The 72,089-nt window shown below is 30.4% G+C and overlaps 2 protein-coding genes and 1 long non-coding RNA gene across 15 annotated transcripts in view; all 3 read left to right on the top strand.

Annotated features, from left to right (window-relative positions):
• Positions 1 to 10,309, top strand: part of LOC129322196 (probable disease resistance protein At4g27220) — a 10,534-nt gene extending 225 nt beyond the window's left edge. Inside the window, exons 2-6 of one of the 2 annotated variants that reach the window (XM_054968339.1) lie at positions 2,082 to 5,072; positions 5,215 to 5,793; positions 7,554 to 8,156; positions 8,452 to 9,130; positions 10,005 to 10,309. In XM_054968339.1, coding sequence (XP_054824314.1) covers positions 2,097 to 5,072; positions 5,215 to 5,793; positions 7,554 to 8,156; positions 8,452 to 9,130; positions 10,005 to 10,021 — 4,854 coding nt within the window. In that variant the 5' untranslated portion in view covers positions 2,082 to 2,096 and the 3' untranslated portion in view covers positions 10,022 to 10,309. Of the gene's footprint in view, positions 1 to 2,081; positions 5,073 to 5,214; positions 5,794 to 7,553; positions 8,157 to 8,451 lie in introns of both variants that reach the window. The other variant, XM_054968338.1, reaches the window with a different exon arrangement.
• A 22,564-nt stretch (positions 10,310 to 32,873) lies between these two features.
• LOC129321866 (uncharacterized) lies at positions 32,874 to 46,813 on the top strand. 4 transcript variants are annotated; one of them, XR_008596125.1, is made up of 12 exons: positions 32,874 to 33,342; positions 35,223 to 35,290; positions 38,696 to 38,865; positions 39,703 to 39,767; positions 39,922 to 39,986; positions 40,134 to 40,175; positions 40,255 to 40,371; positions 43,484 to 43,633; positions 44,164 to 44,422; positions 44,504 to 44,652; positions 45,554 to 45,624; positions 46,558 to 46,813. It is a non-coding gene; the product is annotated as an uncharacterized LOC129321866 (long non-coding RNA). The 4 variants fall into 4 exon arrangements; XR_008596124.1 differs by lacking the exons at positions 32,874 to 33,342; positions 35,223 to 35,290 and adding exons at positions 37,859 to 38,208; positions 44,740 to 44,819; XR_008596123.1 differs by lacking the exons at positions 32,874 to 33,342; positions 35,223 to 35,290 and adding an exon at positions 37,862 to 38,208.
• Positions 46,814 to 54,845: 8,032 nt separating this feature from the next.
• On the top strand, positions 54,846 to 65,085 carry LOC129323025 (disease resistance protein At4g27190-like). Of its 9 annotated transcripts, none has more exons than XM_054969547.1 (7): positions 54,846 to 54,974; positions 55,075 to 55,131; positions 57,153 to 60,147; positions 60,282 to 60,893; positions 62,609 to 63,214; positions 63,460 to 64,138; positions 64,759 to 65,085. In XM_054969547.1, the coding sequence occupies exons 3-7, from the start codon at positions 57,460 to 57,462 to the stop codon at positions 64,923 to 64,925; spliced, it is 4,752 nt and encodes a 1,583-aa protein (XP_054825522.1). In that variant the 5' UTR covers positions 54,846 to 54,974; positions 55,075 to 55,131; positions 57,153 to 57,459; the 3' UTR covers positions 64,926 to 65,085. The 9 variants fall into 9 exon arrangements, with proteins under 9 accessions (XP_054825522.1, XP_054825521.1, XP_054825523.1 ...); XM_054969546.1 differs by having other exon boundaries at positions 57,060 to 60,147; XM_054969548.1 differs by having other exon boundaries at positions 55,075 to 55,164.
• The last annotated feature ends 7,004 nt before the right edge of the window (positions 65,086 to 72,089 follow it).

Below are 72,089 nucleotides of genomic sequence, written 5' to 3'. Positions count from 1 at the left end.
AGTCTCTCTATCGTCATCTTTTAGATCTCAAGTTACTCTTTTTCTGTTATTTACTGTTTTTTTTTTTAATGTTATGTTTAACCTTACCAGTTACCTTGTTAGACTCTAAAATTTTAATTCCAACATAACGACCCCAACACTAGAAATCGTTTTGTTTCTCAAAAGTTAGCCTTGTTTGCTCAAGTCTCACTTTCTCTCACGAGCTTTAATTTTATGATCTTTTGGTGGAACCAGTGTTAGATTGTTTTAGCCTTCTCGCAAAGCTTTAAAATCTTACTTGATCCTTATAGAATAAAGATATAATAATTAATGTCTTTTTCTTTCGTTAATGTTTTTACTTTTTATGCTATGTAACAATACTGACACCAAACATCATACAGCGGAGTTCATATCATCCGAGGGTTCTTTAATCAGAAAAAAGTTTTTGTTCAGAAATTTTTTTCCACCTCATACCTGTATTTTCAGGTCCAACATGTTTTTGAGTTTGAACTTTGAACTGGATTTTTTTTTATGCTGTCAAACCAACTAATTTTTTTAAACTGATCTCACACCACTTTTCAGTTTTCACTCTTCTTCTGCTTGAGAGAGTTTGAAATGGATTTAAATATAGATCTCACACCACTTTTCACTCTTCTCTTTTTTTTTTTCTTTAAACAAATAAACTTCACAAAAATTCAAAGATCTCAATTCATCTTTTTAAACAGGGGTGGATTTCTCTCTATTTTTTTTTCTCTACTGCCTCCCTACTGCAAATTTGAATCATTTAAATTGTACTTTTAAAAATTATTAAATTTAAATTTTTTAAATTTAATTTAACGGTCCAGATCTACAATGGTTTCTCCTATCCTCTGCTCTCCTTTGCGGAGAATAAAATCCAACTCCTTTTAAACATGTATTCCTCTTATCTTATTTGTAGCTTTTCTTTCTCAACCATAAAGACCGGGTAAAAGATAACTTTTGAAACTTTTGCATCTTCCAAAATTTATAGATGAATTCTTTTTAAACTACTCAACTATTTCTATTTGTAAAAAAATCACATTCATTTTTAAATCACTGATACACTAATTAAGTTGTAGTTTTTGAAAAATTTGTAAATTTTAAAAGTTAACTTATAAATTGTGTGTGAATACTAGTAAATAATAATATTTTAATTGTTATATATATATATATATATTAAATTATTAATATTTTAATAAAAAATTATTAAAATAAATATAATATTTTTTGTTAAAATAGTGGCCTACCAAGGTAACTGATTAAGATGGTATTTCAATCTTTTACATGGGAAAGAAATAACATTTATTTCTTGATATTTATTCATAATTTAGAAAACTTAATTTTTATTAATATTTTTAGATAGTACTTATTTGTAACTTTTTATCTTTTTCTGGAATTTTTGAAGAGTAATTTTTTTGGTTAATTAATAGTCAAAACTAATATTTGTTAACAGCAATGGTGACAATACATTATTTTCAAATGTTGTAGGAAACATTGCAGTAAAAACAAATTTAGAATTTTAGATGTTTATAGACTTGTAGTCTAAGGAAAAAATTACATTTAACCCTAAAAATATTTGTTATGCTTTAATCTTGTTAATTCACTTTATCAAATAATGTTTGTTCGTGATAATTTACTAATAATAAATTTAACCTGAGAACCATCCTGCACGATATTTTAATTCAAAAAAATTATTTCTATTTCTTTTAGTTAAGTTTTGCTTCAGTTAATTTATATATTTATTGTAAACCAATTAAATTATATTTATTGTACATGATAGCGCGCCATATACACACTCTTATTTGTTACTTACAGTAACAAATATTGAATAATAATATTTTTACGAATAGACGGGAAACAAATATTGTATAATTTTCGAATCTCATCAGAATAGAAAAGATATTATTTGATTTTTTTAATAATTTCATATAAAGTTCTTTAAATTTTGTGGGTCGTGTACATGATTACGAGGTATGCTTTTTTAATGTTAGATTCTTTGGAAGATGGAAAATCTTTAATGTTCGCTGGGATGCAGTCACCTGCAATTGGTAATGTAACTTTTGATGTTATATGGTTCTCTGTAGGCTGTGCTGGCTCAAATGGCAGAGATTGTAATATCAGTTATTGCCAAAGTTGCTGAATATTTGGTAGATCCAGTGGCACGTCAAGGGAAATATTTGTTCTGTGCTGGCAAAATCACTGAAACTCTTGAAACAGAGAAGCAAAAGCTTGAATCAGCTCAATGTAAAGTGCAGAATCGTCGCCAAGAAGCAATGATTAAAGCTGAAAGAATTGATGACGCCGTTGAGAATTGGCTAGGCGAAGTGAAAATTCATATTGATGAGGTGCAAAAATTGGAACAGCAAATGAAAGAAAACAACAATTGCTTTCATGGGAGGTGTACTAGTTATTGGAAGAGATATTGTTTGGGCAAACAGATGGCAAAGAAGATAGAAAACACAAAAAAACTTGTTGAAAGGAATAATTTTGATCCCTTTTCTGTCCCTGGGGAAATTCCAGATATAGAGTATTTTTCTTCTGGAAATTTTGTGTATTTCCAATCTACGAAGTTGGCTTCAGATGAACTTTTGGCAGCTCTCCAAGATGACGGTACCCACATGATTGGATTGTATGGAATGGGAGGCTCCGGCAAAACAACCTTGATTAAAGAAGTTGGCAAAGAGGTCAAAAAATCAAAGCTCTTTGATCGAGTCATACTTGCAACCATCTCCCAAAATCCAGATAATAAAAGGATTCAAGATGAAATTGCAGACATGCTAGATTTGGAATTGAAAGAACAAAGTGAAGCTGGAAGAGCAAGACGTTTGTCAGTGAGATTGAGTAGTGGGGAAAGGATACTCATGATATTAGATGATATGTGGGCTAAGATTGATTTGAAGGATATTGGTATTCCTTTTGAAGATTATCATGTGGGCTGCAAGGTCCTTCTTACTACTCGACGTCAACGCGTCTGCACTTTGATGGATTGTGAGAGGAAGATTCCATTGCATCTCTTATCTAAAGAGGAATCTTGGACATTGTTCCAAAAGCATGCTCGTATTGTGGACAAATCATTACACGATGTGGCACAAGAAATTGTTGGGGAATGCAAAGGGCTTCCTATTGCAATTCAAGCTGTAGGAGCCTCTTTGAGAGGAAAATCTATAGAAGAATGGAATGAAGCACTAGGAAAATTGAGGTATTCAAAACCAATTGAGGAGGAACCAGGTGTTAGAGATGCTTTTTCTTGTCTTAAGTTGAGCTATGATTATTTGAGAAGCGATGAATCCAAGTCACTCTTTTTGATGTGCTCTATGTATCCAGAAGATTCAGATATCTCTGTTGAAGATTTGTTTAGAATAGCAATTGGTGTGGGCATGTGTGAAGAATTGGGTTCACTTGAAGAGGTGAGAAACAAAGTGAGTGCAGGTATAAATAATCTTGTAGATTCTTGTTTGCTAATGTGGTCTGAGAGAAAGAAAGATCAGTTGAGAATGCATGACACAATTCGAGATGTAGCATTGTGGATATCATCCCAAGAAAATCGCACTATTCTAGTGAACCTTGAGAAGGATATGAAGGTGGCAAGAAATGAGTCGATAAAAGATTGTTATGCATTCACTTCTTGGTGCAATCAAACATCTCAATTTCCGCAAAGATTAGATGCTCCAAAACTTGAGATTTTGCTCTTTAACAACGTAGGTGCATGTGAATTATCAGAAGCAAATTTTAGAGGTATGGCAGCACTCAAGGTAATGCAAATCAATGCTGGATATGATGAAGTAGTGGACTTGTCATCACTATCATACTCTATGAATTTGCTAACTAATCTACAAACTCTGCGCTTGCAAGGTTGTCAATTAGGTGATGATTTGTCATGGGTGTTAGGCCTCAAAAGACTTGAAGTTCTTGACTTGAAAGGAAGTTCGTTTAAGGAACTTCCACAAGGATTAGAAGAGTTGAGAAAATTGAAGATGCTGGTTTTGTCTTCGATCAAAGAGCAAAGTTTTAAGATAGTAGAGAGATGCACACACCTGGAAGAGTTATATGCTTCAAAAATCCGACTGAGTAGAACAACTTTAAAACTTGGTGGATGTTATTCCAAAAATGCCTCTTTTCCCATATTACAGAGATATGAACTTAACATTGGGGACTACCCTACATTTAATGGAGGACATTATGCTACTTTAATGGGTTGTCACTCTAAGGTTTTGTTCTTGGGGGAATTAAAAATATTTGCTTTAAGTCCATTTATTAAGGATCTTTTACAACGAGCTGAAGCTGTTTTTTTATATAGACTTGATGGAGGTTTCAAAAATATTGTACCAGACATCGTTCAGGGTGTAGGAAGGATGGATGAGTTGACTAGCTTGTGGCTTCATTCTTTTTCAAATTTAGAATGCGTTGTTGATGCAAATTCTCATAATGTTGATTTGTTTCAAGCAGAAACTCTGTTTACAAAGCTAATCAAGTTAAGGTTGGAGTCGTTAAGCAATTTGAAAGAAGTTTGGTGCGGTCCACCTTTGCTTTTCTTCTTTGAGAAATTGCAAGAACTACATGTTTCTCGTTGTCCTATGTTGACATCACTCTTCCCAAAGCGTGTCGCCAGAGCTGTGCTGTCGTTACAGAAGCTAACTGTAGAAAGTTGTGATGAATTGAAGAACATAATAGACGAGGATGGTGATGGTACCAGCAATGAAATAATTTCAGCTTCAAACAATTCACATTCGGTGTTCTCACAATTGAAAAGTCTGACCATCCTTGATTGTCATAAGTTAGAATATGTGTTCCCAAACTCTTGTGCTCAAGGCCTTGTGCAGTTGGAGGAGGTGCGTATTGAGGGGGCTTCTCAACTAAAATATGCTTTTGGCCAATATAAAGATGAACATCAAGAGTTTCAGATGGAGCTTCCTATTTTGAAATCACTCAAACTTCATGGCTTGAAAAATTTGCTTAGCATTTTCCCAAAAAACTATCATTCAAGTTGCCCATGTTTGAGAAAATTGCACTGGGTGGAATGTCCAAAATTCAGAGCTTCATGTGTTAACATTATGGTTGGTTCAAATATAAATATGGTATGTATTTTCATGTGCTATCCATTGTATTATTTAGAGGAATTTTCCCTGTTACATTTATAATAATATCTATGAAAATAATGCCAAAAAAAAAAGGCAAGGTGACTATATTATATTGATTTGCTAAATATTATAATTGCAGGACTACCAGTTATACAACAAGGTTTCAGCTCCACTATCGCTTTTGAAGTTGGGGAAACTTGAGGTTAGGGGTTGTAGCGTGGAAGACATTCTATTTCCACTTGAAAGGGATGTTTTTACTGAAATGAATTCCCAAAACAACTTGATCTCACCCTTAGGCACTCTAAGATTGGATAATATGCCAGAGCTAAAGTTTGTTTGGAGTGGTCCAATGGGAACAGTGAGCCTCCAAAATCTTAGAGTATTTAAAGTGAGGCGGTGCAACAATTTGAAGATAATTTTCTCCCCTGTAATTCTTAGAAGTGTACAAGTATTGGAATATCTTGAAATATCAGATTGCAATGAATTGGAGGAAATAATGAGTTGTACAGAGGTAGGAGAGCAAGTATTGTTTCCAAATCTGAGATTGCTTCAAGTTTTGAGATGTAGCAAGCTTAAATGCTTATTTTCAATAGCCATAGATTGGAACAATCATTCAGAGAATGTGTTACCCAACTTGAAATTCTTAACTTTGGAACAAGTGCCAAGTCTTCAGGATTTTTGCCACGGGTTATCCTTTTCCAACAATCGCCTTTTCCAGGTACTCACATTTTTGTTGGTCATTTTGCTTTCTTTATATTACTTATCTTACCGCACTCTTTTTTACGTCTCAATTATTAGTGTGTGGAATCATTAGGAGTCTCACGTGTGTGTGTATCAATATTTGATTTAACTCCCGAATGGAGTTTCAAAATCCTAAAAAACAACTATGCTCATATATATATAGTTTTTCTAATATATGTATCCATTTTCCAATGGTTTCTAAATATTTATGTGACAATTAATTCTCTATTGGATTCAATGGAAATGCAAGAGGAGAAATTTTAAAGAGTCCAATTAAAAAAAAAACGGCAAGCAGAGTTGTAAAATTTTTATAGAAAAAATATAAGGAAAAAAATGTTAGAAGAAGGAGCAAGGAAACACAATTAAAAACGTTAACCTCCTTTTTCCGTTTTATTTTTAATCTAACTCATTAAAATCTTCACTACCTCCCATCTCCCTTCAGCCAAACATAATATTTTTTTTTATTTCAGAATTTGTTCTTTGTATCAACAATTTGTTTAATTTTAGAATTTTTTACCCTTTCTATTTTGAATATAAAAAACAATTTGTTTTGAGATCCGTTTGTTTAAAATTAATAAATAAATAATTTATAGATGGTTTAGAAATTTTACAAAAATAAATTTATTTTTTAAAAGATTATAAAAATAGATATTATTTGATGTTTAGTTACAATAATAAAAAAATAACTATAACAAATTATATATAACAACACATTTTTCTCTCATAAAACATCTTGTACATGTTAAAAATTTTAAAGTTTTAAACGTCATATTTTATTCTAAAATTTATTATTCCATGAAAATAAAAAATATGAATATTATTGTGTTATAATTTATAACTTTTTCCATTGCACGTTAAAAAAAACTTGTTTTATCTTAAAATTCTTATCCATGTACCAATAAAAAAATATAGATAATATATTATTTTATTCCATAATATTTACATGTGTAATTTAAAATTTAGATAACAATTTGTGGTATTTTATAATTTTTTTGGCTTATTATGTAATATTTTTAAATCAGGGTATCATTGCTTCAGAAAAAAAATATTACAAAAGGACCCTGGCAGTGGCACTGAATTAGAAGTTATATTTTGATAACGACTGCTTATTTTTATTTTTTTTGCAATTTGTTGTTCTTGTACATTTAAATTAAATTATTTTATAGGTTATGTAATTAAATTTGTAATTTACCCATCTTCCAACAATATAAAAATTAACAAAAAAAATCAAAAAATGATAATTGGATATCGTCTTTGCCTAATATTTTATTTCTTTTTGCTGCACTTGTACCGTGCGGAAAAAATAACAGTTGAATGATCAATTTTCAATTGTAAATTGAATATATAATTTTTAATTGAAAACCAGCATTTGAATATATAATTTTTGTCAAAGGATTAACTGGTAAGTAGACGACATTCCATAGCTTTAATAGATAGGTACAACATGATTATTCAAATTATTTTTCCTGTTTTGCTGCTTCCCTTTTCTTTAGGAAATCACGCGGCCATTATAACAGCTGATTGATCAATTTTTAATTTTAAATTTTTTTTTTTGTGAAGTAAAATGAGCATTTCCACCTATTAATTTTTTTAAAAGAAAAAAATGTCGTACAAAATTTGTAAATACAATCATATGAATGTGTTAAAATTTTATGGAAAAAAAAAAAAGAAAGAAAGCAGTAGCACTTGTTGATTTTGTTATGGTGTTGACATGTCTTTGGTTCTGTGTATATGTAGCTGTTGGGTTCAAAACTAGAAGGCCTGTGGTTAGGAAGTGAGCCAGAGCTGTGGGTGACGTGGAGAGCTCCTTCACAGATTTCGAACTTTGTCCATCTTCAAAACCTTATACTGAGTGAATGTAAGGAATTGAAATATGTATTTGGTGAGGGCTTCCACGGAAGAACCCTACCAATGTTACAATATCTTACGATAATCAAGTGTGAGGAGTTGGAGGAAATTCTGAGAGAGGATAACGAATTCCAAACATGCTTTCCTAAATTGGAGGACCTCAGAGTTGAGCATTGCAACAAGCTCAAGTGTCTTTTCTCAAGCTCCTCTCTCACTCCATTGCTTCCCCATTTAGAGAGAATAGACATATCTGAATGTGCAAAGTTAGAGGAGCTTTTTGGGCGCTGCAGTGAAGCCAGCAGTAACAATGTCAATGAAATCGCGCTTCCAAACTTGACATCCATACGACTAGAGAAATTGCCGAGTCTTGATGTCTGCAATGGGTTCAAGTTATACGCTGTGAACCTTACACATATTAGCGTGCGAGAATGCCCAAAATTTTCTTCAATCATAGGGGCAACTGTGAGCATTTACACTCGAATAAAGGGAAAGGTAAGTCGCATTCTTCATGTTGCTTTTGTTTGTTTCACATGGACGACAAAAATAAAAATAAAAATGAATGGTGCTTGAACACTTATCGTAGCATGTTAGAGCCTTGAACCACTTCTAACCAGTATCAAACACCTGAACAATGGATATATATGGTCAAAATTAATCATTATAGGAATGTTTAATTATTAAATGTATGGTCAAAATTAATCATTATAGGAATGTTTAATTATTAAATGTGTTTAGGCTCCCTTTCCTTTGTTAGTTCATTAATGACCTTCATTTGTGTTTCCCATAGGATGCAGAGCCTCGTGGGAACAACGGCAGTCAAGTGCTTGATCAACTCCCATATTTCTTCCCAGTATATTTGACTTTAGAGAAATTAGAGCTACAACAATTAAGTGAGCTAAGCTTCATATGCAGCGCTTTCATTACTCCCTCCCAAAATTTGAGCTTCCAATATCTTGGATCTTTAACAGTGCATGGATGTGGAAAGCTGAAATGCATCTTCTCCTCCCCTATTTGCGGAAGCCTTCAACAGCTGACAGTGTTGGTCATTAGAGAATGTGAGGAAGTAGAGGAAATCATGCAAGAGGTGGAAGAAGCTCAGCATGTATCCCACATTTCTTTTCCAAAATTGCGGAGGATAACAGTGGAGGGGTGCAACAAGTTGAAATGCCTTTTCAGGACCCCTACAGTTGCAATGCTTCTTCCAGAACTATGTCGCATAGAGGTATCAAATGCTGCGCAAATGGAGGAGCTCTTTTCGCATAACTATAATAGTGATGAAGCCCCTGTCACTTCACAACATATTGTGTTTTCAAATCTCTACTCCTTGAAACTTTCAAAATTGCCAAGCCTCGCTCACTTCTGCAAAGGATTCAACTTAAGTGCTCCATATCTTTATGATGTCCAGATAAATGAATGCCCAAAATTTGACTTTTCCTTTGAGGAATCCACTTTCACAGAAAGCACAGGTATATATTTATCATGCTCCCACCATTTCCTTATTCCTTTCTAATCACTGTTAGTCTATTACTGCATGTATACGTAAATAGATCATGTAAATAGATCATGTGTTAAAAAATTACGAATGGATCAAATATTACAAAAAATGCGCGTAGCAAATGTTTGGTTACCTCTCACTACGTAGAGTTACTTGTTAATTTTATTTAGTTGTCTTGACATCAGTTTTCCTGTTTCCAAAACTTACTTCAACAAGTTTATAATTAACTTCAAAATTTTAATAATTGTAATTCACTTTAAGAAAATAGAAAGGCATCATTTCTATTTTTAACAGAAATTTATCCTATATGCTCAAAAACAGTTTTTCTTTCGATGCTGCTGACAAATATCATTAATTTAACACAAGATAAAAATAGAACATGTGAATTCCATGGAAAGATCCCCATTGTTAAAAGAATAAGGATTGTTATGTTCCCTCCAAAATTATACTCCCTCCGATTAAAAATATAAGACATTTTTTGAGAAGTTAGATGTTAAAAAACGTAAGACTTTTTTTATTTTTTGAGGTGTAATCATTACCTTTTTTTCAAAAGTGCCCCTATTAATAATGAGTCTATATTTATTGTAGGGTGTTTAATAGAGATAAATATAAAAAGATAGGATTAGTTGAAAGTAGGTAATTACTTCATTGAAGGGTGAGATTCGGTTAAAAATGCATTATAATTTTGAACATGGAGTATATGCTTGAGATCAATCAAAATTCTGATTTGAAAAGGTTCAGTTCAGAGCATGCAGTAACTTCAAAGTTTCCTAGCTAAAATGGTTGTGATGATCTGCTTTATTTGATTTGTTAAAAACGATGTGTACGTAATGAAAACATTCCAGCACCACGAATCATTTGACGGAGAGCATATGATAAAGGAAAGAGCAGATGGCAGAAGCGAAAAGAAAGCAGCAATTATCATATGCATGGGGATGTTACTAGTTAGAAATTTGTGTTTTGCACTGTAAAAAATCCGGGTGATTTCAAATTTTGAAGTTTTAAGCAAGGCCTGTAAAACAGTGTATCTGGTAACCAAGTGGAAAATTTGAGTGATATAGTGTAGATGAATTTGAATGTGTGGATCGTTGTTTTGGATTGTATTGACAGTGATGATACAACTTATATTCGTTGTCTTTTGATAACGTAACTCTTACCCTCCCCATTTTCCTTTGTTTTTTTTTTTTTGTCCTATGGCTCTGGTTTATGATGAGAGATCTTGATAAGTATTCCTATCCATTCTATTTCATTAGATTCCAACTAAACAAACGGCTATATGTTCCACACCTCGGTGTCTCCAGAAGCTTTTAAACATGGTAATACGGCAGAAATTGGGGGAGGTAATATGGTACAACCAAAAAGTTATTTTGGAGACTTTTTTTTTTAACAAATTAAATTCTTATCCATCATCTTCAGGGATTTTCATTTATTTAATTTGAATATGAGGTTTTCACTAATTAAGAGAATTTTTTCACTTGCTTTTGTTTAATAAGATCTATTTACCAATTGGAGTGGAGTATAGTAAAAGGGGTTAGTTCTCATAATATGACAAACCAATGATCGAAGTTTTACTAAAAGATATGTTTAGATTTAATACTTGATAGTATCTCTAATATGATTTTCGCTAATCAGAGAATAGCTATGAGTTGGGGAGGGGGGGGGGAGATCTACTTGTGTTGTATGGAGATAAAAGCCCAATGCACTTTATTTAAAAAATTTTAAATAACGATGAGTATTTTTTTTTTTAGTCTACTTCATCATTCCATAACACCGTTTTTCTTTGGAGTGTCAGTCCAAAAAAAAATGTATGGATTTAGCAAAGAGCCAGGTGAAAACCAAATTGTTTGCTATTTTGTAAATGAAATAAAAAAAAAAACAGCATAAAGATGGTGAGAATGATGAGCATGAAAGATGAAGAGCAGGCTAATAACTTTTAAAGGCCTTTTGGCTGCAAGAATCTTAGCCAAAAGTATTTTTTAGACTTTAATATAATGTGCACTATAAAATATTAATTATGCTTTTTTTAAATATTATCTATATTTAAATACTGTTACTACAAATTTCACTACTATAAAAAACCCCTTAATTGATAGTTATTAACCATCATATAAGGTGGTGTCATATATTTAAAGCTCCTTTACATGACAGCTATTAACCATCAAATAAGGGTGACCGTACTTGACAGTTATTTCTAAATAATCGTCAAGTATTTTCTTTCAAATTTAAAATTGGATCAATTTTGAAAGAATATTTGATGATTACTTCAAAATGTTCATAAGGTATTGCCAAATAAAGTGACCTTATTTGATCCTTGGGTCACATAAAGTGATTTTATTTAACACTTGTTTAAAATGACAGTCAAATAAAATAATCTTATTAATTTGAATTTATTTTTATTAATTTTTATTTTAATAGTAAAAACATAAAAATCAAATTAAAAATTGTTTCATCTTAATATAACAATAAACTATTATTAATTATGAAAAAATTACAATAACTAATACTTATTAATATGAATTTACTCTTCAATTCCACCAAACACGACACTTAATTTCAAAACAAATATATAAGAATACAACTCTTCAAGCTCTTCACCCTTACACCAAAAAAGTGTTTGAAGTAATAATCCCATGCAATAGCCTTTCTGTGACTAATTCTTCATTTGACCTCAACTTTAATCAATGTTTGGCACTGTTTTATTAGTTCTTGAGATCTATTGAGAATTTTAATGATATGCACTAGGGATTGCAATATCATTTACACAAAATATTATGTTTATACTGTCACGTCCCAAAAATTAGACGTGACTGGCGCGAGATGTATATACAAACATACATCCTTTAAGCCGTGGTAAAGGAAACCTTAATTTATTATTTAATATTTATTTATAAAACATGATTAGATTTATATTGAAGTTTTTAACACCTTTACTAATGTTCACTTATAATAAAAATTTTAGTATTTTTGTAGAAATTTTACTAGAACCTCCTTTAGAAATAGAATCTTCTAAAAATTCTAAAATACAATGTTTCAATCAAAAACATCAAGTCAATCAAGAGCAGAGCTCATTCTAACCAACAAACAAATATATATAACAACATAAACAACCTACTAATAGTTTATGTAGAGCGTCTAACAATAAGTTTACAAAAAAAAAATCATAATTAAAACTTTACATCATGAGAAAGGTTAATCCTTAGGATTAAACTCATATATATAGTTACACGATTAATAAGTAATTTATTTCTGTTGCAAGAGTCATGGGATTAACAAAAAAAGTTAAGTAATTAACAAGTCCTATTAATGTATTAACAAGTAAATTTACATGATTAACAAATAACGTAATAATCAAGTGGTTTAGAAATAAAGTTTATTATATATATAATTTTATGCATTATATAATTAAATGGGTTAAGTGAGTTGGTGGTCCAAAGCTTTTTAGTGAACCAAAAAGTTTTGAGTTCTACACTCACCTTAGCTACCTTTGGAGAAATTAATTCTCCATAATTTTTCAGCCACCGTCGATGGTGGTTCAGCCGGCAACTAGAGCTTCGGTGATGGTGGTCCAGCCAACAGTTAGAACTCCATCAATGGAGGTCCAGATATCCAGTGGCAATCGTTGCCAGCAAAGCTCCAGTTACTGACAACAGTGACTGGTAGTTTATTTTTAAATATTTAAATTGAGAATATTTTAATCTTTTTTACTTTTAATTTGTTTTTAATTTAGTTCTATAGAATTGAACTAATATTTTAAAATTCTTTGAGAGTTATCTAAAGATATATTACTTCTTTGATCCTCAAATGAAATTTACCTTTTAAATAAACAACATGATTGCCTGACTAAGTTATAGGCTTTTATTTAAAATAATAATAATAAAAGTTTCTGGGGAATCGTTGTCCTTCGTGCCAAGACAAGCGAGCGGAGCCGCCAAAACCATTATTTTCAACTTTTATCTTTTATTGTGATTAAAGAGACAAAAGGACTAAATAAAACAATTGCTTTTATAAACAATAAAAAAGCTGGTGTCCACATGTTTTAGGGAGCCTTTGGTCCGAAAGCTTATCCAAATGGGAATAGGATACAAAATAGTGAAGATTTATTACTAAGAATCCATTTAAATTTCAATTAAATATAATTAATTATAAAAATAATTAATTAATATAATTAATTTTACTTATAATTAATTATATTATAATACAATCTATTTAAATATTTTTTTAAAAAAATTAGTTTTAACATATGTTTGGATAACTTAGATGTATAAATTACTATAATTTAATCAAAATCAATCTTTTTAATTGATGTATGTCATTAACTAATTATTTATTTAAATAAAATAATTGAGACAGATTTTTTGTTCGAAATTCTAATTGAGACAAATCTTTTTGATTCCAAATTGCATTTGCAATTCTAGAAGCAGTCTCCCTCAGCTTATGATAAAATCGATTAATTGCCTCAATAATCAATTATCACAAAAATTAACTGTTTGGGTAAAATTTTAATCCAAACCGGCAGTAAATAATTGCATTATAGTGGTTAAACAATTGTCGGAAACTCAGGAGTATTGTCGCTTGCATGGCCCAACATGTAGTATTTTGATATTCCTTACATTTAAAAATATAAAATATTTTTAATTAAATTTTACCCTTCAATATAGTAATTATTTATTTTTAAACTAATATTATCCTTTTATATTTATCCCTATTAAATACTCTATAATAAATATAAAGTCATCATCAATAGAAATACTTAAAAAAAAAATAATGTAACACTTTGAAAGATTAAAAATGCCTTATATTTTTAAATATCTAACTTTTTAAAAAAGTATCTTATATTTTTGAGGGAGTACCAATCTATCAGCCAGGGCCACAATCACAAGAACCACATTTTGAGATGATTAAGTTAATTTTCCATACTACCCGTGGTCGAAATTAAAAGTGTTTATATTAAAGTGTACCTCTAGCCCTCTAATTTTATATAAAACTTCAATTTAGTCTTTTAACCTTATAAGATATATTCTTAGCTTTCAGTCTTCTAATTTCAACGTTGCTATAATTAGTTTCAAATGATTTTTTATACCATTCACTATTATTTTATTGAAAACTAAACTTAATTTATCAGCATATAAAAATGTCTTGCCAATAAATTAAAAGTTTGAATGTTTTGTTAAAAGGCTGAAAAAAGATATTTTATAAAATTAATTAAGAGATCAAAATAAAATAATTTAAAAACTAAAGTGCACTTTAGCAAAGTATTTATTATAGTTTCAATGAAAATTTTTATTTGGGGTTCTCACATACAAAATTATCCCAAGAAAGTAATTCTAGAATGATATTTCTATAATATATGTTATAATTGGTAGAATGATAGTTAAGTCCCAAGGTAATCAATTAATTCAAGTTAAGCTCCAATCAATTTCAAAATGCCAACAAAGTTCCTTGATCCTTTAGTAGCAATAAGTCTAATAGCTCCAAAGATTTTCAAGTTCAACTCCTAATTTTGTAACTTCATAGTGATAAATTTTAATAGAAAATACAAATATTCATCTTTATTGTTCAAAGATATACATAATATTGAGGAAGTAAGGTCTTTTGTAAATCCTTATAACTGTTAGACTTAATATTTTTTAACATTAAATATGAACATTTGTATTTTCTGTCAAATTTAGAAAATAAGTTGTAAATACATCATCATAAAGTTGCAAAATAGGGAGCTGAACTTGCAAATCCCTAAAGCTGCTAGACTTAATATTTTTCAACGTTAGAGATGAACATTTGTGTTTCCATTTAAATTTAAAAAACAAGTTGTAAATACATCACAACAAGTTGTAAAGTCGAGAACTGAATTGGCAAATCCCTGAAGCCGCTAGACTTAATACTTTTTAATATTAAAAATGAACATTTGTGTTTTCTATTAAAATTTAAAAAATAAGTTGTAAATTCATTTCAATAAAGTTATAAAATTGGGAGCGGAACTTGCAAATCCTTGAAATTGCTGGATTTAATACCTTTTAATATTAAAGATAAACATCTGTATTCTCTATTAAAATTTAAAAAATAAGTTATAAATGCATTTCAATAAAGTTACAAAATCAAGAGCTAAACTTACAAATCTTGCCATTAGACTTATTATTACCAATGAAGGACTAAAGAATCTTGTTGGCATTTTAAAATTAGTTAAAATTTAACTTTAATTAATTAATTTTTTTTTTAAATTTAACTGTCATTCTCCTATTATAGTTTGTTATGCAACGTTAGAGATAGAGTCAGGAAAATGGATTAAATTTATTGGGTTAACTTGCCAACTGCCAAAAAGTGGTATAGGATGGATTGGATTGGTTTTTTTTTTTTTTTTTAAACACCGATTGATATTACCTGCTCCACCTACGCTGCTTGTGGAGTTGTGGTGAGCTAACCTGCCATTGACATGCTTTTTTAAAATTATATAGTTTTTTATTTTTATTTTAATAACAAATTATTGTTTTCCCCTTATTTTAAAAATAACATTAGTTTCATGTTACTTATTTAACTCTATAAGTTTGATTTATCATATATATATATGAGTAAAACCACAAGTAGCATATGATGATGATACATGTCCTTGATAATGTTTTGCTTGTTTATTTTTTAATTTTAAATTTTTAAAAATAAATAAAAATTTCTTGCCCTAAAATATCTCTTAATTATCTCAACTTCCTAAAAAAATATAACTATAAATTATAATAACTAATGGGTAATTAATTATAATAACCAATTACAATTGTAAGTATATTATATATTCCTCCGGTCCTTTTTATAAATTATTTTTATTAATTTTATCAATATCAATACAAACAGCATATAAGAAATAAAATTGTGTAGAATTTTTAATATACCCCTATATAATAAATTTAAAAAATAATATCATATTATTTTGTTTTATAAAGAGTAACTTTAAAAATATATTTTAAATATTATCTAAAAAATTATACCGTAACTTATAAATGAAATGAATAGACTTTTTAAAATATGATTTATAAACGTGAGATTGGAGGGAGTGTGTGTGTGTGTGTGAAGGCTTTCTGAGAAACTCCCAATGCATTGGATTCTTCTAATTAATCATAAACACTAAAGCTTGATTTTGACTCTGTGTGTGAGTGTGTGTGTGTGTGTGTGAAGGTTTTCTGAGAACTCCCAATGCATTGGATTCTTCTAATTAATCATAAACACTACAGCTTGATTTTGACTATGAAATGCAATTAATAGACCCATAGTAGTTCACAGTTCCAAATAAATGGAGGAAATAGTTCACAGTTCCAAATGAATGGAGGAAATAAGTACAGTTTATATAATATATTTGTAATTATTTATATAATATATTTGTAATGGATCCCACACAACCAGAGAGCTCGTTTATCAAGTGTGCAGATTTTAATATCTTGCCAGCTAAGAGGGACGTAATGACAGAGCTTGGAGATAACCTCGGCGCATTCTGTACCGAGTGCATGTGCGAACTTCGTTCCGTCCGCTTTGGGAAGTATCCTTTGCCTCAGCAGTAAAGGTGTTCATAATGCCCGATCATTCAGTATGCTCGCTCAACTCTGTTTATTTTTTGCCCAGTCTGACCCAAAAAAAAAAAAAACCTAAAATGTTCTATAAATGTTTGGATTGGGCAATGTGCGAGCAGAGCCGGGCAGCAAGCAAGTCATGCAGCCTAGCCCGACTTTCTATAATTTTTTTGTTAATTTTTCTGTTAATTTTTCTATTAATTTCTTGTTAACTTTTTTATGATTTCTTGCTAATTTTTTTAGCAAACTTATTTATTAATGTTGTTAATTCTCTCATATTTTGGTTCCCATTTTGCTTTAAATTTTCATGTATATTCTTACAATTTTTCTATTTAGTTATGATATATTTTTTCTCTTCCATTCATGCAAGTTGGGAATTGGGAAGAGGCTTTTTGTAAATTGGAGCCTACACTTTAAAATTATTGTTTCTCATATGATGCTCCAAGCTTTTATTATTTTAAATTATAGCTATTATTTTGGGTTGAATTATGGATAATTTGATATTGTGCCAAGATTTGTGATAGTTTTAGATTTCAAGTTAGATGTTGAATTATGGATAATTGAATATTGTGGCTGTTATTGTGAATTTATAGTTTATGATTTTATGGATGCTATTTTGAGTTGATATATAGGGTTATTATTGTTGATTTATGATAATTTTATTTTAAAATGATGAGAAAAGTTGTTATTTTATGAGTAGGGCAATTATTTGATGGGCTGGGTGACCCAAAGCTACCCAACTAGCCCTACCCTTTTTAAACTAATAGGGCATTTTTACGAGTAGGGCTGGACATCGGGCTGCATTTTGCAACCCATTCATTCTTCGGGCTGGGTATCAGGCAAGGTCTTGCCCGGCCCAACCCTGCCCATATGCACCCCTACTAAGCGAATAGAGGCAAATATAAACTGTTTAAATTTAATAATTTTTTTACTTTTATTTTATATTTTTAAAATAAAAATATATAAAATTATAAAATTTTTTAATAAATATATTTGTCAATATGAGAGTTCAAGTTTAATATGAATTATCTAAATTTAATACTAAAAATTTAAATTAATTTTTTAGATATATTTTAGAAAGTACAAATATATTTTAAATAGAGCAGTAAATTTATTAAAAATTTTATTGTTAAATTTGGACTATTAAATTAATAACCTTATTTATTAAAATTTTTAAAGATTTTTTTATTTTTATTTTAAAATGAAAATTAAAAATATTAATTTAAACCGTTCAGATTGACTTAAATTTAACTTATTGTTATAGTAACTTGTTAATATATGAAGGTTAGCAACAAATTGGGAAATATGGATTTGATAAATTTCTGTTGTAAATTGACAATTCCATGCAAGGGTTGAGGGAGGAACAAGATGAGCAGTTCAGAGGGAGGAAGAGCAATGAGAAAGTCAGACGAAAGAAAACTTGCCACGTATCAATATTTTTGTCCAGAAACAAAATTTAACCATCAACTTTTTTCAGAGTTAATAGTGAGGTAAAATTATATTATTTTTTAAGTTTTAAGATGACATTGTTTTAAAAACATTTAAAATACTAGGCACATTTCACAACAAAATTTTGGGATATTTTCGTCTTTTAATGGTATATCATATATGAATTATTAAATCTTTCTATTTATGAGTAACCCTCACATATACATTAACAAGTTACCATAAGTTAAGCTAGTGTTTTAATAAGTTAGTTTTACATGTTTAAACATTGCCCCCATCTCATGTGAACCCATTGGGAACTGACACGTACAAGTCCCCCCCGCCCCCCAAAAAAAACCGAAAAAAAAAAAGTCTGTGAAGGTAGAAGTGTAAAAGGAGGTCTGTGAGAAGTTCATGGATTTAAATAAACAACATAATTGTTTATTAAAAAAAAAATGTTCCTGGGGAATCCCTGTCCTCTGTGCCAAGACAAACGAATAGAGCTGCCAAAACCATTATTTTCAACTTCAATCTTTTTTTTAAATTCGAGTTACAATTATTGACATGAGATTTTTTTAATCTTATTTTCAACATCGTGATATGTATCTTACGCAATAAGGAATGGTTAAAGAGACTAAAGGACTGAATAAAACAATTGCTTTTATTAGCAAACATAGCTGGTGCCCACATGTTCTTTCAAAATGGACAAAGGACACAAAGTAGCGAAGATTTATTATCAATAATTGCATTATAGTGGTTAAACAATTGTCCGTAACTCAGGTAAAAAAATAATAATAATTGTCGGCACCCATACCATGGAATTTTTTTTTTTTGACCAAACCCGTACCAAAGAATTGGCCCTTTGATGTGTGTGTGTCTATATAAAGGCCCTTTGATGCATTGAAAAGTGGAATCTAAAGAACAGTGCTTGTTGGTAAAAGGAAAAAATATACACATACATTGCCCAGTTTTATTGGCTGCAATCTGCATTGCCCTCGATGCAGATAACAGCTATCAGCCCCGGCCCACGATCACAAGAACCACATTTTGCTATAGCTACGTTAATTTCCCATACTACCCTTGACAGAAAAGAAAAGTAATCCTTTTACATTAAATTATAATATAAGACACTTTAAAAAAGAAATCTCATATACAAATTAATCTCATTAAATACACTTAACAACTTTATCTTTTCAAAATAAAAATATAAACTTTCAAAAATATTCATAATTTAATATATTAAAAAGAGAGAGATAAAAATTAATTATAGAAAGAGAAAAGATAATATTAAAATTGATATATTCAATAAAACCTTCAAAAGCGTCCTATAATTGAGGATGGGGGGAGGATTTAGGTTAAAGAGTAATTTTGGTTCTATAAATATAGAGTTCTAGTTTAGTTCTTTAATTTTATAAAGTATCTCAACTTTCAATTTTCTAATTATAACATTATTAGTTTCAAATAATTTTTTTACAATCATTATTATTTTAAAATTAATTAAAGAACCAAAATAAAATTTTGTGCAAAATTAAACAATTAAAAGTGCACTTTTAGCTAAGTATTTGTCATAGTTTTAATGAAATTTTTACTTGGAGTTTTCACATTCAAAATTACCACTGGAAATTAATTATAAAAAGATATTTTTATTGTATATATTATAATTTGTTATCCATTGTTAGAGTTAGAATTGGGAGAATGGGTTAGAATTTAGTAGGTTAGCTAGTCAACCCATCAAAAAGTGATGAGATGGGTTGGATTTTTCTCAATCCATTTAAACGCAGGTTGACATGATCAACTCCACCTAACTTGTTACTTTTTTAAAAATATATATAATTTTTATTTTAATAAAAAGTTATTGCTTTGATCTTATTTTAAGAATAACATTTGTTTCATGTTAGAAGCCTAATTCTATAAGTTTGATTGATCATTTTTATAGAGAAATAAGAATTTATGTAAAATAGATTACATACTCATATTTACAACTTTTGTTATTAATTCAATCAAATAACTTTATGGAATTGCAAAAGCAACATAACTTTGGTTTCTCATTTTTTGTTGAGTTATCATTTTTATGTAGACAGAATAATTATGTAAAATAGATTATATACTTATATTTACAAATTTTGAGATTAATATAATCAAATGTTCATTAAAGATAATTTGTGGAATCCCTCTCCCCTGTGAGAACTTCTTTCCTCACCGCTATGAGAGCTGAGGGTTTACTCCTCTTTGAGTGTATCTGGCCAGTGACGGCACCCACTATGTTATCATAAGGCCATTTCGAAGGCATTTTTCCTTCTTTTTTTCCCGAGGCTGTGTGTGAGAGGATCTATATGCGCGTGCGTGGTATATATGCTTGGGTGTGTGTTTGTATGTTTGGATGATTATTGTGATGGGTGAGAGTAGTAAGAAGAAGAAAACTTCAACAAAGAAGTGATCTTAGAGTAGTCTAATAAGAAGGCTAGTGGAGGAGGTTCGCTAGTGGGACGATTATAAACAGACAAAAACCTTAACAAGGGGGTGGTTGATTCGATGATTAAAAAAGGATAGAGTATTGATAAGTAGTTCAAGGTACATGCTATAGAGAAGAATCCTTTTTGTTCCACTTTGCAAGGACAGAGAATTATAATAAAGTTCTTAAGGATGACCTCGGTCTATCCAAGTTTTTTTTTTTTTTTAATCTACAATGCTACTAGGATGAGTTTATGGTTTATAATGAGGTTGACTTCCCATGATCTCCTTTCTGGGCACAGTTTCATGGCCTTCAACATGGATCTTTCGATAGAAATAATGTCAACCAAGTGGGAAATGTAGTCCCTATGTCCAATGCCTTTCCAACATTTTTATTCATGTTTCACGAAACAAGTCATGTCATTTATAATATTCCCTAATAATCTTTGTTATAGTATTAACTAAATTAAAAAGATAGGCAACTTAAATGTAATTTTTAGCAACTACAACTAATGTAAGCTGTAGCCGGTAAGCAAAGCAATACATATAAAATGCAGACGAATTTTTCTCAAGATTAAACTTTTGAGACTACTAAATTCACATTGCACGTTACCAGTTTACCATCCTAAATAATTTTGATGCAAAAGAAATTATTAAACATTTATTAAAAATTAAGAATTTAGAAAGTAAGTAAAATAATTTTTTTTAAAAGAAAACCTATCTAAAATAGAATAAATTATAAGAATCTATCTTAAAGCCAGTATAATAATGATAATGATATATATATATATATATATATAAATATATAAGCAAGTGCATGAAAGATTGAAAATAAATAAATATATTTATTTAGATTTTTAATTTGTAATATATAAATACACGTGTGTGTCAGTACGTGCGCGAGTTCAATATATTTATATTTGTGATGGTAATGTGAAAATATATGTGCGGATCTTTATAATATAGGGTATGTAATTAAAAATGAAAAAGCAAAGAACAAAACGATAATAATAATAAGAGAAGAGGCCTTGGCTGTGGCCCCATGGCCCACTCCCCTCCCCATAAAATAATTACCCTAGTTAACATAAACGGATTTGGGGTCTCTTTATTTTTTTTTTCTCCATTTCCCTCCATTTCTCCCATCTCCACCATTTATTAATTTTTTATTTAAAAAATTATTTAATAAAATGATTTGAATGGTAGGGATTAAAAAAATAAAGTAAAATGGAGGAGAAAAAATGGAGAGACTCCTCTCCCAACATAAATGCACGCACTACACATTTTTGCTGCCGTACAGGATGGCATATTATGGAGAGTCGGTGTGCGTAAGGAAAGGTAATACCAGTATAATGAGATATTTTATAGATGCTTTGAAGATTTATAAAATGATGTGAGTGTTTTAAATTATTCATTATGTCAATCTATTTTTTTGGTTTTTAGTTTCTAGAAGATGAAAAATTTAGGTGTGATATATTTAGAATTTTTGAATCTTTTTGTTGACAAAAAGTTACTCTAAAAATATTTGTAGATTTATTTTAAGTTTTTAAAAAGTTTAATTTTTAAATATAAATTTCTTACAAGGTTTGAAGACTTTTAGAGTGAGGTTTGAGACTTACAATAAATGTTTGAGATGAATAGAGACTAAATCACTTCTTTTGAATATACAAAAATTATTAGAGATATAAATATAGCGAAACTAATCTATAAAAAAAGGGCATGAAATTAAAAAAATATTTTGAGTTCTTTACTGTAGTTTTAAGGTCCTAAATAACCTTAGGATAACCTTATAATATTTTTAGGATAATTCTTTAATAGCTTTAAATTATATATTAATAGTTTTAAATTAATATTTTTATATATGAGTGCCTTTTGTAGACTCTCATTGAGAACTTTTACTATTTGAATTTGCTATATGGCTACATGTAAGTTTAAGAAGAATAAGTAACTTAGGGTTTTCCATGTATGTGCCAATTATATTTGTTATGGTAATTTATATAAGTATGCTCCTATATGTTTTGTCTAATTGTAATACTTATATATAAACTATATGACAAACTATGGAGGATGTGATTGTGGAATTTAATGGGTTACCTTAATTCGGCTAACTGTGCTTGTGACTTATTGCCATAATTATTTGATGAAATATATTTCCTTTAAAGCTTGTCGGTATGCATTCTAAATTATTACATATGCATGTCATGCATTGGTAATGGGTTGAGGAGATGATGTCGATGATGATGTAGATGTTGATTTATACATAATTGTGACTACATGGTTTGCCTCCATTGCGGCACAGTGGTTGGCCTTTTCTTTTCAGAGCCTTATCCCTTAATACTTACCTAGCCAAGTCTGTAAAGAGGAGACATGCATTACTGCAGGATGGACTTTTAACAATGATTATTTTAGACTTTTAACCTCCCTTATTAAGGGGAAGTGGAAAAATAGATAGTGAAAAGTAAAGTTTTAACGTCAGTTAATTAATTGACATTGAAAAATACTTTTAAGATCGATTATATGTATAACTGACGTTGAAACATTTTAAAAAGATAATTCAAATTTTTTTAAAAAATTAGACTTTTAACAATGGTTTTTTAAAAATCATTGTTACAAGTCTTTTTAACTACGATTATTATATATAACTGTTGTTAAGAGAGATTTTTAACAACGGTTTTTGAAAATCCGTGGTTAAAAGTTTATTTTAAAAAGAAATTTTTTTAAATTTCCTATACATTCACATTTGAAAATGTGAAAATTTTATAGATTGTAAACAGCCAGCTAGCAGAACCACGATTAATATACAACAAGTTACAACTATATTATATATTTGTTCAACTACTAAAAACTATAGAATTTGTTCAATCACTTTAAAAAGTATTCTTGGAGAAGTTGTTAAGCCAAAATATCCCGAATGCCATTGATCTCTTCTTCATTATAAGGCTTCATATTATCAAAAATCTAAACGATAAAATTAATTAGAATAATAATTTAAAGGACTTAAATACAAGAATTTGAACTAAAATAACAAAATTAAATACCTCTTGTAATCTTTCAGTACTTTCAACTTGAATTATCTCATATATGTAATGGATAATATAATATTTACATTATGTGCTTCTTGGTTGCCTATGATACTAAAATAAATAAAAATTTAAAATTAAACCAAAACATGCAAATAATAATTAAATATGAAAGTTAGAGTTTTATACTTACATTTGAATAAATCCATTCCATCGATGATTTTTGCTTGTGTTCTCCAAACGTAAGCATATAATATGTATCAAGTGCACTATTATCATTTATAAATGAAAAAACATTACAAAAGTATAAATATATCTAGAAGTAAAATTTTATATAGATAAAAGCTTATTTATTGAAAATTCATGTTAACTTCTTACTTGGTGTTTTACCCAAAGAACAAAACCAGTATACTACACCTTAATTTAGACAAATAATACAAAGTGACTAATGGTAGCTGTAGCATATAAAAATTTAAATGAGTATTATATAACACGAACACACACACACACACACACACACACACACACACACACACACACACACGAATACACATCCATAAATAATAAATACTTGTCCATCAATAATTGACATTAGATAATATGTCATTTTTCGTGCTTGACATATTATTTATCATATATGTCATCCTTCTATGTATTATGTTGTGAGCTTGTTGCATAGCTTCCGGGCACAAAATCCAAATGTATTTTGTTTTCCCATTGCACAACAAATATTATAGAGGTACCTGTCATTGAAATGAGATCAAAATGTTAGTGGCATGAAAATAAAATGAACTAAATTAAAAAGTAGATGGAAAAATTATAATATTCCCAATTTAGCCCATGAAATGTCTAACTCTTTTAAATTTTGGAACTCCTTAAGATTTGTTTTATCAAATCCAAAATCATATTCCCTTTCCATCGCCATGACTCCAAGTGGCATTTTAATAGTAATGCCTTCTTTCATATGTTTGTAAATTTCATGCAATTGTGCTAGGCAAGGAAATTTTACAGCATTTTTAGGTTCCTATTAAAATATAAAATAAAAGAGTTATGTAAATAATTAAATAACTCAAAGGAAATAACATAATGTTAACTTATTTTTTTACCTCTAGTGATGTTGTATCAATTTCTGACACAAAATTTTTAGGCCATAGAATGAAAGAACCTTTTGCTTGGCCTATTGTTGTAAACTCGGAAGTGGGCAATTGTACATCATTTTCACCCTTTTGAACATGTGTAATTGTGACCTTAACTTGGTCCTCTTTAATCTTCTGATGATGAATTATGGACCCAAACCTATATACTTGACCTTCATCTAGTTACGATTTATTGTTTAACTATCTAATTAATCAGCATAAATAATACTATATGTAAAATTTTTCTCACTTAGTTTAAAAAATTTCGGTAGAGTTTCCCTTTAAAATAGGATCTTTCAAAATTTCAACAAAAATTAAATTCAATTTAGATCTCAACAACAATGAAATTCAAATTAAACTCTCAAGCCAATAATATATTATATATATATATATACATATATATACATATTAAAAAGATTAGAAATAATTTGATAGAGTTTCCCTTAAAATAAGATCTCCAAAAAATTTCAACAACAATTATGTTCAACTTAAATCTCAAGCAACTTAAAAATTTAAGTAAATTAAATAAATTTAAATATATAACAATTTCTCTAAACAAGTATAGATTCCATTATACTATCTAGCAACATTTATCTAAAAAATTCATCATAAAAAATTTAATTCATCTAAACAAGTACAAATTTCATTCCTTTATCCAACAATGTTCATATTCATCATAACAAATTTAATTCCTTTATCCAAAAACATTTTACAGAAAAAAAAGAATTACATTAATTATAAAAAAATAAAAGAAGCAAAAAATTATACATATATACACACACACATCTCCAAACAAGAAAATTTTTCTAAATCAAAGAAAAAATAGAAAAAAATAATGATACTTATTTGTAATTTATAGGCATGAAAATGCAACTCAAAAAAACCATTGAAGCAACACCCAACAATGGAAAAGGAGGAAGAAGCATCAAACGAAAGATTTACTTACAATGGAAGAAAGACTAAAGCAAATGAAGGCCCAAATTAAAGCATGAGGTTGACCCACAAAGAGAAATGAGGAAAATGTACCTCAAAAGCCCCAAAATAAGAGAAATGAAGACAGAAACAACTTCAAAGAAGGAAAATGGTCTCACAGCATCAGTAACAGAATCAACGGTAGCGGTTAGAGGCTTTTACTATGGCAATAATGGCTGTGGCAGCGGTGCACAGTGACTTCAACAAAGGCACAATCAGTTCAGTAGTGGAAAAGGGTTTCTTTGGCGTTTGCACTACACTTTAGAACTGAGAGAGGAAAGAAACTTGGAAATTTTGTGTCACACTATCCATTTAAATCTGTTTATAAATTGCAAAAGGAAACAACGTTAGTTCTATAGAGAACGACATCAGTTTATGTTTTTAATGTCGGTTCTATACAGAACCAATGTTAAAAACTTGCTATTTGTTTAACTTATTTTATTTTATTTTCAACGTAAGTTTACTTAGATAACCAACGTTAAAACACTATTTAACATAAGTTATTAAATAACCGGTGTTAAAAGTGTCTCATTTCAAAAGAAAAATTTTATATATTTATAATTTTGCTAGCGCCTTTTTTACTACAATAGTTTTTTAGAGAATTAACATTAAAAGACGTCATCAAAAGCATAATTTCTAGTAGTATATGGGACAATGACATCTCCTATGGATTCTTTAAGGAGGGAGCATTAGTCTAGGGCTTAGATTCTGTACCTTTGCATATGATCATATGTTGTATATAATTATTATGAATGATGGCTTGTAAATTGTTGTGCTTATAATTTACTAGTAATAATGAAATTATATGTATGCATATATTGTTAATGTGTGTGGTTGTAAGTTCGTATATATATGGTAGAACTCTGGGTTACTGAGACATTAGTATTCACCCCGTCTCTTTAACATTTTAGGTAAATTTAGCGGAGCAAAGGAGAAGCGTCTGGAAGCTTGAGACTTAGCTTGAGTAAGCTTTAAGTCTATTTTTAGTTTGTAGAATAATTATTTTTCAGTATAGGACTTATTGTTAATTTAGGTCAAGTTTAAAAATTGTTTATTATTTATTGATGACTGGCAAGGGTAATGCTAGCTGAGGCTTAAGGCCATAAAAATTGCATAATAGATCTATTTAAAGTAAATATTCTAATATAGAATTTTAAGTGTCGACATATTTATTGAAATAAATATTTGAGTATTATGGTGGGATGTGACACGTAAGTCTACAAGCTTTAGTAAGCTTAGACTTTTGTGTAACAGAATACTTATTTTTAGGTTCTTTTTTATCTATTATGATAGACTCTTTTCTATTATGGTAAAGTGTTATTTATGATTTTAAATAGTAAGGGCTAACTTTTATAACCTTGATAGCATTTTTAAATAGTTTTATCATTTCTAAGACTATTTTCAAGAGCATTTTTCTGAAACAACTTGATTGATTGATTGATTGATTCATTAGGTCACTAAGAAAGCTAAGAAGTTCATGAAAATTACCTTAATTAGTATACTTATTAAACTCATCATAACTCCAAGAAGCTAATCTTTGCTTTAATAAAAAGCAGAAAAAAATCAATTGATGCATTCAAACATCTTTGATCTTTGATACAAGTCATGAACATGTTGAGGTTGCTTAAAATTGCAACTTCAATGTGTTAATTTTGATTCATTAAATCCTGACACTTTTTTCCAAGCAATAGTATGACCACTGTTAGGACCTCTAACATGGGATATAAGCTTTTCTTTTTTTATTCTAATTTGTAAATCCCTATGCCCCAAATACATCACCACTCAATTTCTTTCCATGATCAAGCCTAAAAAGACAACAACATAAGCAAAATCTGCATCTTTTTTAATGCTATACTCCAACTAGTTGCCAAATTCTTTAAAAAGAAGGACAAAATCCTCTCATAGAACTTTCAATTTTTTCTTTAGGGAAATTATGTTGTCATTTAAATATGTTAATTTGGCTTGGCCAATGCATGAATGAGTGAATACCATGTCTTTAGAATCAAGATCCTTTATATTGCAAAAAATTAATTGAGAATTGCATAGCCAGTGAATTATTAGAGTTATTGTTATTAGATTTAAAGAATTTGAAAGAGATCATGGTTTAAGACAGTTGAATTAAGAACAAATAAGGTTTTGAAAAATCTTGTGGATAGTTAAATAAAGCATAAATAGATGGAGTTATAGCTTGGAAAGTTTAGTATTATTAGCTTGTTGGTTTGTTAGATTAAGTAATTAGAAGCACTAACGAAGTATAAGTGAGAAACTTAAAGTTATAATGATACTTGGAAATATGTAAAATGAGTGGGTAGTGTCTTGAATGAATTTTGGTAAACTGTTTTATAAAATTTGTTTACTTAAATTTTTAATATTATTTCTTTATAAGTTATATAAACCTTCTCGTAATTTTTTTTTATAATACTTATTTTATTATGATAATATGTTGATACTGATGATTTTTGCTAGTAATAAGTAATGATTGAAGTAGAAATACGATAAATAGAATTACTTTTCAAAATCAACTTAATTGTTTAATTCTATGTTTGATATGAAAATTTTTGATACAACAACTCATGCATGGAGGATATGAAAATGAGTATGGGAATGAAAGATAACAATTGAATCGTATATTTTGAAATGAAAAATTTGAAATTATTTTTTTAACTCCATGCATGCTTGATTTTAGTTAGAGGGATTGAGTTCAAAATGTTGAATACTAATAATAGTTTTATTAGCTCTTGGCGTGCAATATACCCTAGCTAGCATGGTACTTAGGAGGGCTAACCCCTTACTACAACCAACACACGCGGACTAGGGGATGATTATTTGTAAAGTATAGTATTCACGCTTGTTTTTATGGGCCTTGTGCTTGCACTTGATTTCGTGGCATTTGTTCTCGTGCTTGTAATTGTGGTTTCGAGCTGCACTTGTCGGTTACTTACCTTTATGGACTGTATTTTCACACTTATTAATCATTTTGATAAGGTACCACTAAATGTGAATTTTTGAAAACTTATTATTTTAAATTTCTTTTATTAAATAAACTATTATTTGATCGTATATGATTTTATATGGTAAATTTTCTCCTAGACTGAAATTAAAAATTTATTGTTTTATATTAGTTATTTACAAACTTTATTTTTATTTGAATTCCTTTTATATATTTTTATGAGTTATATGATCCTTGATAACCTAAAATTTTAAAATTATTGGTTTATTTTATGTTTATATTGTTGAGCAACTTTGTCATTTATTATTGGTTAAAATTTGTTTTAATTTTCATTAATTTGTTTTAAACTAAATGTTATTAATTACTACTTTTACATGATTTATCCAAAATTTTAATTTTAATTTAATTGGGATGTTACTCATCATAAAAAAATTTTTTAGTCTCAGATATTAAAATTAACCCTGTGTTCTCCTGCTAATCATTGAGGGACATAAATGCTTTTGGAATGGGAGCACACATTGACCATTTATATTGATGTAATTATGTATTATATTATACAATTACAATTTAATGCTTCACATATATCATAGTTAAGTCCTAATTATATTTTTTATTGTGAATTCTATTGATATGGAGCTAAGCTCCTTTTTGAATTAGTTTGATAGGTTTTGCTATTGTAGAAATTTGAGAGATTCAAATTAAAGAGAAACTTTGTTAAATTTTATTAAAATGTTTAAGACTTTACAAATTTTATAACTATATATATATATATATAAATTATTTATCGATATTTTAGCTTAATCTCTGGTTAAGTAAGACTAATGGAATGTAACTTTATCTCATGTTATGCTAGTCATACCCTAAGAATTGGGGTCTAGCACTTGTTGTTAAAGGTATGGTCAATAGAAGGCAATAATTATTTTGAGACTTTTTCATCTATTGTTAAATAAATATTGTGTGCTTTGTGTTGTCTATAATTGCTAGAAATTGTTGGGATTTCAAATGGATGCTGACCATGCTTTCTTGTAGGGAGATCTCAATGAAGATATCTATATGAAAATCCCTCCAGGATTTAACAAGAAAGGAGAGAAGAAGGTGTGTATACTGACTAAGCCCCTTTATGGGTTGAAGCAGGCTACACAACAGTAGAAATACAAAAACTTTGTGAGGCTTTTCTTGTTGAAGGTTTTGTGCAAAGTAATTTGATTATTTTTTATTTACTCAAAGACACGAAAATGAGTTTACTATTATATTGGCATCTATAGATGATATAGTCATAATTGGAAATAGTAATAGAGGAATAAAAGAAACAAAGAGATATATGCACATCAGTTTTAAAATGGAAGTCTTAGGTTAATTGAAATATTTCCTAGGAATAAAGATGCCAAGTCTAACGAAGGCTTGATTCTTAATCAATGAAAATATGCATTAGATTTAATTGCCACCACAAGACTTGGTACTTATAGACCTAGGAATATGCCAATGAACCCAGGTTTTAAAGCTTTACAGTCTTCCTAGAAAGGGGGAGAAAGATAATTTATTAGCTGATCCATCTAGATATAGGCGTCTAATAGGAAAAATATTATATTTGACTAATACTAGGCTTGATATTAGTTATGTTGTCCAACTATTGAGTCAATTCATGTAAATTTTGATAAAAATCCCATCTTAAAGCTAATTTGAATACTGTGAAAATTTGGAAAAGGATCGAGGTAAAGATATATTTTTCCTTCTTCAAGTAACATGAAATTAGAAGGGTATTGTGATTTTGAATGGGCCTCTTGTCTTGACTCTCGTAGGTTTATCACAGGGTATCTAATCAAGTTAGATAGTTCAATGTCTCAAGACCCTCTACTGAGATAGAATACAAGGCCATGGGGAGTATTGTTTTTGATATTATTTGGTTGAATAGTTTATTGAAAGAATTGCATATTGCTAACTTAGCTCATGTTTCTGTGTATTATGACAGCAAGGCTACAACGCAAATAGCTTCAAATCTGATCTATCATGAAAGAACGAATCACATAGAGATCGACTGTCATTTTGTGTGAGAAAGGTTGTAGGAAGGCTTGGGGCCTGTTTGGCAACCTATTTTGAAAACTGTTTTTTATTCTTCAGAATAAAAAAAAATTAGTAATATGGTTTAAATAAGTGTTTTGGAAAATAAAAAAAATATTATTTTGGAGAATAGAAAAATGTATACATTTGTTAGGTGTTTTGGGATTATTATTTTGAAAATAAAAAATATGAGAAAAACACTTATTTTTATTTTTATTTTGTTCTCAAAACATATTCTATAAAACATCAGTTCTCAAAAGAATAAAACAAAAACAGTTTCAAACAAGCCATTGATTTCTCTAAAGCATATGACATGTGGAGAAAGGCTGGTAGATATAGTAACAAAGGCTCTTGGAAAAACGAGTCACGATAGATTATTGTCCAATTTGTGTACCTTAAAATATTTTCAAGTCTAACTTGAAGAGGAGTGTTGAGAAATAATTTTCCCTTATCTAGACTCTATATGGGTTGGATGTACTTTTATATAGGTCTGGATGTATTTTTTTTAATCCTTTTAGTATAAGTTTAGAATGTTTTTTTACTTTTGTGTACTTTCTTGTTTTCTTGATTTGATTGTTGGGTTATATAAAGTCTGATAGCCCAAGTTTATTTCCTCAGTCTGACTATTAGGCATGCCAAATTATGTACTAAATATGGCCATATGGCTCATTATACAAAAGTGTATTATCCAGTTAGACTTGGGTTTCCAATATAGTACTGCAAGTGCAAAGATAATCGTATCAAATTGATGAGTGGAATATCATTCTAATAAGAATTTAATGCAAATACTCTAACTAAGTATTAATTTTACACGTTTGCTTAATTTGAACTGAACATAAGTAAAATATGAACATATTGTGTAAGACCTAATTAAAACATTAGATAAGGCAAATCTAGTGTATGTGACAAGAAACTAAACAAATACATAAGTTTGAGTTGCATACTTGATTCGATTATAGTCGCCAAGTTGCATGAGCTAGTCAACCAATGTCTTCTTGCTTATTTACCTCGAGGTTTGAGAGTTATGCAACTTTTGGTGGGGAAGCACACACCAAGTTAGGTTTAAAGAGGGGAGCCACCACTAGATTGTGTGTCAGGCCCATCAAGTATGTGATCATATCACATTAAATGGGCTTTAAAAATTCAGGCAGGACCACCAATTAACCTGTTTTCACAAATCAATAAAAATAATCAATGCAAGCCCACATATAAATTTCTAACACATGGCAATTAAGGTATCCAAGCCGCTGGCTCTACAATTCTTTTCAAAAGATTAACTTGGAATTACTAATTATCTATCATCTTCTTAGAACATACACTCATCCTATTTGATAGTTACTCAAAAAAGTTGAAAATTGGTAGTGTAGTGGTGCAACCTATGTCGATTTTCACGTGAAACTGATACATGATTATTTAAGAATAATTTTCTAAACATTTAATGCAAAATAAAACAATTAAAACAGGGGGTTATAGAACCAGATTGCTGCACACAGTAAAAATCAATCTTAAAACAATCATGCATATAACATCTTTCCAAATAAAAATGCAATGTGTCTATAATAGATTCCAATTAAAGGCATTCTAATGGTACGAAAATAATGAATTAGGTGATTGAATGATTAAGAAAACAAAATTAAGTTTGAAATGTTTTAAACAAGCTCATCAAAATGGGCAAAGAATCCCAATTGCAGGCTAGTGAAGAGGTTAACATCACTTAACGTAGATGAACCCTGCTTTCAGATAGAAAAAATGCATTAATATGCATGATTAAACAGTTGGAATTGACTCCTTTTGAGAGAAATAAGAAATATTTGTTGCCTGCTTTGCCCCACATATATTGTAATGACCTAAATTTAAAAAAATTTTACTTAATTAATATTTATTTAAATTAATTTTATAGCAAGTGAAAAATAATAGTTTAAGCAAAACTTATACTAGTAATATTTTTAAAAGTTTAGAGTTTAAATTTTACTAAACAAAAAATAAATAATAAATAAATTTTGATCTTATTTTGTTTTAAATTATAGAAAATTTTTGGGCTTTCCTTGTAATTTTTCTTATGCCATTTTTGTAATTTTCCTCGGACCTTTCTTGTAAGTTTTCCATTTTTATTTTGTCCAAATTTTTATTTCTCTATTATGCGTAGAAACAGAGCATCGGCTTTCCCCATTTTTACCTCTCTTATTCTCTCCACCGCCATTGTATTCTTCTGGATTCTTCACCATCAATCCATTCTCTGGTCCCCCTCATCGGTTTCAGCTACTCACCGTTGGTCTGTGCTCCTTCTCGCCGTCGCATCTCCGCCTTAGAGTCATCAGATTTTTCCTTCTGCTTCTCTTTTTTGAACTACAGAACCTGTGAAAGTGATAGCGAGAGCGTATAAAATTTTCCTTCTCTTCACCGTCGATCTGCTTCTCTGTACCTCGCCGTCGACTTCCTTCTTTGCCGCCGTGTTCGTCCGCTGCTCTTTTCTCCATTCACGTCGCCAGCTGCTGTGAGGGTGGAGTCACCGAATACTCCTCCCCTGTCGTTCCCCTCTGTTCTTTTCCTGATTTGTGTTGGCGTGTGTATGTGTGTCATCTTCAACTTTTCTTCCTCCTCAGTTCTGGTCATCGTGTATGCATGTGGTAAGCTTCTTGTTTTCTTCTCTTTTGATCGAAGATTCTGCCCTTGTTTTTGTTTTATGGCTGCCATGAATTCTTCAGAAATTGAGGAGTTGAATTGATTTGGTTGCTGCTGTATATAATTTTATTGGGATGCCAAACTGAATATTGACAATAAATTTAACATGGAAAGATGATTAAATTGTTGGAGGCTCGTTGAGGACCGAACTTTGATGAATATTCTCTAGGTGTTTGTCAAGATTTTTTAGAGAAGAATTTAGTGAATAAATGTTATTAAGTTTTCATGTTTATCTTGGAGGAGCATGTGTAAGCATAGTACTTATTGAAAATTTTAAGATTTTTTGTTGATGATTTTAGTTTCTTTTCAAATGTGATTCAAAGGCTTGTTGAGATTTATTTTAGAATATTTTGTATTATTCATGATGTTTGAATAGTACATGGGAATTTGACTTCGAAATTAAATGATGAGGGGAGATTGATACTGATGAAATTTCAGTATGTGAATGTTACCAAGATTTTTTTTTTAATGCTTAAAGAAAGGAATAAAGTGTTAATGGATTAATATAATTAAATCTGGAATTCATTGATAAGAAAGACGAAATTTATATTCTAGTTTAAAAGTTTATGTTGATGTTGAGAAAACTTTAAGAAATTACATTTGATCTTGAAAGTAGGGTTATTTATTTTATATCAATGTGCTTGTTTCTTAACTTACATTAGAATGTAGATGGGAGTGTTTGTTGAAATGTTTGAGGAAGGAATTGGAGTTGGATTGAAGAAAGTATTAGAGTCTTGTTAGATGCTTATTGTAAATTGAAGCTTGATACACTCAAAGTGTTTGTAAAAATGTATGATAGAAAATTTGACAAAAATGCAAATGGTTCAATTTCCACATTATTAGTTTTAAAGGAATATGTGTAAGTGGTGGCTTGAGCTATTAAATTGACATCTTGAGGCACTTAAGGAAAGTAATGTTAAGTAATGGTTATGACATTTTATTATGCTTTAAAAAGGTATAAAAGGAATTGAAAGGTCTTCTATTATTTTAGTTGGGTTATTGTTAAGTTAATAATATGATAAGGAAATTATTAGTTGAACATGTATGGTTGTGATGTTATTTAGAATTAATTTGAATGTCAATAATTGTTTGATGAATTAGTTGACAAGTGATATTGAATGAGGTAGAGGACTTATTAGAGTAAAACGAATTTTGTTTATCGTTGACGATTAGGGTATTAAAGCACTTACTTATTTATATTAAGAAAAGAGTGAATAAGTAATCTTTGAATTGTGATTGATTTATTAGAAAAATTAATGGCACTCTTGGAATTAAGTGATAAATTAAAGTAAAGCAAGCTTTAAAATTATTGAAAAACTCTCAGGTGAGTGGGTGGTGTCCTAGATAATTTTTTGTAAAGTGTTTATAAAAAAAATTTTATTTAAATTTTTTGATATTATTTCTTTTTAAGTTGTATAAATATTTTTGTTCATTGTATTTTATGATTTATACAATTCTTCTTACTTACCTCACTTTTATAATAATTGGTTCATCATAGAATTTGCTTTATTTTCATTAGAAATTGTGCTATTGTTAAGGAATATTTAGATCTGACATATTAATTATTAACTGATTATTTATTTTAAGTATTTTTATTGTTTAAATTTTATAATTTATATGACAGTGGTTAACGTGGTGATTTGTACATTGGGAGACATTTGAAAAGAAAATTTGATAGCTAAATATCATATTTTGAAAGAAATAATTTTAAATGAATGTTTCAACTTCATGTACGCTTGATTTTAATAAGAGGGACTGAGTTTAGAATGTTGGATGGTAATGATAGTTTCATTAACTCTTGACGTGCCATGATGCACCTAACTAGCAGGGTGATTGTAGAAGATGTTAGCCCCGTGCATAGGCCAATGCACGTGCAAAGAAGGATGAATATTCGTAAGTATTGTATTCACGCTTGTTTTGTGATTTTTAGCCACGCTTGATTATTTTGTGGCTTTAAGCTGTATTTGTTGATGACTTATTTTCATGGATTGTGTCTCCATGCTTGTTAGTTATTTACTCTCGTGGTTATGTATTCACATTTATTAATCATTCTAATTAAGTTCTACTAAAAAAAATTTAAAATTATTTTCTTTAAATTTTATTTCATAAAACAAATTGCTATTTTTACTTTACATAAAATTTATATTGAGTAGCATATATATATATATATCCCAAAATGTTTAAGTATGTGTAAAAATTTAATACTTTCAAATTTTAATAATTTTTATTTGTATTTATGTATTTATGGTTTATATAATTTTCAATTGTTGATTTTAGTAAATTTATAATTAATTTATTAATTTTATTTTTATTATTTCCTTTAACTGTAATCGGGACACTACTTATTGGAGAAATTTTATTTGGTCGCATATATTGAAATTGACCCTACATTTTCTGCTTATCATTGAGAGATACAATTTCTTTTTGGAACTATGGAAGCATGTGTTAGTTAATTTTGACGTAAATATATTTTGTATTATGAAATATTAACTTAGCACTCCACGTATATCATAGTTAGATCTAAACTTTATTTTATTATTGTGAAAATCTGCTAGTGTGGAGCAAAGATTCTTTTTGGCTTCGCTGAGAGGTTTTATTATTGTAAAAATTTTGAGAGATCTTAATTATAAGAGAGATTTTGCCAAACTTTTTACATGATGGTTAAAACTTTACTAATGTCAAATTTAGATATAAATTATATATTATTATTCTGAATTAATTTTCTTGTTAATTAAAGTTTATGAAATATAAGTTTATCTCATATTTCGTGTTGGTGACGATCTTAGTATTGGAGTATAATATGTATAATCATCAATATATCAACAATGAGGATCACAATATGCGATGAACAAGGTAATTTTCCATGCCATCGTTGAGAGAAATAAAAAAAATGAAATATTAACTTATTTATTATTGTAAAAATTTTATTATTTTGTATTATGAAATATTAACTTAGCACTCCACGTATATCATAGTTAGATCTTAATCTTATTTTATTATTGTGAAAATTTGCTAGTGTGGAGCAAAGATCTTTTCTGGCTTCGTTGAGAGGTTTTATTATTGTAAAAATTTTGAGAGATTTTAATTATAAGAGAGATTTTGTCGAACTTTTTACATGATGGTTAAAACTTTACTAATGTCAAATTTAGATATAAATTATATATTATTATTCTGAATTAATTTTCTTGTTAAATAAAGTTTATGAAATATAAGTTTATCCCATATTTTGTGTTGGTGACGATTTTAGTATTGGGGTGTAATATGTATAATCATCAATATATCAACAATGAGGATCACAATATGCGATGAACAAGGTAATTTTCCATGCCATCGTTGAGAGAAATAAAAAAAAATGATTTATTATAGTTCCAACGAAATTTTAACTTGGAGGTATCACTTTCAAAATCACCCTAGAAATTATACAAAGATATTTCTACGGTATATATGTTATAGGATGCTAACTTTTAGAGAAACAATCAATATTAGCTTGTTACGCAATATTAGAAATCTATTTTTTATGTGGAAAAGGTTAACTACTTTTTTCTTTTTTTCCTTTTTTTGATAAACGAAGAAAGCTAAAATCAGCTACTCCACTATGCAAGAAAGAAAACTAAGATCCTCAATAGGTAAAAAGTGAAGACCTAGAGATAGTGCTGGTGCTCATTTTGCAAGACAATCACCTTCCACATTTTCATCTCCTGGGCCATGTCTAAGCTCCCCCATCCAATCATGAGGGAGTGTTGTGGCATTCATGGATCAAGCTCCAATTATCATGAATATCATTTTTCGTCCTTGATCAACTTAAGGGTCTTTAGAGAGTCTCTTCTTAGACAGACCATTCAATGGCCCCCATCCCCAGCTCAACAAAGCCCAACAAGACAAGTTCAAAGTTGAGCAATAAGAGGATCTCCTTTCTAGAATTTAAGCATAAAAGATTTGAAAGAAAATTGTTGATGATCTCCAATGATACCCCAATAGCTCTAATCTACACTAAGATGAGAATATGCTCCATCAACATGTATCGTAATCAATCTTAAGTATAGTAAGATTTCCCTCATGCCTCATGGATCACTATTATAAAATATATATTTACCACCCTCAATTCACATCACTTTCTAAAAATAGGAGGTAAAAAAGTTGAAGTGATGATAATTTCATAATTAAATGATGAATTTGAAAACATATCTATGTTGCTTTTCAAAAAAAAAAAGATGACATGGTTAGTTGTATGCACGTTGCTTTTTTGCAAGTGACGTGGATTCACTATACATATTAGCGTCACTTAATGAAAAAATGACTTAGGTTATGATGTCCACGTCACTTTTTAAATGCCTGACTTGGAAACTTAAAACTAATGTCACTTCTTTTTAGAAAAATTAATAAAAACCACGTCCCTTATTTTGTGAGAAACGACGTTGATAGCCCTTCACTTTCTCCACTTTAATGGCTCTAGGTCGATCTCCTCATTCCATCAATTCCTCATTCTATTCTAAACCTTCGTTCTCTCCAAGCAAACTCGTCATCTCCATTCTCCACCAGCTTCACTTCAGCAACTTCGTCGTCGTTCTCCTCCAGCTTGACAACAACCTCGGCGTAGCTGTTCTAACCAGATTTGCTGCACTAAGCTTGTTGTCGTTGCTCAAGCTCGTCTCTCCTGAAGCTCGATGCCTCCCCCAGACCAGATCTGACGCACTAAACTCGCTGTCGCTGATCTTATCTCGTCCTCGGTCGTCTACCTCTAGCTCGTTGTTGTTGCTGCTCGTCAAAGCCCTGCTATTGTGTTGCCACCAAGTTCCGCTGAAGCCATTTTTGTAAGAAACTTTAAATGATATATTTTTTTTCCTAGCAACTGAATTCATAAATTATTTTTGCTGCAACAAACTAATATAATTACAAATGATATTGATCTTGACCTATTTGTACCAAATAAGCAATTATACTGGAGAACGAAGTTGAACGGTGGAAAAAAAATACTTTTACATGGGTGTGCCTTTGATGATGTTATGGAAGCAGAGCCACGTGGAGTTGAAGACACATGTCTGGTAATGCCATCATGAAGTCGGATGCTGAGTGGTGTTGATCTTGACTCACCACACGAACAAAGAGTGACCTTTTGGGCCGAATTTAATTTATATATTTAGGGTGCATTTAATATGTTATAGAGTTTACATCCTTTAAGATTCTTTAAATATTACTAGTGTCTCATCTATTTTCAAGTTTAAATGTCTGATCTAATATCCTGCATGTCTTTTTTTTTTTTTTTGGCCTTTTGCTCATTTTTTATCCAACTGTTTGCAGGGAGAGCTGGTAGATATGGGTCCAAGTTTCCCACTGAGGAAGTAACATGCTTTGATGCAGAGGATCTACCCTTGCTTCATTCATCATTAAATTCTCCATCCCCCACATTAGGGGTATCCTTCAAAGCACCTCATGCCAAGCATATAACCATGACAAGAAATGAAAAGCTGGTAATAGATTTAAATCTTGATTTATGCTTTGCTAACTTGATTTCAGATCTTCTATTGCTGATTTTTGTTGTGATATATACTTTTTCATGCACATACATTCACGTTTACACCCCAAAGATAGTTTCACATAGATACTGGTAGGTTGGCATAATAGCCTAATAATTTGCATGTTATTCTCATTGATTCTTTATTTAAATCTGAAATTTCTATTCTTAAGCGAGAAATTTGACAGTGTTGGCAGTTATTATCATTTATCTCAATTGGTAAATTTTTTGGTATCTCACCTTAATTTTATGGGATTATTCCCGCTCATTTGTTCCCTGATTCGATCCAAGTCAGATGTGATTCAGATACTGATACAACAGCTATTTTGCCTGCCCCTTTAGTTTCCCTTAATTTGTATAGCTTTGTCTAGTTATGACTTATGGGATATTCCCTCTCGTTCATGTAATTCTTCTTCATTTTGTTTTCGTACGCCTTTTTCTTGTAATTCATATAATTCTTATGGGATATACTCTAGCTTCCTGTAGGTAATCTTTAACACGCTTGATATTTTTATGGGGTGATGATTTGTGCGAGCAATTCCTTTCTAATTGTGGTCCACTGCTATCAGATCATGGACTTGTGATTGGTAGTTTGGTTGTACAACTGACATACCATGATGAAGTCAACTATTTGTACCCTTTATCTATCAGATGTCAAACTTGAAGATTTGTAGTGACGTTAAGATGCAAATAGCCATCAAGTTTAAGTTCTGACAGACACGGCCCTTGTGCAAACTTGAAGATGTGATTGTACTATGTTCTTATCAATTTTTTTTTTCCTTTTTTGTTGCAGGAGTATTTTTTAGACAATGCCAAATTATCAGAAAATTATTTCATTGTTAATTGCAAAGATTATTGGTATGTTTAATTATAGCACCTTGCCGTTTAATCAAGGACATTTTATGTTGACGTTTCATTACTTATTATCATTTTGATTGCTTCCTTTTATTTAAATGTTCACTGATCTCCTTTTCGTTGTGATGTGGATATTGTTTGGAATTGCTGTCATCAGAAAGTCGCTGCTATTATTGATGAGTTCCCATTTGGATTGCATGAAAAATATCTGTTTTGCATAAGGTATACTTTTTTTCTTCAAAAAATTTACCAAGATTTCTAATGTCATTTCGACTTCTATGAATTGAAAGAGTCAGAGTGAACAAATTAGGGTGTCCGCACGTTTCTTATCTCTTTTCTTTTAACTAATACTTGTGATATTTGGTCCAGTTGACATAGATGATGAAATTTCGTCTCGAGGCCTTTACACAGGTAATCAATCTTTCTTTATGAGATGCATTGACATCAGATTGAAGGGCATAAAAGTGACTATATATTTTTTGTCAACCAGTTTGCGGAGACTTATGCTAAGAAAGGCCTTGTTCAGCTTCGGGAAATATTTACTCCTGGTACAGTTAAGGTGCCTAAAGCACCATCTGCTCTCGAGGAACTTGAATCTATCCACAAGGTGAGGTTTATTTTATTTCTTTTAATTGTTATTAATCTGTGCTAGTATTCATTGTTGAATGTCTTGATTGACACAAGCACTAGTCCATTAAACACTATAGGGTATTTTTTTTAGATTGAGAGTGATTTTAAATCATTTTCAATCCAAAAAAATGCCTTTTTTTTTTGAATAAAAGCTAGAATTTTTACCTAAGTTTTTAAGAAAAAGTGACATAGAAAGTCTATTCTCTATGTCATTTTTAAATGAAAAGTTGAGAAATCACGTCATTTATGATTCAAAAGTTAGGTGAAAAGTTGAGAAATCATGTTACTTTGAATTTAAAAGTGATGTGAAACATCTTATCCTTGTCTCTCCTAAAAGTGATGCGGATAGCTAACTTTTTATGTCCCGTTTCTTTCAATAGAGATGTGAAAAGGATTTAAAAAAGCAATGTTAAAAGTGTTTTTTTTTTAATTTGTAATAGTGGATCCATGAAACTTAACTTGTCTCAAGTTTACATGGGCATCCTTTTAGCTAAAAACAATAGCTTTAGCCTTCATATATGTATGTGTTGATGGCCAACAATGATATTTAAAAAAAAAAATTTCCTATCTTCATTTCTAGAAGAGCTAGCAAGTAATCACAAAATAATTCCTTTCAATCATATACATCATTTCCACACCATTGCATTGATGCTCAGAGAGCACCAATTCCAAAGGTTACAACTAAAACAAACTTGAGATAAGACCCGTTTTGTAATAAAAAGTCATAGGAACTTAACCTCATCACAATTTCAGAAAACATGAAGGGAATCCTCTAAATCATGATTGCACCATACATAAGAAGCTAAAGCACTCATGCCTCAATTTTTCTAAGCCTCATTTGTCAAAAGTTTATTATGAAGAGAAAGCCACAAGAAGTGTAATGACCTGGAAATTTAAGAATTTTTAAAATATGTAATAAATAATTAATGGACCAAATAAATCAACAATTGTAAAAAAAAGGGGCCAACAATTAGAAAAAAAATTAAAAACTCAGAATATATTTACAAAGTTAGAGTAAATAATAAAGTAACTAAGTATATTTTATTAATTTTTGAGAGAAAATTTAATAAGATTTATTAGTGGTTTAGTGGTAACTTTATTTGCTAAATGCCCTTCGGATTTTGGGTTTGAATCACTTTTTGCCCAAGTGAAGCATTTTATTTATTTTGGCCAAACCTCATGAAATTACCAAAATGACAATAATAAGAAAGCCCCGCAGGCATCAACTTTCACATTTTTCCTTCCCCATTTGCGATTGTTCCAGAACCAAGGGGAGAGAGTGAGAGTTCGGTGTACCATCTTTTGTCCTCTATTTTAATCACCTATTTCCAACAATCGTGGGTGTGCTATCCGCTGTTGCGAAGGGCTCTGTAAGCTCCTAATTTCTTCTTTCTCCTCTGTTTTAGCGTTGTGTGCTTTCCTTCTCTGTATCTTTGTTCTGCGTTGTTACTGTCTTGGGTGAGTGGAAGGGTTGGATTCTTTCTTTCCATTTCTCCTTTGCTTGTTGGTGGGTTCAAGCTTCATTTGTTCCCTCCCTCGTTTCAGATTGATGTAGTTGTGGTTGTTGAATAGGTTATTGTAAAAGAAATAGAAAGACTGATTCTCCCTCATTGTTCTTGCTTGTTGCGTAAATTAAAGAGTAGTTTGGATCCAGGAAAATCAAAAATTAAGTTTAAAGAGCATGAGTTTTGATAAACGATTCTACTTTAATTTTCTTCTTGGGTTTAAAAAAATAAGCATGGATTGGTGCACCTGTTAGTGAATGAATGAAGTTTTAGCTAAAGCTTCTCGTATTGCATTTTCTTATTTAATTGTGCTAAGTGCTTTTGTTCTTATCATATTGCCTAGTATTTTATTTTATAAAATAGTGTTGTTTGCTGCATTTGCACTCCTCTTTTACTTAATAAAAAAATGGGGAGGTTTAAATTGTTTTTTTTTTTAAGTTGAAATTGATTCTTGGCAAGGAATTCAATCTGAGAAGAATATTAAATTTAATTGATGATGATTGTGGTTTGATATGAATGTACACAAGATATTTGATAAGTTGTTTGATAGAAGAATTTTAATCTAGGATAGCAAATAAATATGAGAAATATATTATTGTTAACTAAATTATTATAGAAGATAGTTATTATCTATAATTAAAGGTTGGAACTAACGGTAGAAAATTTTGAAAAAAGGTATTTTGCTTCATAATTATATGTCCAAGTTTGTTGTTCTTATGTTAGATTTTTGGTACATATAAAGTGTTAGATGAAATGTTTGAGTGAAGAAAGTTTATGGAATTGGATATACTTGACTGATAATACTAATTAAATCAAGGAAGTTGTTTATTTTTTATACACTACTAGAAAAATACAAATTAATGAGAAAATTTAACAGGAGATTTTCTATCTTTTTTGAAAATGCCAAATTAGTGAGGAAAAATAACGAGAGACAATTAATTCCTCTTTAAAATAAAATAATTAATGAAAAAAATAATGAGCGACTGTCAATTTTCTTCTAAAATAATATAATAGTAAGAAAAATAGTGAGGGATATTTATTCCTCTCTAACATAAAATAATTAGCGAGAAAAATAGTTAAAAATATTTATTTTTTTCTAAAATAAATTTATTAACAAGAAAAATAGTGAGAGATTATAAATTTATCTCTAACATAAGATAATTAGTAAGAAAAATAGTAAGACATATTTATGCCTCTTTAAAATAAAAAAAAATTAACAAGTTAATTTTATACCTAATTAAATTTAAATTAAAATAATTAGTGAAATATTTGTATTCTTTTTTATTTCTTTTTATAAAAAATTTATATTTTGTTAATATTTTCAAATTTTTTATCGTAACATTCTTCTTTTCCAAAATATTTTTTGGGGGATAAAATATGCATTACAGTGTTAGGCCCCAATTCTTGATCATTCCCTCCCCCGCTTTTTTTTCCAGTACTTTCCCGCCAGAATTAGTGTCCAACACTAATGCAAAAAAAAAAAAAAAAAAATCACAAGGTCAACTAAACCAAAATTCATTGACCTATCTGCACTTCATCAATTCATTTATGATTCTTCCTCCGTGCGCGTGCCGCTGTCTGCAGTTGATTGACGCTATCTGCACTTCGCGACGAGCCTCTATCTTCCTCTCGTGACGCGGCCGTGCTCCTCTGTTCCTCCTCCCACTTCGTTGCTGTGCTTCTTGGTTGATCCTCCAGCACTTCCTCCTCCGGCGCAGCGTTCTATATAAAAAGGTACTACTTCACCTTAACCATTGTCCTCTCCTTGGAAACTGTAATAACTTAAAAAAAAAATTAATGTAAAATAAATTTATAATAAAATATTGTGATTTATTTTATTAATTTTAGTATAAATATCATGAGTAAGAGAAAACGGTGCTCTAGTGATGGGATCAGGGTCTCTTCATTTTTTTTTTCTCTCTTTTCCTCCACTTCTTCCATTCCCATCATTTAAAATTTTTTATTAAATAATTCTTTTAAATAATAAAATTAATAAATGATAGAAATGGGAGAAGTGAAGTAAAATTGGGAGAAAAGAAGTGGAGAGATCTCACTTCCTCCAGTGATGTGTGCGCCTGTAAATTTCTGTCATATCTCCTTCAGTCTGAATCATCTTGGTCCAAGGAAAGATTTTTATTTTGCTTCAGCTTTGGTTAAAATTACTGTAATGCCCTTTTAAAAAATTTTAATTAATAAATAAATTAAAAAATATAACAGCTGATTCTTTTGTTTGCTCCTCATCTCCATTTTCTCGACTACTTCAGAATGAGGAGGGAGAGAAATTTGCTCTCCATTCTTCGTACACCCTCCACCTTCCTTTCCGATCTGTCGCCGGTGATTGTGAGTGCTGGAGTCTTCCTCTTCATCCTCCTTTGAGACTGACGCCAGTGATCTCCTTACTTTCTCGAGCTGGCTCATGTCTGAACTGGGGAAGAGTAAGAGAAAATCTGTCGCCCTCTTCCTCCTCTTCATAGCTCGCCGCTGCCGTAGGTAAATACGGCAGCTCCGTCCATCACTCAAATCGTGAGTTCTTCTTGCCTTTATGCTGTCGATTTCCTCTTTTCTTTCCTTAGCTCACTGTTCTTCTCCCTCCTCTGTTGCTAGCATGCTCTGGGTTCTTCAATGTTTTACTATGGAAGTTAGTTCGTTGTTGGAAGAGGTTCAAATTGAGGCTGTCTCTTCCCCTGCACCACCGCCGTTCTTCTTTTGCCTTTGTCATTGGGTCTCTTATTCCTCATCTTGACTTGCTTCAAGTGCGTTTGACCCTCTCTGTTTTTTTAACTTGTATGTTCTGTTTGTGTGTGTGTTTAATGATGGAGATTGTGGTTTTTTTTCCCTAGCCTTGCTGTTCTGCATGTTCGAATAATGAGAGAGAAGTTCAAGCAAGTTGACATATTAGTCTTTTGAGGACGATGAAGAAGTATGGACTTGAATTTTATTTGAGTTTAATTTGAATTTATATATGAATGAAATTAGGGAAAACTAGACTAATTCAAATATGGATATTGGAGAATTTTGAGGACAATTGTTGGGATGAATGGAAGAATTGAAGCTTGGTATTAGTTAAGATTGGATGTTTGTGAGATATTCAATGAAATAGCTATTGGAAGGAGTTGGCCCATGATGATTAAACATGTGTAATAATTTAATTATTGTTGTTTAGAAAATTTTTGGAAGGCACTTTTCTTTGATAGAAGTTGGAAGCTTGGTCATTTCAGGACAACTTTTAGTAAAGGAATTGAAAAGAAAAAAAAAAAAAAAAAAAAAAAACACTTGGTCTTATGGGCTTAATATTGTTTAAAATAAAGGGTATTTGATAAAATGTTTGAAAAGAGGAATTTTGTATTTAAAGTGGCAAAATATATGTGATAATTATATTATTGTTGATTAAATAATCTTGAAAGACATTTGTTCTTTGCAATGAAAGTTAAGGTAGAATTTAAAGGTTTTTGGGAGAGATATTTAAGTTGGTAATTCAAGAACCAAATTGCTATATGGACATTCATTTGGGATATTTTAAGATGTTTGATGCCATACTAAGAAAGATAAAAGTGAAGGTTTGCTTTCTGTTATTTATCTAAGTTGCTTTGGATTAAATAGTTTGGACAGTAAAGCATGTTTGAGGAAGTGACAATGGTATTACTTGAATAATAGGAATTTAAGGACAAAGCATTGTTCCTAGAAGATTTGTTTCGAAGTAAGTTATACACTTGGGAACTCTACAGGTAAGTGGATAACGTTCCAACTGATTTTTCAATAAAGATTTCCTTTACTACAATAGTACATTTGTTTGCAAAATTGTTTTAGTAACAATGATGTGGTTATTGAATAGTTTGTTTATTAAACTTCTTTATTTTGTGAAATTACCTTTATCAGTTTTGAAATTTTAATTATTAATAAATATAAGTTTGGACTTTGAATTTGAGATTTCATTCTATCGAACATTGGAATGATACAGAGAATGATTCATGCGAGTTTGACTTTGAAAATAAAAATTTTATTGTGAAAGTGATAATTTTCTCGCATGTTTGAAAATGAATTTGAAGAGAACTTTATATAGAACACTGGTTGCTAACGGCAGTTCTGTTAGTGCTTGGCGTGCCATGGTAGACCTAGCCAGCAGGGTGCTTATAGGAGGTGCTAGTCCCGTGCGATGGCCAACGCACGTGGAACGGAGGGATGGTTATTCGTGAGCATAGTATTCACGTTTGTTTCGTGGCTTCAGCTGCGTTTGGTTATTTACCCTCGTAGATTGTGTGTCCATGTTTGTGTTGGTGGCATCAGCTGCGTTTGGTTATTTACTCTCGTGGACTGTGTGTCCACGTTTGTTTATTGTTCTGATAAGTCCCTAAAATTGTGAATTTGATTATTTGGTGATTTTATATTCTATTGGTTTTTATTTAGTAAATTTTTACAAACATTTATTTCATTTATGTGTTTTCTTGAAACCAAGTGATAATAACATTTGTTATGATAGTGTAATAGTTTAAGATTTTATTTAAAATTTTATAGAGCTATTTTATTCTGAATTTTGTTAAATTTTTATGGAAATTGTTGTCTATTTAAATTACATAATTATTTCAAATTTGCCTTTTTATTCATGTTTAATTGTTTATTATTGGGATGTTATTCACTGGAAAAAGTATTTTTTGTCTCAGATAATGTGAATGGCTTTGGACTTCTAGTTGATCATTGAGGGCCATCTTTTGACTTGAAGTGAAGAAGTTAATGACCACCCTCCTTTTGTTGTAAAGATTTAAATATGAAATTTTATTTTGTAAATTTTATTGTAGGAGCTCCACGTAACTATAGTTAAAGCCCTTATATGTGTATTATACTTGATTTGTTTGGTAGAAGGAGCATAGCTCCTTGTTGAATGCTATTTGTTATTAAAAGAAAAAACTGTTGTAGAAATCTTGAAGTCTTATTTTGAGAATGGTCATGTTGACATTTAAAAAAAAATAAAATAAAATACAACCTTTTGTTTTATTATTCATATTGAAAATAGTTTGATTTGTTGTTAGATATATTTATGATTCAGAACTTAGGATTTCTTAACTTAAGGCTTTCAGAATATGAGTTGTGTTTCTATATTCCATGCCGGTCATGCCTTATTTTTAGGGTGTGACAGAAACCCATTGATTTGGTGCCAAAATGGTTTGTTACTCCTGTTGTCTTTAATCATTTCTTCAATCGTTTCTTGAATGAAATGCTTATCTGCTCTAGTTACTGGAATCTGTCTCTCTTTTCGTCTACGGACAAGTTATGGAATATAATTTGTGAGTTGTTCATCACTTTCCCCATTAGCTTCTCTAAGATTCTATGATTCATGAGCTGTCATAGTTCATACTGTAATTTTATATAGAATCACAACCTGATTACACACACACACGACTAAGTAATAGAATTAAATATGATGTGAATATATAAAAAAAGAATTAAATAGGATGTTTCATTATGTGCACAGTACTCTATGTGTTGCGGTAGACAAGCTTTAATAAATTCATGTTAGACAAAGACTAGGAAGTAAAACAATGGTTATAAATCAAAACAATTTGATGTCACACCAAACATAAAAAAATTAAAAAAAAATGAAGATGGATGTTGCCTGATGATATTTTAATGATGGGCATTTGCAAAAGAAAGCTTTTAAGTGTGTGCTTGAAGTAGTGTTAGAAGTGTAGAACCAAGGTTCAAATATTCACAAACACTCAGACCTAATTGCATAACTATTGACATTGATATCCAAGAAGCATCTCATTTTAGATGAACAACTACATCGCCAAACATAAGACAAGACTAGATTCCCATTGAGCTCTATACCATGTCCTCTGCTAGTTTCCTGACAAATGTTTGTCCAAAATAGCTTTGGCTAGGTTATTGAAGCTCACACATTAATTTATATATAAAATCATTACTGCTGAAAACAGGGGGAAAACAACTAAAAAAGGGGATCTCTTACAATTAAAAGAAGGTACGAAGCAGTCCAATCAAATCTATTTTGATAAGCCTAAAAAAAACATAACAAGGAAAGGAAAAAAAATTAGTGCTCGAGAATGAATGGCTCCTTGACTTGAGAAAAAGAAAGTTTGACACTTGAACACAGCAAGAGTCTATATCCTCAAAAAACAAAAGGAACCCACAACAGTGTACATTCTCATTGTTCCACAAAAAAAAAAGATGAAACAAAAGCAAACCAAAAAGAAAAGCAAAAGACATTAATTTATAATTGAATTTTAAATTGAAAAGAAAGCATTGAAGATAAACCCCACATACATTAAACTTCTTCGGCCTCTGCATGCCTCTTGGTGACATTAATAACTTCGCATTTAAAATGCCTTCCTTGTTAGATTCATTATAGGGACAATATTGTGAGCAAGTGCCTACTTTTAGGTAATTTATTATTCTTAGCATTATCTTAGCTAGCATAGTCTCTTGAATGTGGATTTTAATTGTTTCATTATTGGAAAATTTGTTTTTATTTAGAGGATTATAATTATTAGTGTTATTATTGTGCTAGTATTTTGTTTTTTTTACTATCCCTTGTTTACCTAAATCTCTTTAAGAACTCTTTTTATTTCTTTTTATAATGTATAGAGCATGAGGATTGATAGAATTTGGATGAATAATAGAAATGATCGAAGTAAAAAAAAGGGTAACTAAAGAATTTATAAGTGATGTAGATGAGTTCCTAGAATTTGCAATATGCCAAGACAACTTTGTTTCTGATAACAAGATGCCCTTGTTTAAGGTGTTATAATAGACAGTTTCTTGATATGGATATTGTCAGAACTCATCTCTATAAGCATGGTTTTGTACCTAATTACTATCAATGAGTTTCCCATGGAGAACCTTATGTAGCCATGGATAAAAAAGAATACAATATCAATTGTAGCTCTCAACTAGGTGATGGTAGTATGCCAATCGTAGATCCTTATCATAGAATGGTCTTAGAAGCTGCCGTTCCTAGTTTTTGTCCAAATGTATTTGATGAGGATGACATATTTGTTGGATATGAAATGTTTAGAGATGATGGAGAGCTTCCTAATTGTGAGGCTAAGAAGTTTTATGTAATGTTAAAAGTTGAAGAGGAGTCAACTTTTCATGGGCGTAAAACTCATTCTATATTGTTTGTGGTAACAATATTATTGAACATCAAATCTAAATTTAACTTGAGTGAAAGTTGTTTTAATTGCATTTTGCAATTAATCAAAGAACTTCTACCCAAAGATGCAAAATTGCCAAATGACTTATATAAGACAAAATAGATAGTGAGTAAGCTTGGGCTAGGGTATGAGAGAATACATGTGTGTGTTAATGGTTGTATTATTTATTACAAGGAACACAAAGACAAAATCACTTGTCCAATATGTGGTCATCCTCGTTATAAACCTAAAAAAAAAATGTGATAAGTAAAAGCATAATATACCTTATAAGGTTTTAAGATACTTGCCTCTTACCCTTAGGCTACAATAGCTATACATGTGATCAAAAACATCTGACCACATGCCATGGCATGCAACAACTCATTGAGAGTTAGGGGTGATGAGCCATTTATGTGATGGGGAGGCATGGAACCATTTCAATCAATGCCATCCTTCTTTCGCTGCAGAACCTCGCAATGCTCGATTAGCTCTTGCATTTGATGGTTTTAGTTCTTATGAGCAAATATCACATACTTATTCTTGTTGGTTAGTAATTGTCACACCATATAACTTTTCATTAGGAATGTGCATGAGTACCCCTTATATGTTATTAACTCTTGTTATTCATAGGCCAAAGAGCCCTGGCCAAAATATAGACTTGTATTTGCAACCTCTTATAGAAGAGCTTAAAACATTGTAGGAAGATGGTGTAGAAACATATGATTGTTTTAGAAAACAAAACTTTCAACAATGAGCTGCTATTATGTGGACTATAAATGTGATGATCCAGGAATTAAGTAAAATTTAAATGTATAAGTTTGTATTTTAATAGTAGTTATAATAATTTTTGGAACGAATGTGACAAGAACGAAAGCTAATGTAGTGGCAGTTGAACATGTATGCTTTCATCAGGTCACAAGATCGCATTTGTTTAGGCCAAGGGGCTTAATTTTTTTTATGTTATGAAATTACTAAACTACCCTTATCACAATCATAGATTTTAACCCTTCTTTCTTTCCTTTTTTGATTATTCTAGATTAGAGAGAGATTGAGAGCTCTGACTAAACCATTGCCCTGCCTCCTACCGATCTCTACCTTCTTCCTTCTCAACCATTGGTCGCGTCGCTATTTACGTTGTGCTTGTTGCTAGTTCTTTTGCCACAGTTATGAATTCTTCCCCTGTTTCGCAGCTAATCCTTCGCCTTTGTCATTACTTCAAGTATGCTTAGTCTTTCCTTTCTCATTGTTTCATGTACGTGTAAATGCTTTGGGTGAGCTAAGATTTTTTTCCTCTTGGTCGTTTTGCCGTCACTAGTATGCTCACTCTTTTTCTTCATTCATGGTAACAGTTCGTCCTTCTTCACTGTTCGAAGTTGCCTTCTTCTTTCTCTGTTTGTGCATGTTGGTTCATCTAAGGTTAGAAGCTTTGATCCCTCCTCCTTCTCTTGGTATAATCTGTGTGTGTGAGTAGTTGGGATGATATTGTTAAGATTATAAATTTCTCTTTGATTTTTCTATTGCCCGTGTTGAATGTAGGAGAAGAAAGAAATTCAAATTGAGCTGAAAAATCTATCTTGAGGCTTAATAATGATATATATATATATATATATATGGCTCAAAATATTTAAGGTAAATTGATTTTATTGGATTGGTTGATCTTGAGCAATTGTTAGAATCAATTTGAAAGAGAAGAGCTTAGGTGTAAAATTTAAAATTAGTGACTATAGGATGTTTGTTACAATGCTTGTTAGAGGAATTAGACTTTATTTTTGAATATTTTGAAATTTTATTGGTTCTTGGGATTAATATGGTTATTGATAAATTGTCAGATGTTTTAAATTGAATGGGTAAAAATAATGCACCTATGGTATTTGGTGCAAAGCCTGAGAAAAAGTTATGTCTCAAGAAAAATAGATTGGCATGGTTAAGACAAATTAGAGGAGACCAGTGATATAGATGATAATACTGGGACCATCTCTAAAGCATAAATTTAGTTTTAAAATTTTAGATGGTAATATTTGATTTGGAATTGTGTTAAAAATTTATTGAAAAATGTATTTATTTATATCCCTAAAAGGTGCGTGGAAGAATAGGACCTTAACACGAATTAAAGGAAGAACATCTTTGAGAACTTCGATGAATAAGTGAATAACATCCTATCTAATTATTCGTTAATAGTCTTTTACTAATTTTATTTTTATGAATTGTTTTTAGTTTTGGAAATTATGAAATAATTATGAAGGATGATTAAATTATATTATATGCATTTATTTTTCCTCAAGAAATGTATTTCTAATATTGATGAAAATATCTTTGTTTATTGAACTTCAAAATTTCTTGGCTACACAATTAATGCAAGATTGCATATTAGCTCTTAAGCATTAATTTGGCAAGTTTTAATACTTGAAACAATTCATATGAGTTTGATATTAAGAATGCAAATTTTATTTCAAAAATAATTATTTCTCTTATATGTTTGAAACGTGATTTTTAAGAGAACTTTACATATAATACTGGTTGTTAATGACAGTTTTGTTAGCTCTCGGTGCCTTGGTTAATGACTAGTTAGTTTGAATTCCGTGAGCTTTGACCTAATATTAGATTAATGTTGGCTAAATAATTAAATTATCCTATGAACTTTAGGTTTAGTGGTACCATAAACTCTAAAATTATTTATCATGCAAATTATTCTCTCAACTTTTAAAAATAATGTAATCTAATCCCTATCATTAACAAAAATTAACCTTGACCATTAATTTATTAGAAATGAATAAAAAGATCTCAAAAATTATATAAAAAGACCAAAAAAATTTGGTCCTTTTCCGTAATTTTTGGATCATTGTTTGTAATTTTTGATAATTTTTTTGTAATTTTTTGTCTTTTTTTATCATTTCGTGATTTAACTGACAGTCATTTTTAACTTTAGCCACTAACAAGTTAAATTATACTATTTTTAAAAATTAAAAAAATAATTCACAATTAAAAGAGGCCTTGTCTTTCATGTACCCTAGGGGGGCTGTGGTTTAGACCAAATGAGTTGCTAAAGCAAATTTGTGTAATAAATAATAATTTACAACTTTTTCAGAACCATAATTGTTCACGCTAAAACATAAGAAAAATAAATTTATTAACAAATATGTTGATACCGACTCAAATTGGTGTGAGCTGGGTTATTAAACTCGCTAAGAGTTAAAATAAGCAGATGATGAGGATATAAATTCAAATCATAAAGTTAAATTATAAACTCATAAAAATTTATTTTTATTAATAAATATCTTATTAAAAATATTTGATTAAATAATTAAAATATAAAATATGATTATAATTTAATTTAAATATATTTTAAATATAAATTATTAAAATTAAATTCATTTTCATTGATATATTGTCATACCAAATATAAAAATTTTGAAATAAGACAACTTATTTTTGGTTGTCCTTTTTTCTTTTTTTAATTAATATTAGGCCTTACTTTTTTAGTTTTATTTTTCTTTGAATCGGATTCTATCACTTCTCTGAGCTGAGTTTTACACATTTAACTCACCTAATTTGAGTTTAATTGAGTTCACATTTAATTTAAATTTATGAAGATAATATGATTTTATAAGTTAAAAACGTAAAATTGGTATATTTGAAAAGTCAACTTGTGAGTTTAATTGAGTTTGTATCTAATCTAAATTTATAAATGAGTTAGTACAATTTTATAAGTTAAAAATGTAAAAATGATAAGGTTGAAAATTCAACTCAAGAGTTTAATAACAATGGTGTGAAATTCTCGTTTCTTAAATAAATGATTGGATGTTTGATTCCAAGCACTTGTAAATATAAAAAATCTTAGTCGGAGGGTTTTATTCTTTGGCCTGCATACCCTTGTAAAGATTAGAACCTCCAACCCTTTGCTCTTTGTTACTGGCAAAAATAGCACAACATCGCGGAGGAATAATTAAATTAAGACGGCCACTTCCTTCTTGGTTTTTTTTAATTAAATGAAAAATACTATTAAAATCAGAGACAAACAAATGCTACAATGACATTACCTACAGGCGTCAAGACAAACTTTCGAACCTGTTTGGATACCCCAAAAAGAAAATTAATTATGAAAGCTTTAACCATAGTTCTGTTAAAAAAAAAAAATCCCCAAACACCCTCTTTTTTTTTTAATTATTATCATGTCTTGCATTCTTAATTGCATTTCAAAGAAGCTCATTTCACCAGCTTCTGCAAATCAATTATTTGCGTTTAGCTTTAATGGTGTGTCAAAAATTTTCAAATATCAAACAGATCCTTGTATGGCTTATTGGTACCTCATTATACTGATAGCCTTCTTGTTTTTTTTTTTTTGGCCAACTTATAATATATTTATAATAAATAGATATTATTATACATATTGAAAAAATAGATGAAAACAAACTTAATAATATAAAACGTAACTTTATCGTCTATTATTATATATATATATGGATTTATTTTTTTACATACATTAAATTATTAATATTAATATAAATTAGATTTATATAATTCATGAGATATATAAGTTTTTTTATTTTTATAAAAAAATCAGGTATATAAGTTAAATAATATATTTTACTTGTTAAATAAATTTGAAAAAATTTAATAATACATGTAACTTTATCAATAATTTAATTTTCAAAAGCAATATTATTTATGGTAATTTATACATTTAAAATTAATTCGCACTAAATCAGTTAAATATTTTCAATTCTGTTAAAATTAATTTCAGAAAAAATAATATTTAAATATGATCACATTATAACATAATCACTTATAATCAAAATCAATAATATTTATCAATTTTTTTATATAATTAATTATATCCAAAGGTGCAGCAGTCATGACACGAATTTGGTGCTTATCCTCTCCCCAAGAAAAAGTCGGATTTCAGATTTATTCCTCACAGTTGACCCAATAAATAAAGTGAAAGGAAGCCAAGGGATCTTGATTCTTGAATATATAGTTAGAACGTAAATGTAAGGTATTGTTGAAGCTCATTCAATTTTGCATCTTACTTTCTTTGTGTCTTTTTCGGGAATGAATGATCCAAGAGGTTGAAAGACGAAAAGAGGGTTAAGCATCATCGCTATACCATCACCAATTTACCATGGGGAAACGACAAATGAAAAGAAACCAAAGCTTGAATAGCAGAGAAGAAGGGAATCTATCTTGGGTGATCGTCGCCCTCTATGATGGTGCTCATTTGGATAAAAAAATATGAACCATTCAAATTTTAATTTAAATAATCTATATTTAATAAATTATTTTATATTTATTAAAATAAAAATTTATAAAAATTATTAAAAAATAATAATAATTTTTTTATTATCAATTGGGTCTAGATTTAATTTATAGCATCTAATTTAATATTAAAATTTTTATATATTGACTACACAAATATACTTTTTATAGTCTAAATTTAAAATTTTTAACTTGTAATTTTTTTAAAAATATTTCAAAAAAATGTTATATTTTTATTAAATCTGGACTGTACATAATATATTTGAGTAGTCAAAATATAAAAATATAAAAAATTAATTTTAAACTAAACTATATAAAATAAATGTGAGTAGTTAATATATAAAAGTTATAAAAAATTTAATATTAAATTGAACCCTTTAAAATAAATATAGGCTTGATTGATGACAATATATATATATATATATATATATAATTTTTATTTTAATAAATATAAAATAATCTATTAAATCTGAGTCACACACCCAGGATAAACCCGATAAGAAGGACCTACACACACAGCAAAGAATAATTGAAAAAATAGTTGGAAAGCAAAGCAGAAGAGATTCACACTTTTGTTAAATATATTTAATTTGGAAGAATCACAGTCCAACAGGGATCGCAACTATTATCCTGCTTCTCGCATTCATCTTCCTCTCCATTCTCTTTCCTTCGTTTGGGTGAGTTCCATTTTCAATTTTCAAAACCTTTACGCTATACTTGCTGTCTGTACATTTCCCTTCCAAAATTGCTCAACTGGGTTTTTCTTACAACCTTCAGACTGCGACATCAGAGACAGTTCAGATCTTGGATTCATCAATTGGTCCGACGTCTCTGGTAGTCTCTCTATCGTCAACTTCTAAGTCTCAAGTTAGTCTATTTCTATTATTTATTGTTTTGTTTTAATGTTATGTTTAACCTTACCAGTTACCCTGGTAGACTCTAAAATTTTAATTCCAACGTAACAATCCCAACACTAGATATTGTCTTGTTTCTCAAAAGTTAGCCTTGTTTGCTCGAGTCTCACTTTCTCTCACGACCAGTGTTAGATTGTTTTAACCTTCTTGCAAATTTTTTAAAATCTTATTTGATCCTTATAGAATAAAGATATAATAATTAATGTCTTTTTTTAATTAATTTTTTTTACTTTTTATGTTATGTAACAATACCGATACCAAAAATCATACAACGGAGTTCAAATTATCCGAGGGTTCTTTAATAAGAAAAAAGAAGCTTATTTTTTGTTCAGACTTTCTTTTCCATCTCATAATCTGTATTTTCAGGGTTTTTTTTATGCTATCAAACCAACTCATTTTTTTTTTAACTGATCTCACACCACTTTTTAGTTTTCAATCTTCTTCTGCTTGAGAGAGAGTTTGAACTGGATTTAAATATAGATCTCATACCACTTTTCACTCTTTTTTTTTCCCTTTAAACAAATAAACTACACAAAAATTCACAGATCTCAATTCTTCTTTTTAAAGAGGGGTGGGTTTCTCTCCTTTATTTTTTTTTCCTTCACTGTAAATTTGAACCATTCAAATTAAATCTGTATTTTTAAAAACTATCAAATCTAAATTTTCAAATTCAATTTAATAGTTCAGATCTACAGTAATTTCTTCTCTACTCTCCATTACAGAAAAGAAAATTCAATTCCAAAACATGTATCTTCTTTTTAAACATGTATTCCTCTGATCTTGTTTGTAGCTTTTCTTTCTCAACCATATAGATCGGGTAAAATATTACTTTTGAAACTTTTGCATCTTCCAAAATTTATAGATGAATTCTTCTTAAACTACTCAACTATATCTATTTGTAAAACATCATATTCATTTTTAAATCATTGATACAGTAATTAAGTTGTAGTTTTTGGAAAATTTGTAAATTTTAAAAGTTAACTTATAAATTGTGTGTGAATACTAGTAAATAATAATATTTTAATTATATATATATATATATATATATAAATTATTAATATTTTAATAAGATATTATTAAAATAAATATATATTTTTTTAAAAATGGTAGTCTACCAAAGTAAGTGATTAAGATGGCATTTCGGTCTTTTATATGGAAAAAAATAAAATTTACTTCTTGATATTTGTAATTTAGAAAACTTAATTTTTATTAATATTCTTATATAATACATATCTGTAACTTTTTTTTTTTGAAATTTTTGAAGATTAATTTTTTTGGTCAATTAATAATCAAAATTAATATTTGTTAACGGCAATGGTGACATTACACTATTTTCAAATGTTGTAGGAAACATTGCAGTAAAAAAATTTAGAATTTTAGATGTTTATAGACTTGTAGTTTGAGGAAAAAATTACATTAACCCTAAAAATATTTTTTTTGCTTTAACCTTGTTAATTCACTTTATCAAATAATGTTTGTTTGTGATAATTTATTAATAATAAATTTAACCTAAGAACCATCCTGCACGATATTTTAATTCAAAAAGATTATTTCGATTTCTTTTAGTTAAGTTTTGCTTTAGTTAATTTATATATTTATTGTAAGCCAATTAAATTATATTTATTGTACATGAAAGCGCGCCCATGTACACACTCTTATTGGTTACTTACACTAACAAATATTGAATAATAATATTTTCCCGAATACACGAGAAACAAATCTTGAAAAATTTTCGATCCTCATCAGAAAAGAAAAGATATTATTTGATTTTTTTAATAATTTCATATAAACTTCTTTAAATTTTTTGGGTCATGTATATCATTACGAGATATGCTTTTCTAATGTTAGATTCTTTGAAAGATGGAAAATCTTTAAGGTTTTCTGGGATTCAGTCACGTACAATTGGCAATGTAACTTTTGAAGATATATGGTTCTCTTTAGGCTGTGCTGGCTCAAATGGCAGAGATTGTAATATCAGTTTTTGCCAAAGTTGCTGAATATTTGGTAGATCCAGTGGTACGTCAAGGGAAATATTTGTTCTGTGCTGGCAAAATCACAAAAACTCTTGAAACAGAGAAGCAAAATCTTGAATCAGCTCAATACAAAGTGCAGAATCGTTGCCAAGAAGCAATGGTTAAAGCTGAAAGAATTAATGATGCCGTTGAGAATTGGTTAGGTGAAGTGAAAATTCATATGGATGAGGTGCAAAACTTGGAACAACAAATGAAAGAAAACAACAATTGCTTTCATGGGAGGTGTACTAGCTATTGGAAGAGATATTGTTTGGGCAAAACAGATCGCAAAGAAGATAGAAAACACAAAACAACTTGTTGAAAGGAATAATTTTGATCCCTTTTCTGTCCCTGGCGAAATTCCAGATATAGAGTATTTTTCTTCTAGAAATTTTGTGTATTTCCAGTCTACAAAGTTGGCTTCAGATGAACTTTTGGCAGGTCTCCAAGATGACGGTACCCACATGATTGGATTGTATGGAATGGGAGGCTCCGGCAAAACAACCTTGGTTAAAGAGGTTGGCAAAGAGGCCAAAAAATCAAAGCTCTTTGATCGAGTCATACTTGCTACCATCTCCCAAAATCCAGATAATAAAAGGATTCAAGATGAAATTGCAGACATGTTAGATTTGGAATTGAAAGAACAAAGTGAAGCTGGAAGAGCAAGACGTTTGTCAATGAGATTGAGTAGTGGGGAAAGGATACTCATGATATTAGATGATGTGTGGGCTAAGATTGATTTAAAGGATATTGGTATTCCTTTTGAAGATTATCATGTGGGCTGCAAGGTCCTTCTTACTACTCGACGTCAGCGAGTATGCATTTTGATGAATTGTGAGAGGAAGATTCCATTGCATCTCTTAGCTGAAGAGGAATCTTGGACATTGCTCAAAAAGCATGCTCGTATTGTAGACAAATCATTACATGGTGTGGCACAAGAAATTGTTGGGGAATGTAAAGGGCTTCCTATTGCAATTCAAGCTGTAGGAGCCTCTTTGAAAGAAAAGTTTATAGAAGAATGGAATGAAGCACTGGCAAGATTGAGGTTTTCAAAACCAATTGATGAGGAACCAGGTGTTAGAGATGCCTTTTCTTGTCTTAAGTTGAGCTATGATTATTTGAAGAGCCATGAAGCCAAGTCACTCTTTTTGATGTGCTCCATGTATCCAGAAGATGCAGATATCTTTGTTGAAGATTTGTTTAGAATTGCAATTGGTTTAGGCATGTGTGAAGAATTGCGTTCACTTGAAGAGGTGAGAAATAAAGTGAATGCATGTATAAATAATCTTGTAGATTCTTGTTTGCTAATGTGGTCTGAGAGAAAGAAAGACCACTCGAGAATGCATGACATAATTCGAGATGTAGCATTGTGGATATCATTCCAAGAAAATCGCACTATTCTAGTGAATCTTGAGAAGGATATGAAGGTGGAAATTATAAATGAATCGATAAAAGATTGTTATGCATTCACTTCTTGGTGTAATCAAACATCTCAATTTCCTCAAATATTAGATGCTCCAAAACTTGAGATTTTGTTGTTTAACAACATAGGTGCATGTGAATTATCAGAAGCAAATTTTAGAGGTATGGCATCACTCAAGGTAATGCAAATCAACTCTAGATATCATGAAGCAGTGGACTTCTCATCACTATCGTACTCTATGAATTTGCTAACTAATCTACAAACTTTGCGCTTGCAATGTTGTCGATTAGGTGATGATTTGTCATGGGTGTTAGGCCTCAAAAGACTTGAAGTTCTTGACTTGAAAGAAAGTTCATTTAAGGAACTTCCACAAGGATTAGAAGAGTTGAGAAAATTGAAGTTGTTGGTTTTGTCTTGGATCAACGAGCAAAGTTTTAAGATAGTGGAGAGATGCACACATCTGGAAGAGTTATATGCTTCACAAATCCGACTAAGTAGAACAACTTTAAAACTTGGTGGATGTTATTCCAAAAATGCCACTTTTCCCATATTACGGAGATATGAACTTGAAATTGGGAACTATCATGAAATTCATAGGCAACATTCTAAAGCCTTAACGGGTTGTCACTCTAAGGTTTTGTCCTTGGGAGAATTAAAAATCTTTGCTTTAACTCCATTTATTATGGATCTTTTACAACGAGCTGAAGCTGTTTGTTTAAATAAACTTGATGGAGGTTTCAAAAATATCGTTCCAGACATCGTTCAGGGTGTTCGAAGGATGAATGAGTTGATTAGCTTGTGGCTTCATTCTTTTTCAAATTTAGAATGTGTTGTTGATGCAACTTCTCATATTGTTGATTTGTTTCAAGCAGAAACTTTGTTTCCAAAGCTAATTAAGTTAAGGTTGGAGTCTTTGAGCAATTTGAAAAAAGTTTGCTGCGGTCCACCTTTGCTTCTCTTCTTCGAGAAATTGCAAGAATTGCATGTATCTCATTGTCCTATGTTAACATCACTCTTCCCAAAGTGTGTTGCCAGAGCTGTGTTGGCGTTACAGAAGCTAACTGTAGAAAGTTGTGGTGAATTGAAGAATATAATAGATGAGGATGGTGATGGTACTATCAATCAAATAATTTCAGCTTCAAACAATTCACATTCGGCGTTCTCACAATTGAAAAGTTTGACCATCCTTGATTGTCATAAGTTAGAATATGTATTCTCAAACTCTTGTGCTCAAGGCCTTGTGCAGTTAGAGGAGGTGTGCATTCAGGGGGCTTCTCAACTAAAATATGCTTTTGGCCAACATGAAGATGAACATCAAGAGTTTCAGATAGAGCTTCCTATTCTGAAATCACTTGAACTTCATGGCTTGAAAAATTTGATTAGCATTTTCCCAAAAAACTATCTTTCGAGTTGCCCATGTTTGAGGAAATTGCGTTGGGTGAGATGTCCAAAATTCAGAGCTTCATGTGTTAACATTATGGTTGGTTCAAATATAAATATGGTATGTATTTCCATGTGCAGTCCATTGTATTATTTGAAGGAATTTTCCTTGTTACATTTATAATATCTATGAAAATAATGCAAAAAAAGCAAGGTGACTATCTTATTTTGATTTGCTAAATGTTATAATTACAGGACAACCAGTTATACAGCAAGGTTTCAGCTCCATTATCGTTTCTAAAGTTAGAGAAACTTGAGGTTAAGGGTTGTAGTGTTGAAGACATTCTATTTCCACTTGAAAGGGATGTTTTTACTGAAACGAATTCCCAAAACAACTTGATCTCACCCTTAGGCACTCTGAGATTGGATAATATGCCAGAGCTAAAGTTTGTTTGGAGTGGTCCAATGGGAACAGTGAGCCTCCAAAATCTTAGAGTATTTACAGTGAGTGGGTGCAACAATTTGAAGATGATTTTCTCCCCTGTAATTCTTAAAAGTATACAACTATTGGAGCGTCTTGAAATATCAGATTGCAATGAATTGGAGGAAATAATGTGCGGTATAGACGTAGGAGATCAACAACAAGGCCCAATGGACGCTCAATCCGTGCAAGTATTCTTTCCAAATCTGAGAGAGCTTCAAGTTTGGAGATGTAGCAAGCTCAAATGCTTATTTTCAATAGCCATAGATTGGAACAATCATTTAAAGAATGTGTTACCCAACTTGAAATCCTTAACTTTGGAACAAGTGCCAAGTCTCCAGGATTTTTGCTACAGTTTATCCTTTTCCAACAATCACCTTTTCCAGGTACTCACATATTTTGTGGTCATTTTGCTTTCTTTATATTACTTTTCTTGCTACACCTTTTTTACATCTCAATTATTAGTGTGTGGAATCATTAGGAGTCGCACGTGTGTGTCTATCAATATTTGATTTAACTCCCAATTGGAGTTTCAAAATCCTAAAAACAACTATACTCATATATATATATATAGTTTTTCTAATATATGTACCCATTTTTCAATTGTTTCTAAATATTTATGTGACAATTAATTCTCTATTTGATTCAAGGAAAATGGAAGAGGAGAAATTTTAAGGAGTCCAATTAAAAAAAAAAATTGACAAGCAGAGTTATAAAATTTTTATAGAAAAAATAGAAGGAAAAAAAATATAAGAGGAAGGAGCAAGGAAACACAATTAAAAACTTTAACCTCATTTTTTCATTTTATTTTTAATCTAAATCATTAAAATATTCACTACTTCCCTTCCATCTGCCTTCAACCTAACACAATATTTTTTTTTATTTCAGAATTTGTTCTTCCACATTGTATAAACAATTTTTCTTATTTTAGAATTTCTCACCCATTGTATTTTGAATATAAATAACAATTTTTAAGGTCCATTTGTTTAAAATTAATAAATAAATAATTTTTATGTGGTTTAGAGATTTTAAAAATAAATTTATTTTGTAATGATTGTAAAAATAGATATTATTTTATGTTTAGTTATACTAATAAAAAATAATTATAACAAATTATATTTAACAACACATTTTATCTTAGAACAACACCTTGTACATATTAAAAATTTAAAGTTTTAAACAGAATATTTTATTCCAAAATTTATAACTTTTGCCATTGCATATTAAAAAAATAAAAAAACTTGTTTTATTTTAAAATTCTTATCCATGTACCGATAAAAAAATATAAATAATATCTTATTTTATTCCATAATCTTTACACTTGTAATTTAAAATTTAGATAACAATTTGTAATATTTTATATTTTTTTATAAGTTCATGCATACATATTGAGTTAGAAGTTTTTTTAAGAATGGGGGTATCATTACTTCAGAAAGAAAATTACAAAAGGACCCTGGCAGCGCAGTTGCACTGAATTAGAAATTATATTTTGGTAACGACTCCTTTTTTTTTAACAATTTGTTCTTCTTGTACATTTAAATTAAATTATTTTATAGTTTATGTAAATTAAATTTGTAATTTACCCCATCTTCCAACTATATAAAAAGTAATAAAAAAAACCTGAAAAAAATGATAATTGGATACCATCTTCACACAATATTTAATTTCTTTTTCCTGTGCTTGTACCGTGTGGGAAAAAATAACAGTTGAATTATCAATTTTCAACAGCATTTGAATATATAATTTTTGTCAAAGGATTTAACTGGTAAGTAGACGACATTCCGTAGCTTTATAGAAAGGTACAACATGATTATTCAATTTTATTTTCCTGTGTTTTGCTGCTTCCCTTTTTTTAAGCAAACCATGCGACCATTATAACAACTGATTGATCAATTTTTAATTCCAAATTATTTTTTTTCTGAAGTAAAATGAGCATTTCCACCTATTAATTTTTTTAAAAGAAAAAATATCGTACAAACAATTTTGTTATCAAAATTTTTTAATACACGCATATGAATATGTTAAAATTTTATAGAAAAAAAGAAACCAGGAGCACTTGTTGATTTTGTTATGGTGTTGGGTTGGCTCTTTGTATATGCAGCTGTTGGGTTCAAAACTAGAACGCTTGTGGTTAGGAAGTGAGCCTGAGCTATGGGTGACATGGAGAGCTCCTTTACAGATTTCGAACTTTGTCCATCTTCAAGACCTTAGACTGAGTGAATGTAAGGAATTGAAATCTCTATTTGGTGAGGGCTTCCACGGAAGAAGCCTACCAATGTTACAATATCTTAGGATAAGCAAGTGTGAGGAGTTGGAGGACATTCTGAGAGCGGATAATGAATTCCAAACATGCTTTCCTAAATTGGATTACCTCAGAGTTGAGCATTGCAACAAGCTCAAGTATCTTTTCTCAATCTCCTCTCTCACTCCATTGCTTCCCCATTTAGAGACAATATACATATCTGAATGTGCAAAGTTAGAGGAGCTTTTTAGATGCAGCAGTGAAGACACCAGTAACAATGTCAATGAAATCGCGCTTCCAAACTTAACATTCATACATCTAGTGAAATTGCCAAGTCTTGTTGATGTCTGCAATGGGTTCAAGTTATACGCTGTGAACCTTGAACAAATTAGGATGCAAGAATGTCCAAAATTTTCTTCAATCATGGGGGCAACTGGGAGCATAGTCACTCAAATAAAGAGAAAGGTAAGTTGGATTCTTCATGTTGGTTTTGTTTGCTTCACATGGATGTCAAAAATGAAAATGAATGGTGCTTGAACACTTATCGTAGCATGTTAGAGCCTGGAACCACTTCTACCCAGTATCAAACACTTGAACAATAAATATATGTGATCAAAATTAATCATTATAGTAATGTTTAATTGTTAAATGTGTTTAGGCTCCCTTTCCTTCGTTAGTTCATTAATGAGCTTCATTCGTGTTTCCCATAGGACGCAGAGCCTCGTGGGAACAACGACAGTCAAATGCTTGATCAACTCCCATATTTCTTCCCAGAATATTTGACTTTAATGAAATTAGGGTTACAAAAATTAAGTGAGCTAAGCTTCATATGCAGGGCTTTCAGTACTCCCTCCCAAAATTCAAGCTTCCAATATCTTAGATTTTTAACAGTGCATGGATGTGGAAAACTGAAATGCATCTTCTCCTCCTCTGTTTGGGGAAGCCTTCAACATCTGACACAGTTGGAAATTAGAGAATGTGAGGAAGTAGAGGAAATCATGCAAGAGTTGGAAGAAGCTCAGCATGTATCCCACATTTCTTTCCCAAAATTGCGGTGGATAACAGTGGAGGGGTGCCACAAGTTGAAATGCCTTTTCAGGACACCTACAATTGCAATGCTTCTTCCAGAACTAAGTCTCATAGAGGTATCAAAAGCTGCACAAATGGAGGAGCTCTTTTCGCATAATTATAATGGTGATGAAGACACTGTCACTACACAACATATTGTGTTTTCAAATCTCTACTCGTTGAAACTTTCAAAATTGCCAAGCCTCGCTCACTTCTGCAAAGGACTCAACTTAAATGCTCCATACCTTGTTGATGTCCAGATAAATGAATGCCCAAAATTTGACTTTTCCTTTGAGGAACCCACTTCCATAGAAAGCACAGGTATATATTTATCATGCTCCCACAATTTCCTTATTCCTTTATAATCACTGTTAGTCTATTACTATATATATACGTAAATGGATCATGTGTTAAAAAATTACGAATGGATCAAATATTACAAAAATTACGCGTAGCAAATGTTTGGTTACCTCTCACTTCATAGAGTTACTTGTTAATTTTTTTTTTTGGTGGTAAAAAGAGTTACTTGTTAATTTTATTTAGTCGTCTTGACATCAGCTTTTCTGTTCCCAAAACTTACTTCAATAAGCTTATAATTAACTTCAAAATTTTAATAATTATAATTCACTTTAAGAAAATAGAAATGCATCATTTCTATTTTTAACAGAAATTTATCCTATGTGCCCAAAAACATTTTTTTCCTTCAATGCTGCTGATAAATATCATTAATTTAACACAAAATGAAAACAGAACAACATGTGAATTCCATGGAAAGTTCCCCATTGTTAAAATAATATGGATTGTTATGTTCCCTTTAAAATTATATACTCTTGAGATCAATCAAAATTCTGAGTTTGAAAAGGTTCGGTTGAGAGCATGCAGTAACTTCTCTGCTTTATTTGATTTGTTAAAAAAGATGTGTATGTTGAAGTGTGAATTAGTGTTCATAAGCAGAATGAAAACATTGCAGCACCACGAATCATTTGATGGAGAGCATATGATAAGGGAAAGAGCAGATGGCAGGAGCGAAAAGAAAGCAGTAATTATCATATGCATGGGGATGTTACTAGTTAGAAAGTTGTGTTTTTATTGTAAAAAAACCTGGTGATTTCAAATTCTGAAATTTTAAGCAAGGCCTGTAAAACAGTGTATCTGGTAATCCAAGTGGGGAATTTTCGAGTGGTATAGTGTGGATGATTATGAATGTGTGGATCATTGTTTTGGATTGTATTGACTGTGATGATAGAACTTATATTCCTTGTGAACAACCAGCTTCTTGAATATTACAAGCACAGTTTAATGGGCTTTTGTCTTTTGATAAGGTAACTCTCGCCCTCCTCGTTTTTTTTTTTTTTTGGCGGCTATGGTTTATGATGAGAGATCTTGATTAATATTCCTATCCATTTGATTTCATTAGATTCCAACTAACCAAACGGCTATATCTTCCACACCTAAGTATCTCCAGAAGCTATTAGGTAATATGGCAGAAACAGGGGAGAGTAATACGGTATAACCAAAAAATTATTTTGGAGACCTTTTTTGACAAATTAAATTCTTATCCATCATCTTGAGGGATTTTCATTTATTTAATTTGAATATGATGATTTCACTATGTTTTCACTAATTAAAAGAATTTTCCACTTGCTTTTGTTTAATAAGATTTATTTATCAATTAGAGGATTTATTTATCAATTAGAGTTGGGTCTAGCTGAAGGGGCTTATCCTCATAATATAACGAAACAATGATCAAATCCCCAATAAAAGATATGTCCATATTTAGTATTTGATAGTTTCTCTAATAGGATTATCTCCAATAAGAGAATAGTTATGAGTTAGAAAAAAAATGATCTGCTTGTGTTGTATAGAGACATAAGCCCATGCACTTTATTTAAAATTTTTTAAATAATGATGAGTATTTTTTTTTAAAGTCTACTTCATCATTTCATAACATCATTTTTCTTTGTAGTGTTAGTCTAAAAATAATGTATGGATTTAGCTAAGAGCCAGGTGAAAAGCAAATTGTTTGCTATTTTGTAAATGAAAAAAGAAAACACCATAGAGATGGTGAGAGTGATGAGCATGGAAGATGAAGAGGAGGCTAATAACTTTTAAAGGCCTTTTGGTTGCAAGAATCCTAGTGATAAACATTTTTTTAGTCTTTAACATAATGTACACTACGAATTATTAATTATGCTTTTTCTTTTAAATTTTACCTTCATTTAAATACTTATACAGATCTCACTACTATAAAAAATCTTTATTTGACAATTATTTTTTGTCTTATTTAACAGTTATTAACCGTAAAGTAGGGTGGCGTCATATATTAAAAGCTCCCTTACTTAATAGTTATTAACTATTAAATAAGAGTGACTTTACTTGACTATTATTTTAAAATAACCATCAAATATTTTCTTTTAAATTTAAAATTGGGTCAATTTTAAAAAATAATAATCCAATAATGTAAATTAAATATGTTTTTATATATTTTGGGACAAAATCATAGTGGCAAGTATCTTTGAGATGAAGACTAAGGTGCCAGATTCCTACAAAGGCAAGAGTGGTATTATTTTCTTTTGACTTTTTAACTTTTATAAAATTACTTTAAGATCCTTGGCCCACCAGATTTATTTCTTCCTCCCCAATCCAATTTTTGTGTTTTTTACAGGAGCTGAGGGAACGAGAGAGATCTGATATTCCAGAACCTTCAGCCTTAACTCTTCTTCAATTCAACTGGTGTTCTCCATCATTCCTCTTTAGTCTTCAACGTCTCCGGCGTGAGTGTGCTAGAGAGCGTCGTCCGTCCCTGCTGCCGTGAGGTTCTCCTCTTCCTTGCTCTGCTGTCATTCAGTTCAACCCTTGCACATTTGCTTGCGTTGGTTGCTGTCAGTTCTTCTTCTTCCTTCTCTGCTAGTCAGCTCGCTGTCGTTGACAGGTGCGACAGCTCTGTCCACCATTGTTGTGAAGTTCTGCTGTGAGTTTTCTTCCCCTTGTTGTCTCTAGTGTGAAATCGGCTACAGCTAGATTTGTTTCCGGTTCAAAATTTGTCTTATAATACTAACCGACTATAGTGAGAGATCATTAAAATCCAAAATCTTCATTGAAATCGTCATATTTTTCCTCGTCTACTTCTTCCAAACTTTTTACATGGTTCCTAAAATTAAAATAACTCAAACTAAAAATAAAAAATAGTTACAAGATAAGCGAACCAATACTAAAATAAACTATAAACATAAAATAATTAGTCAAAAATAACTAAATGACTTTTCAACTAATCAATAAAACTCCTCAAAATACATAAAAATATATAGAGTCATCATTAGTTGACTAAAAAATAATAAAAAAAATAACCTCAAAAATTTTGCCCAAAAAAAATTGAACAATCAAAATTTTTTGAAACCTTTTCTGTAATTTGTAGATACTATATTGTAATTTTTTAGTTTTTTTTTATAATTTTTGAATTTCTTTCTTATCACTTTTTAATTAACTAACAGTTAAAATTAACTTCTGTTGAAGTAGCGGCCTTATTGAAAAAAAATGTTGTACTAAATGTAAATTTAGGATCTTACACGCTTTTGACTAGAGCCGAAAATTCGAGCAGGCCAGGCTTATTCGGGCTCGGCCCGAATAGGCCCGGCCCGAATAAGCCTGAACCTGAACAGGCCTGACTCCTCAAAAGCCTGAATAGCCAAGCTCGGCTCGAATTCCTTCGGGCTTCGGACGGCCCGAATACCCGAATTTAATTTTTAAAATTATTTTTAATTATTTTTTTACTTTTAAATTAATTATTTTATTTTATAAAAAATATAAAATATATTTTTTTAATACTTAAATGATGTCTAGGACTCAAATATATGGTATTTAGTATAAAATGATCTAAAACTTAAAGAATTAATTAATATCTATTATATTATATATTTTTTAAAAAAATATAATTTTTTTATTCGGGTATTCGGGCCAAGCCTGAACCCAATCGGGCTTGGCCCGAATTTTTTTGGGCCTGTCCGAATAGGCCCGAACATAAAAAAAATACCTTTTTTCTAAGCCTGACCCTAAAATTTTTCGGGCCAATTCGGGCTAGTCCGTCGGGTTGGCCCGAATTAAGGGCTCTACTTTTGACCTATAGTTTAGAAGCCAACTTATCATTTAATCCAAATTCTTATTACTAAAGCAAGATTAAAGGGTAAACAAAACAATCCAACTATCTTGGATTCCAGGTTTGTCAAACATGTTCGGCCTAAAACTGTCCAAAACCAGCCGCTCTGATGGTCCATTGCCCTCTACTTGTCCTTTTCTGCCATTTCTCTTTCTTACATTGTTGCTGCCTCGTTCGTATCGCCATTTCTTTCTTACTTCACCGTGAGTACTTCAAGTGTCAGTTCTGCACAATCTTTTGGTCCCTCGTTGATGCCAACTTTCTCTTATCCATCACTTAATCTGGCTAGCCTATACTTTCTGCATCCCAACGAGAATCCATCCGTTGCGCTGGTTACTCCTCTTCTAAATGGATCCAGCCATCATTCACGGGCATGCGTGAGATGCGAATGGCGCCCCTCTCCAAAATAAATTAAAGTTTGTCAACGGGATCTCTTCCTCCACTGGTACCAATATAACCTCTTCATTATGCTTGGGAACGATGTGATATGATGGTCCAAGCCCGGATTACTCGCTCATTTCTCCAAATATTGCTCAAACTATTATGTGGATTGACTGTGCTCCTAACATCTGGAACGATCTCTATGATCGCTTCTTTCAAGGCGATATGTGTTTCTCATAGATAAACTTCAGGAAGAGATATACACCATTAGGCAATAAGATTTATCTGTTGGTGAATAGTTTGCAAAGCTAAAGGTACTTTGGGATGAGTTTGTTAATCTTCGATCAGCTAAGACATGTTCGTGCACTCCTAATTGTTCTTGTGGTGCCAATACCTATGCTCATGCTTATCAGGATTAGGATTCGTGATCCAATATCTCAAAAGCCTTAATGATTGTCTTTCAACGTCTAAATCTCATATCATGCCCTAGATCAAAAAGCTTTCATGGTAGCAAAAGGATCTCCACACCCTTCTTCGCCGTCTTCTAAATCTCGAGCTTAGAACAAGGTTTACTCCTATTGTAGGAAGCCGATTCATATTGTTAATTAGAACATGTTACAAGAAACATGGCTATCCACCAAGCTTTAAATTTTGCAATTCATCTTCCTTCGTTCATAATGTATTTGTTGCTAGTGATAAGCCTGAGATTGAGATCAATAAAGGAATTCTTCCTACTCCACCTCTAGCAGCTCAGCAGAACTAACTATTACGCTTGGTTCAATCACAACCTTCTTCATCTAATTCCTTAAATCATGTTTCTACTACACCTATATCGTCCCATCATCCTCTCCTCAAGGTCAGTCTCTTTTCTGAATTGCTGATCGCCATTAACCATATTTGTTCAGACATAACTCGTCTCTCTTGCTATTGTTCAATTTCTCCCATCCAAAAAATCCAACTGACCCTGGTTCTTAAAAATGTCTTATTGGTTGTCTTCTGTACCTTACTACCACTCGACCATATTTGTCATTTTCTGTGCAGCAACTCAATCAATTTACCTCTTGTCCCACTACTCAGCATCTCAAAGTTGCTCACCGTGTGCTTTATTACATCAAAAGTTCTCATGGGAAAGGTCTTTTCTTTCCCTCTTCATCTAATATTAATAGAAAAGTTTTAATGATTTTGATTGGGCTGGGTCTGTTGACTCTAGACGTTCCATTACTGATTTTGCTGTTTATCTTGATCATACCTTGGTTTCTTAGCGTTGCAAGAAGCAAAGTACAGTTTCTCATTCCTCCTCGAAGCTAGAATGTTGTGTTTTGTTTTCGATTACTTGTGAGATTAGCGGCTTCTCTACCTATTTCAGGATCTTCATATTGCTCATCCTAAGCCTGCGTTATTGTTTTGTGAAAGCCAACCTACCCTTCAAATTGCTGCTGCTAATCCTTCTTTTCATGAACCAACGAAACATATTGAAATTGATTGCCATCTTGTCCATGGCAAAGCTCAAGCTTATATTCACTTACTATCTACTCATTCTCGTGACCAGCTCGCTGACATCTAAGCCTCTTTCCCCTTCTCCATTTTTTTTTCTTTATCTCTCAAGCTATGCTTGCATGATATCCATACACCAGCTTGCGGGGGGTATCAAGGGAAGTAACGTTGTTTTCTTCCAGCTTGTTAGAGTTTGGTTAAATCATTATTTATTGTTATGATTTCTTAACTATATATGTAATCATATTCAGTTAGTGTTCATATTGTCGATACAAGACATCATGTATATGCAGTTGCCAATTTAATGCAAAATATCCTTTTTTTTCCTCTCTCTGATCCATTTGGTGATACTTCAAAATGGGCTAATGAGTCAAACCGAGTTGCTTTTGTGACCAGGTCGGTTTGAGTCTTGAAACAGAGTCAAACTATATCCCTAACCCATCTAGTTTATAAAGCGTGATTTTTGGAGCTTAATTTTTCGGACGAAAGCATATCATATTCTGCTTTAATTACATAAATCGTTACGGCAAAAATTATAAGGCATCTTCGGATTTAATCATTACTATAAATTCCTATAGTCTAAATATATTCCCAGTTATTTACTAATGGGAAATAGGAAGTTGTTTCGCTGATTTTTGCCCATTATCATCGGGACTCACTCGTCTCGTGAAAAATAATATTGTCCCAAAATGAAGAATATCCGATGGTGAACAATTAATTAAAAAATATGTCACACGTTGAAATGAGCACTACAGAATGGCCATGGGTACACATTGAAATACGTAATAAAGATGTTTTTCTTATATTCTAACCTTCTCTGTGTTTATTTTCATTCAGGTTGTAACAAATCATCAACATAATCATAAAAATAAAGTCAATTTCTTTAAAATTATTCTAAACATAATAAAGTCTTGATTTATACTATCATAACCTTTATTTTTCTATTAAAAGTATTCTATTAAATTCGAAGGACCCAAGTTTATGTTGAAAAATGACAATTAAAGACCCCACAAGACTATTAATTATGATTAGAGACTTAAATTATTAAAATTTTAATAATGGATCATGATTCTTACTTGAAATTAAAAACATATATGAGTTTAAAAAATTACTCTCGCGTAAACATAGAAAAACAGTTGATTGAATCTTACTTGAAAAGTAAAAAAAAAAAAAAAAAAAACAAAACAAAAAGAAAAAAACACCACTGAAATTATTATTATAGGATGTGATTATTGTTAATCTTAGTTAGAAAAACTAAAATTCACACTTGAGAATGAAATTAGAAATAGTTCTAACCCATAATTATAACTTCAATAGTTCCAACTCATAACATTTGGGATCCTAATTTTTTCAACTAAGATTAACAATAGTTTTAATGCATAATAGTAATTCTTGTGGTGTCTTTTTCTTGACTTTTCAAGTGGTTTACTTATATATTAACAAATATAAAAAAATTTACAAGTGATTGTTGTAAATTTTCAAGTGACTCATATATTTAAAAGTGTCTTTCAAAAGTTTTATAAGTAAATTTTAATTTCATACTGAAAAACAACCCATTCCCTAGCAAAGATCATGTTTTTCTAACTAAAATTAATAATAATCTCAATCCATAATAATAATTTTATTAGTGTCTTTTTTTTATTTTTCAAGTAAAATTTGAAGGCAATTTTGTAAACTTCTACATGTTTTTCATTCCAAGCAAGGTTCATGGTTCATTATTGAGGTTTTAATAATCTATAATTCTTAATTATAATTAATGATCTTGTGAGATCCTTAATTGTCATTTTCTCATTTATGTTTTGTAAACTCATTAAGTTATTGAACTTAATAATAATGAAGAGCAATAACAATGAAGAGAGAGCCCAAACGAGATTTTGGTTTTACAAGCCTAAATATTTCTGACAAATTTACTCGTACAAAGTTGAAGTTAGAATCTTTGGGCTTTGATTGAGGTTTAAGAACCAGGTCGTCGGATTGGGAGTAAGTTCTTTAAACCTCAAAACAAAAGTTCTTGGGCCAGCCTTTCTATATGTATAATTGTCTCATATACTTCTACTTAATGGACGCTTTTGGGCCCAATACAACCACTACTATAAGAATATAGGTACAAGCATCAATAACATCACATTTAATCATCGAGCATTGTCTTAATAAAATGAGCTATGACTGTTTAAGTATGAGATTTCGGGTTCAGTGCATGGAAATGCCAAATTTATTTTTGAGAAAACTATCCTCAGTTGAGCT

The sequence above is a fragment of the Prosopis cineraria genome, unplaced genomic scaffold (assembly GCF_029017545.1).
Source record: "Prosopis cineraria cultivar Desert tree isolate PC_DT_omini unplaced genomic scaffold, ASM2901754v1 PC10, whole genome shotgun sequence".
Taxonomy (NCBI): domain Eukaryota; kingdom Viridiplantae; phylum Streptophyta; class Magnoliopsida; order Fabales; family Fabaceae; genus Prosopis; species Prosopis cineraria.
This window is presented reverse-complemented; position numbering and strand designations above follow the sequence as displayed.

Bases quoted from the DNA above. Each gene is read 5' to 3' on its own strand.
- LOC129323025 (XM_054969547.1), top strand. From the start codon at position 57,460: ATGGGAGGTGTACTAGCTATTGGAAGAGATATTGTTTGGGCAAAACAG. The intron at 63,215-63,459 runs GTAAGTTGGATT...TGTTTCCCATAG, and splicing joins TCACTCAAATAAAGAGAAAG to GACGCAGAGCCTCGTGGGAA. The intron at 64,139-64,758 runs GTATATATTTAT...AGTGTGAATTAG, and splicing joins CACTTCCATAGAAAGCACAG to TGTTCATAAGCAGAATGAAA.